Source organism: Gossypium arboreum, chromosome 13 (assembly GCF_025698485.1).
Source record: "Gossypium arboreum isolate Shixiya-1 chromosome 13, ASM2569848v2, whole genome shotgun sequence".
Lineage (NCBI taxonomy): Eukaryota > Viridiplantae > Streptophyta > Magnoliopsida > Malvales > Malvaceae > Gossypium > Gossypium arboreum.
In genome coordinates, this window is record NC_069082.1 from 84,419,410 (window position 1) to 84,491,498 (window position 72,089).

General features: G+C 34.2%; 3 protein-coding genes across 6 annotated transcripts; 2 read left to right on the forward strand and 1 right to left on the reverse strand.

The window, feature by feature from the left end:
• Positions 1 to 37,662: 37,662 nt before the first annotated feature.
• Positions 37,663 to 38,346, forward strand: LOC128286821 (secreted RxLR effector protein 161-like). Its single transcript, XM_053024546.1, has one exon. It carries the CDS (start codon positions 37,663 to 37,665, stop codon positions 38,344 to 38,346), a length of 684 nt encoding a protein of 227 aa, XP_052880506.1.
• A 3,047-nt stretch (positions 38,347 to 41,393) lies between these two features.
• Positions 41,394 to 43,902, forward strand: LOC108463674 (uncharacterized). 2 transcript variants are annotated; one of them, XR_008277411.1, is made up of 3 exons: positions 41,394 to 42,468; positions 42,619 to 42,962; positions 43,208 to 43,902. XR_008277411.1 is itself a non-coding variant. In XM_053024356.1 (2 exons), exons 1-2 carry the CDS (start codon positions 41,826 to 41,828, stop codon positions 42,696 to 42,698), a joined length of 723 nt encoding a protein of 240 aa, XP_052880316.1. In that variant the 5' UTR covers positions 41,394 to 41,825; the 3' UTR covers positions 42,699 to 43,181. The 2 variants fall into 2 exon arrangements, 1 of the variants encoding a protein (XP_052880316.1); XM_053024356.1 differs by lacking the exon at positions 43,208 to 43,902 and having other exon boundaries at positions 42,619 to 43,181.
• On the reverse strand, positions 43,618 to 46,013 carry LOC108461838 (probable prefoldin subunit 4). 3 transcript variants are annotated; one of them, XM_017761796.2, is made up of 3 exons: positions 45,875 to 46,013; positions 45,653 to 45,766; positions 43,618 to 44,053 (listed from the first exon to the last, which is right to left on the reverse strand). In XM_017761796.2, exons 1-3 carry the CDS (start codon positions 45,881 to 45,883, stop codon positions 43,793 to 43,795), a joined length of 384 nt encoding a protein of 127 aa, XP_017617285.1. In that variant the 5' UTR covers positions 45,884 to 46,013; the 3' UTR covers positions 43,618 to 43,792. The 3 variants fall into 3 exon arrangements, with proteins under 3 accessions (XP_017617285.1, XP_052880317.1, XP_017617284.1); XM_053024357.1 differs by lacking the exon at positions 45,875 to 46,013 and adding an exon at positions 45,182 to 45,261 and having other exon boundaries at positions 45,653 to 45,704; XM_017761795.2 differs by lacking the exon at positions 45,875 to 46,013 and having other exon boundaries at positions 45,653 to 45,778.
• Between the last annotated feature and the right edge of the window lie 26,076 nt (positions 46,014 to 72,089).

Consider the following 72,089-nt stretch of genomic DNA (forward strand, 5'->3'; position numbering starts at 1 on the left):
AATCGGGTATTCTAGCCATACTTGGATCGGTTCGTAGTCGTTTTTATTGATGATATCTTGGTGTATTGAGAAATGGAAGAGAAGCATGATGAGCATCTTCGTGTAGTGCTGCAAGTGTTAAGGGAGAAGCAACTTTATGCAAAGTTTAGTAAGTGCTAGTTTTGGTGAAGGAAGTTACCTTCTTGGGGCATGTTGTGTCTCGAAGGATCAAGGTGGACCCTCGAAAGATTGAAGCAATTTTGGAATGGAAGCCACCAAGTCGATAATGAGATTCAAGTTTTCTGGGTTGGCGTGTTATTATCGAGATTCGTGGAAGGATTTTCTCGTTGGCGACCGCTAATCTAAACTTATAAGGAAGGGAGCACCTTTTGTTTGGACAAATAAGCGAGAAGAGGCTTTTGAGAAGTTGAAGAAGGTTTTGACTAAGCGCCAGCTTTGATTCACGAGTCCGGTAAGGATTTCACTGTACATGCGATCGTCACATGTAGGTTTGGGCTGCGTGTTGATGCAAGAGGGTAAAGTGGTCGCGTATGCTTCACGACAGCTTAAGCCACATGAGGTGAACTACCCTACGCATGACTTGGAATTGGAAGCGGTAATCTTTGCACTTAAGATATGGAGGCATTACTTGTATAGAGAGAAATGCATCATATATACGGATCACAAGAGTCTTAAGTACTTGCTGACTCAAAAGGAGCTGAATCTTAGGCAACGAAGGTGGATAGAGTTGTTAAAGGACTATGATTGTTCGATCGAGTATCATCCAAGTAAGGCGAATGTCGTGGCTGATGCGCTAAGTCGAAGGGCTGTGGCGGAATTAAAGGCGATGTTTGCTCGTCTAAGTTTGTATGACGACGGAAGTTTATTGGCAGAGTTGCAAGTAAGACTGACTTGGGTAGAACAAATTAAGAAGCAACAGTTGGAGGATGAGACGTTGGTTTCTTGGTTTCAGCAAGTTGAGAAGGGGGAGAATCCTGACTTTGGGTTAAATAGTGAAGGAGTTCTTTGTTTTCGAGGAAGAAATTGTATGCCGAAAGACTCCGACTTGAGATTGATGATTTTGAAAGAGGCACATAATGGACCTTGTGCTATGCATCCAGGAGGGAGTAAGTTGTATCGCGACTTGCAAGAGCAATATTGGTGGCCTGGGCTTAAGCGAGAAGTGACCGAATTTGTAAGAAGATGTTTGACATGTCAACAAGTGAAGGCCCAAGATCAACTACCTTCGGGATTGTTACAAATAGGTAAAGATACCACTTTGGAAGTGGGAAAGGGTAACTATGGACTTTGTGAGTGGGTTGCCGTTGACACCTTCTAAGAAGGATTCGGTTTGGGTGATTGTGGATAGACTCACGAAATCTGCTCATTTCATACATGTCCGAACCGATTACTCACTTCAGAAATTGGCCAAATTGTATGTGGCGGAAATAGTACGGTTGCATGGTGTGCCATGATCGATAATTTCGCATCGAGACCCAAGGTTTACATCTCGGTTTTGGCGAAGTTGCATGAGGCATTGGGAACGCGATTGATTTCAAGACGACTTTTCACCCTCGATCGGATGGGCGATCGAGAGGGTTATTCAGATTTTAGAGGATATGTTGAGGGTTGTGCTATTGAGTTTAGAGGCGCTTGGGAGGACCATTTGCCATTAGCGGAGTTCACAGATAACAACAGCTACCAAGCAAGTATTCGATGGCTCCATATGAGGCACTATATGGGCGAAGGTGTCGTTCGCCTACTTGTTGGGCGTAATTAGGGAAAGGCAAATACTTGGACCGAGTTGGTAGCAGATACTAAAGACAGGATTACGGTGATCAGGAAGCGGTTAAAAGAGGCGGCGGATCGACAAAAGTCTTGTGCCGATCTGAAGTGTAAGGATATTGAATATGCGGTAGGGGACATGGTCTTTTGAAAGTTTCGCCTTGGAAGAAGATTTTGAGATTTGGTAAGAAGGGTAAGTTGAGCCTCGATTTATTGGGCCTTACCAATCATCAAGCGGATAGGGCGGTGGCTTATCACCAGAGTTACCTCGAATCGGATCGTATTCACGATGTCTTCCATGTGTCCATGCTAAGGCGATATCATTCGACCCAACTCATATCGTGCGATTCACGTAAATTGAGGTACAGTGGATTTGACCTTTGAAGAGGAACCTGCAAATAATTGATCATGATGTCAAGGTGTTGAGAAGGAGGTCATCCAGTTAGTGAAGGTACTTTGGAGGAACCATGGCAAGGAAGAAGCTACCGGAGATCAAGAGGCAATGCGTCGTGATACCCTCAACTGTTTGGATCAGGTAAATTTCGAGGCTGAAATTTCTTTAAGGAGGGTAGAGTTGTAACATCCTAATTTTCGGGTTTTTCGCGATTCTTGATATTTTAAGTAAATTTCTAAAATTTGGTATGTGATGATGGAATTAATAATTTGGGTATGTAAATGGGCTTATGGAAGGCCCATGAGTTGGCCAAAACCTAGAGAATTTTTAAATTTTGGACTTAGGAGTTAGGGGTTCGGTTAGGTGCCCTTATATTAAGTTGTGGGTAAAATGTATCAAAAAAAGAGCTTTGGTGAAGTGGCAAGGGTGACGCCACTAAGCTCCTAAAAAGGTGGCATGTGGAGCATAGAGGAGGACCTGGGTTCGATTCCTGTGTTGGCAAATAAGAGTATTTATTTTTATGTGCGGAAGGGTAAGTGTTGGAACCTAAGTGGATTCTCAAAGAGGAGAGTTGGATCAAGTCAAATGCATAAATTAAGGAGGGATAAGGGAGAGATTTTAGGATTTGAGAGAAGGATAGAGCTTAGCCGTTTGGAAGGGGTTAGAGAGGAATTGACAGAGGGAATTAGGTTAGTAATTTCGGCATTAGGGTCTTAGTGTGCTGTTTTCTCTTCTCAGACACTTTTCTCTTCTTATTTTCTTCCCTAGCCAATCTACCATCTTCCTCTCATCTTTTCTCCGTTTCTTTTTCAAAAACAGCCCATTATTTTCCTCCATTCATTTATTATTTCCTTCCCTATCTCTATTTTTGCCGGTGCATAAAAGTCGAAATCGATGAAGATAGGGGTGCCGATTCTTTGTGACCAGCAACCTTTTCTTTCCTTTTCAATAGTTGGCGTTCGATTCCTTTACCTTTTAGGCATCCAGATTCAAGAGGAGAAAGACGTGGTAAGTGTTCAAACTCTAAACAATTCCTAGTGTAACTTTGGCCAAAAGTCGAAACCCCAAATTTAGGAGATGGCGAATATGGGTATAGACTTATGGGGTTTTCTTTTAATATTTTTGTGGTTTATTTAGTGTAGGAGCAGCAAGGTGTAGTGTCGACTTGGAGTAGCTTGGATCACGGAGTGGCTAGACCTAGTCATCAATCGCGACAAAGGTAAGATTCCTAAGGCCATTATGGATGGTGGCGAATGTGTAAGTGATGATAATAGGAAGTTTTCGATTTGGTTTAATATTAACATGGTCTAATCTATAAGTGGTTGATTATAGGAGAAATCGCATAGGAGATCTCGTCAAGGAATATCGCAAAAGCAGTGTAATCTAACCCTTTTCATAGCTTAAAGCGATAAAATGCGAAATGTTAAAATGCCAAATTTCGGCATTTCGAGGACGTGTGAGCAATGACGCTCACTAGTTAGTTATAATCGATGAGATGATGATTGGGATCAATGGAAGCAGTAAGGGCGTGATTTTGGCATTCACGGTAAGTTAGGCCTCGAGGGTCAATTAGGGCCCAATAGGCTTTCGGGCCCATTTGGGTAAATTTGGTAGAAAATGGGAAATCTGTTAAATTGCATGATAAGACTGTTAAAACCATTATGGAATATAGGCTAAATGGGCCTAGATGACAGAATCGGCTAAGTAGGGCCCATTAGGGGTTTTTGGCCCAATAACTCGTTTTCGCTAAAAATGGGCCAGAATCACTGTTTGCACCCATGAATTGTTTGTAACCGTTAATGAACATGGAAACCCTAATTTTTGGTAAAATTACAAGATTACCGTTATAATATGAAAATGACCGTTTTGCCCCTAGGTAAAAATGACCATTATACCCCTAGGGTTTATACATGAATTTAATGCATGGAATTTTGATAAACATGGTATGTATGATATGCACATGACATGTATGATATGCACATGATATGAATGACATGCACATGATGTATTTATGAATGCATTGGGTTGGGTTTTATATGGATAGAGGAAGTGCAAAAGGGCTTATGCCCCAGTTATTAAAAGGGCTTATGCCTCAGTTATTAAAAGGGCTTATGCCCCAGTTATTAAAGGGCTTATGCCCCACTTATTAAAAACGGCTTTGCCCGATTATTAAAAAGAGGCTCGGCCTCGGTTATATGATAAAGCAACTATCTTGCCGAGAGAGTTATGGCGGGGTGGGTCGAGTTAATCCCACATGGTGTCTTTGGTTGATACGGTGGAGAGTAGCGGAAGGTGGGTTGAGTAGTCTCCCAAATGGGTTGCATTCTTTCATTGACATTATATGTGATCTTGAAATGGGCCTATGGGCCATACCGCTTATAGTAAAGGCTTGACCCGATAATATGAAATATGAAAAGGCTTGACCCAAAGTTATGAATTATGAAATATGAAAAGGGCTATGGTCCAAGACATGTTTGAGATTGGTTTTGGGCTTAGACCCAACAGTCGCTATTGTTTTGGGCTCGAAAGGGCTTGTTGCACATGAGTTTCCAAACTCACCCTTTCCTTAACCTTGCAGTGAGCCTTGATGTGGGGACTTGGTAGGAGAGGATTGAGTGTGGCACGGTGATCGTCTATGGGCTTTTAAATAAGTGTTGGTTTTCATTTAATTTCCTTTAATTATTATTTATTTTTGGGTTGTAATAAGGCCAATTTTAACTTTTCTTTTATTTCTTTTGGGATTATTTTAATTTTAATAACTTTAAAATTGGTTGATTAATTGATTTATCAAAGACGTCCACTTAAACAAATTTAAAGTCGTATAACTAAGTGTGGCTATGGTTGTGGGCATGTCTAGGATTGGATCCAACCAAAGAGCTTGGTACTTAGCGACCTTCATGGCTCACCTCCTCCTCTCGGATACCTACCGGTGCCTAGCTTCCATCCACTTTGTTAACTCAAGCAAAATATATGGCTTTTAAATCACTAAAACGAAACGCGGATTTTCAACTCCAATGTGGCACGTCAGATTTGGCCATAACGTCAGGCCACGTGCTGGGTGTTACAGGACTTCTCATGAAAACCCTAATAGGACCATTTTGTAAAGTTTGTAAAATAGATAGTAATGTTGTGAAATATTGAGAATTTGGGGTGGTCATTAAAGAAATAAATGGTTGGTTAGGCTTGGCTAATAAGGAAATTCGATAAAAAAATCTGTAATATCCTGAAAATTTTTACAGTAAAATATTATCCGTGATATAGTAAAATAAGGAAATAAAGTGACAAAAAGGGAAATTTTGAGTTATGTCAATATGGGGAAATATATTATGATATATTAATTCAAGAAAGGACTAAATTGTAAAGTGAGAAAAGTTTTGTTACACAAGAGTAAATACTAAAAATTTAAGGGGTTAAAGTGTAAATATGAAAAAGTTAAAGGACTAATAGTGTAAATATTTTAAGGGTGGAATGATCTAGAAACTAAGGAAAATGGATGAATTAGGACCAAATTGATTAGATGAAGAACTATAAGGGACTAAATTGTAATTTTACCAAATTAAATGATGACTCAAGGATGAAATTTTAAAAGATAATGAAGGGAAAAATGGTCAATTGGAAAAGAGAGAAATCTATAAAGTAATAATGATGTTAGAGATATTGTGATATTTTATAATTATTTAATTAGATAAATATTATTTTATTAATATTTTAATAAGATATTTTATTATTATTTTATTAGTATATAAAGAAAGAAAGATGAGAAATTCTTATCCATCTTTCCCATGCAAAACCAACGTGAGAAGAAGAAGAAGAAATGAAGTTTTCATTTCTTTACAATTTGGTCCTTCTACCAAAAATTCACCATTTTCACCCAAAAATCAAAAGAATTTCCATAGCTACCAAGAGAGAAAAATGTTAAGGAGACTATGGGAAGTTAGAATATCAAGTTGGATTCAAGAAATGGAAGCTGAAGGAGAGAGAAAATCAAGATGAAGATTGAAATCAATAGAACAAGGTAAGAACATTATGATTTCAATATATTTTTAAGTTTGATATTATTGAAAAAGCATGGGATTAATGTTAATGTAGAGTTTCCTTACATATTGTCCTATGTTCTTGATATGTTAATGAAGAGAAAACAAGAGAAAGTGAAGAGAAATAGTGTAGAGAAAGAAAATAAGGGTGTTATAAACATAGTAAATAATATCTTTCACTAAAATAGTTTTGGACAATAGCAGTAGTCTAATTTTTAAAAATCACCAAACATTGTATAAATTGAATTATAGGATGAATAAAATATGAAATTAAATCTTATTTAGCCTAGTTTCTTATAGAAGAAATTATGTAAGCAATGGAAATTTAAATCATGAGATATAATAAATTTTGTAAGACAAGGTCAAAATGATTTCGGGTTCCCCTATTTTGACTTTGGAAAATCATCAAAAATTGGAGAAAACTAATTATGGGATTAACTTTAATATGTTTAGAATCCTGAATGAGTCTATTTTCAATAGAAACAAACAAAAACATCATTAAAATTCTTTATGAGGAGATAATTAATTTTTAGTGAAGAAGGGTCAGAACTATCAGACAACAGAATAGGGGTAACTTTAAAGAATAACCTGTACTTATTGGCTAAACCAAAAAATATGAAAATTTTATGGTAAGAATATATATGATTATAGTTTTAGGGAAAATTATCAGATCTTAATTTGGAGTTTTATATCTTGAGATATGAATAATTTAGTGACTATGACATGGATGGACAACTTGAATATTCAAAAAAGTAAATAATAAAAAATATAGATAATGTCACTTACAAGTATGTTATATACATGAAGGATGTGGAATGGAGAGGAGGAGGAGGAGGAAAATATATATGAATATTTAGCTAGCATGACTAATTTGCATGTTTTAGGCTTAAGGACTAAATTGAATAAAAGTAAAACTTCAAGGGTAATTTTGTAAAAATGTAAAAAATGACCAAATTGAAGGGAATGAATTGTTTTATTATCTAAGTTAATAAATTGAATGAAATTATCAATTTAAGTTCGGGTGGAAATTGGGAAAATGGTAAATTACCAAAATGCCCCTAAATCTTGATATTTCTGCAATTTTGTCAGGTAAGTTTGTATAAATTTAATTATATTCTTAAATATTTGAAATGTATGTTATTGATGTGAATATAATTTAAATATCCCTTGTATGAAAATTGATGAAACATTGATATATTTGATAAAAAGGGGAAGAAATCTCGGTTGAACGAAAAGGAATTTACGGTAAAAAGGATCTAGCTCGGACGGGTGATCCTATCCTGATATAGCCCTCCCGAAGAATACGTGTAAAATGGATTTAGCCTGGACGGGTAATCCGAATTAGGGTCTGAATTTAGCCTAGACTGGTAATTCAGATCCAAGCTTATTAGAGTAATTGTCGTTGCAGGGGATTTAGCCTGGACTGGTAATCCCGACAATACTCTATGAGTTTATATTATAGGGGATTTAGCCTAGACTGATAATCCCACTGTAAGGATGAGATTCGCGGGAGTTTGCTTTCTGAAATGAAATGTGTAAGACCATGGTTGAAAGATACCATGGCAACATGATATGAAATGTGTAAGACTATGTTGAAAGATACCATGGCAACATGATATGAAATGTGTAAGACCATGGTTGAAAGATACCATGGCAACATGACGGGAAATGAATAAAACCATGGTTGAAGATACCATGGTAGCGTGACATGAAATGAATAAGACCATGGTTGAAAGATACCATGGCAACATGACATGAAAAGAATAAGACCATGGTTGAAAGATACCATGGCAACGTGACATGAAAAGAATAAGACCATGGTTGAAAGATACCATGGCAACATGACAGAAAATGAGTAAGACCATAGTTGAAAAACACTATGGCATCATGTCAAAGATAAATAAGACCCTGGATGGGAGATGCTATGACATTTATTGAACAATTGATATTTAGGTAATAAGTATCAGATGACAAATGATTATATCAAATGGTTGTGTGAAATGTTTACAAGAACTGGTCATATGGAAATATATGTACAAAATAGTTTTATGAACTAATTATGAAGATAGATAAACGAAATAAGAATAAGTACATGGAATATAATTTATGTTAAGTTTGATATAAACTTTATCGAAATAAATATACATAAAATATATGGAAATGACGGAGCATGAAATATTGATATAATGAAATGATTAATATATACTTATAAAGAAACGGTAAGAGAATGATATGTTTCATGACATGTACATATATGATTATCTTTGATATGTTGATACAAGGAAATTATGTAAGTAAAGACAATTATTAAACTCAAATGTGACATATCGAGAAAATAAGTATATCAATGTTGAATTTAGATGAAATATGTGCAAGTATACTAACAATGATGTTATTTGACGCTTAGACAAGTGCCAAGCTATTGATTGAATGGTAACATGTTTAATTATAAGGAGCACTAAAATGGTAAGTACTTAGATGAAAATAAAATTTAAGATTTCATAAAAAAAAAATTCTATGATCCCGATTTAATTTCGGTTGGTTTCTAATGTATGTTTGGGGCTTTGAGGGCCCAATAAAGAGATGTTATGATTATTTTCAAAATATGAATAATAAATGACTCAGAATTATCTGAAAATGTTCAGTAAACTCCGGTAATGCCTCGTACCCTATTCCGGCAATAGATACGAGTAGGGGTGTTACATTTAGTGGTATCAGAGCTACGGTTTAGTCGGTTCTCAGACCAAACGTAGTATATGTGAAGTCTAAAAACACATGTCATTATAATATATGATAGTGTGATATCTCTCGACTCTGATGAGATTTTTTTTACTTATAGAAAGAGATGTTTTTCGACCAAGCTAATTCCGATAATGCTAAAAGCTGTACTCAAGTATATTAGTAGAAAGTTGATTATGACGAATCGGTACCAAAAAAAAAAGGTATGAATAAATGTTTTATAATACATGTCAATGATGAATATTATATTATATGTATTATTAAAAGTAAATTATATTACTACATGAAATATTGTGTTGATGACTAAATTGCAAAATATATAAAAGTAATATATGAAGTACATGATAAGGATTATTAGAGAATTATGAATGAATAGTGAATTTTAAATATATTACATGTATTGAAGATACGAAGATATAAGTATATGAATTATTGGCACAAGGATTAAATTGTAAAGCATGTAAAAGTATTATGTGAAAGGTGTAAAAATGATATGCACATGAAATAATTTGTCCAAGTAGACAAGATTAGAACTACTAGGATATTAAGGGACCTCAAAGCATGCTCTCGATTACTAGCACGTTGATGCTCTCGATTATTACTACATTCAAAGACATTCGTACTCTCAGTATAGCACTTGGTGTTCTCATTTAATAGTGCATAATAATGCACCTCTGATAAGTCTCAGATATCCAAGTGTTCTATCTAGTCTACTAGGCCTCTGCTAAGTAAAAGGTAAACAATTTTCGTTACGAGGTAAAGGATTATCTCTGAGTAAAAATGTTAGTTATGATGAAGCAGAACTTGTAAAAGTACGAATAAATGTTTTATAGTACTTGAGAATGATAAATGTTATATGAGTAAATATATGAAAATTAAATTATGAGACTTTACGATCTATACCCCTTTACTAGTACAGTTATATACATTGAAATTCATGAGATTTATATTGATTAAGTTCAGAAGTGGAAAGTGAAAAATTCAATGGTTGAACAATTAATAATACAGTCGGAACTGAGAATGAGTTAATAGGTAAAGATGGGTTCTGAATAGAGACATCAATTTTTTTCTGAAAACTAGGTGGGATATACAGTACCACTGTTAAGTCAAGAAGTTATTTATAGGAAAATCGATTTGTTCAAATATGGTATTTATAGAATGTTTAACTGAAAATTCCTTCCGAATCAGTTTCTTGAGTGAACTGAATGATGTGAAATTATTGATGACTATACTAGTCAAAGGATTGGTAAATAAATTGAAAAAATATTTGAATATAGCTGTTATAAATAGGTATATTACAGTAAATTTTTTGGGGATTTTATACGGGTATTTTATATGTATTGATATTTTCAGAGGAATATGCAACTGTTCATGTGTGGATGCTATAATCAATATATGGAAAGGTTGGATAAATATGCTAATAGACAGAAATTATCGCAAGTCTGATTGATTCACAAGTGGTACTACTCTATCTTTCTTTGGTTTTCCAAGCCAATATATGTGATAAAACACTTGATAATAAGATTCATATGATATTATCTTCTATTTCTGTTGGTAAAAACTCGGAGAGGTAAATGTGAAATATTGAATTGAAAATAAAATGTGAAATTAAAGGATAGAGAATGGACATAAATGATATGCTAGGTAAATATGTGCAGAAAGAAACTATAGAATTATAGAAATAATGAAATTCATGATCAAAAGAAAACAAGGAAATTTTGAGGACGAAATTTATTTTAAGAGGGAGAGATATGTAATATCCCGAAAATTTTTACAGTAAAATATTATCCGTGATATAGTAAAATAAGGAAATAAAGTGACAAAAAGGGAAATTTTGAGTTATGTCAATATTGGGAAGTATATTATGATATATTAATTCAAGAAGGACTAAATTGTAAAAGTGAGAAAAGTTTTGTTGCACAAGAATAAATACTCAAAATTTCAAGGATCAAAGTGTAAATATGAAAAGTTAAAGGACCAATAGTGTAAATATTTTAAGGGTGGAATGATCTAGAAACTAAGGAAAATGGATGAATTAGGACCAAATTCAATAAATGAAAAACTATGAGGGACTAAATTACAATTTTACCAAATTAAATGATGACTCAAAGATGGAATTTTAAAAGATAATGAAGGGCAAAATGGTCAATTGGAAGAGAGAGAAATCTAAAAAGTAATAATGATTCTAGAGATATTCTGATATTTTATAATTATTTAATTAGATAAATATTATTTTATTAATATTTTAATAAGATATTTTATTATTATTTTATTATTATTTTATTAGTATATAAAGAAAGAAAGATGAGAAATTCTCATCCATCTTTCCCATGCAAAACCAACGTGAGAAGAAGAAGAAGAAAAGAAGTTTTCATTTCTTTACAATTTGGTCCTTCTACCAAAAATTCACCGTTTTCACCCAAAAATCAAAAGAATTTCTATAGCTACCAAGAGAGAAAAATGTTAAGGAGACTATGGGAAGTTAGAATATCAAGTTAGATTCAAGAAATGGAAGCTGAAGGAGAGAAAAAAATTAAGATAAAGATTGAAATCAATAGAACAAGGTAAGAACATCATGATTTCAATATATTTTTAAGTTTGATATTATTGAAAAAACATGGGATTAATATTAATGTTAATTTGGAGTTCTATAGCTCCAGATATGAATAATTTAGTGACTATGACACAGATGGACAACTTTAATATTCATAAAAGTAAATAATAAAAAATATAGATAATGTTACTTACAAGTGTGTTATATACATTAAGGATGTGGAATGGAGAGGAGGAGGAGGAAAATATATATGAATATTTAGCTAGCATGTCTAAATTGCATGTTTTAGGCTTAAGGGCTAAATTGAATAAAAGTAAAACTTCGAGGGCAATTTTTTAAATATGCGAAAAATGACCAAATTGAAGGGAATGAATTGTTTTATTATCCAAATTAATAAATTGAATGAAATTATCAATTTAAGTTTGGGTAGAAATTGGGAAAATGGTAAATTACCAAAATGCCCCTGAATCTTGATATTTCTGCAATTTCGCCAGGTAAGTTCGTATAACTTTAATTATATTCTTAAATACTTGAAATGTATGTTATTTATGTGAATATGATTTAAATATCCTTTGTATGAAAATTGATGAAACATTGATATATTTGATAAAAAGGGGAAGAAATCCCAGTTGAATGAAAAGGAATTGACGGTAAAAAGGATCTAGCCCGGACGAGTGATCCTATCCTGATATAGCCCTCCCGAAGAATATATGTAAAATAGATTTAGCCCGGACGGGTAATCCGAATTAGGGTTTGAATTTAGCCTGGATTGGTAATTCAAATCCAAGCTCATTAGAGTAATTGTCGTTGCAGGGGATTTAGCCTGGACTGGTAATCCCGACAATACTCTATGAGTTTATATTACAAGGGATTTAGCCTAGACTAGTAATCCCGCTGTAAGGATGAGGTTTGCGGGAGTGTGCTTTCTGAAATGAAATGTGTAAGACCATGGTTGAAAGACACCATAGCAACATGATATGAAATGTGTAAGACCATGTTGAAAGATACCATGGCAACATGATATGAAATGTGTAAGACCATGGTTGAAAGATACCATGGCAACATGACGGGAAATGAATAAAACCATGGTTGAAGATACCATGGTAACGTGACATGAAATGAATAAGACCATGGTTGAAAGATACCATGGCAACGTGACATGAAAAGAATAAGACCATGGTTGAAAGATACCATGGCAACGTGACATGAAAAGAATTAGACCATGGTTGAAAGATACCATGGCAACATGAAAGAAAATGAGTAAGACCATAGTTGAAAAACACTATGGCATCATGTCAAAGATAAATAAGACCCTGGATGGGAGACGCTATGACATCTATTGAACAATTGATATTCAGGTAATATGTATCAGATGACGAATGGTTATATGAAATGGTTGTGTGAAATGTTTACAAGAACTGGTCATATGGAAATATATGTACAAAATAGTCGTATGAAGTAATTATGAAGATAGATAAACGAAATAAGAATAAGTACAAAGAATATAATTTATGTTAAGTTTGATATAAACTTTACCGGAATAAATATACATAAAATATATGGAAATTATGGAGCATGAAATATTGATATAATGAAATGACTGATATATACTTATGAAGAAACGGTAAGGGAATGATATGTTATGTAACACCCCAAACCCAGCCTAGACGTTATGGCCAAATCTAGCGTGTCACATCAAACCATTTTTCAAATTTGACCGTTCCGGTGAAAATCCATTACTGAATCTAAATTCTTTTTTTATTATTAAACTAAAGTTCTCATCAAAACGTTTACCAATTTGTTTTCCTTTGGTATATTACCTCATTTAAAATTGCGGAAGCATTTTGAAAACTTTGTTGTTGGAAGCTCGTGTTCCTTAGAAGAATCATGCCATTTTGAAATCTCGAGTTTTCCTATTCTAGCAGTTTAGTATAAGAAATCACAATCCAAATTAAAACTTAAAACCCACCAACGGCCTTATTACATAAATTAAAACCCAAAACGAAATCTAATTGCAATTAAAAGAAATGAAACGATGGTGTGGCCATCTCGAGTCCTCAGCTCCAAACCATCTAAGCTTAGGGATTACCTACAGTTAGAAACGGGTGAGTTTACGAAAACTCGTGTGTAATCCCAATAACAAACAAATAGTGAATAACACGTAGATCAAGACAATCTGGGCCAAAGCCCTATTTAGTCTCGACATATACTAGGTCAAGCCTTTCGTTTAATTCTTGGCCAAGCCTTTCCATAAATCATATCATTGGGTCAAGCCTTTCTCAGAAACGGTATGGCCCATAGGCCCATTTCAATATCACATGAAATACCAATGAATGTATGCAAGCCCATTTGGGGAGACTACTCAACCCATCATCCGCTACTCTCCACCCGTACCAACCAACACACCATGTGGGGAATGACTCAACCCACCCAACCAACACACCACTGGTAGCATAGCTGCTTTATCATATAATTGGAGGCCTAGCCTCTTTTAATAACTGGGGCAAAGCCCTTTTCGGTAAACTGGGGCATAGCCCTTTTAGCACTTCCTCCATTTATAAAACCCAACCCATGCAACATGTCATGTATGCAGAATGTCATGCCCATATTTGAATCAAACAATCACAGTCAAGCCATTCATATCACCAACATATATTCACAATCAAATCCGTCAACCACACAGTCCAAGTCAGTCACTTGCCCATAAGGGCGAAACAGTCATTTAACACCCTAGGGGCAAAATGGTAGTTTACCCCAAAAGGGTTTCTCGGTAATTCTACCTTATAAGGGTATTTTAGTAATTCTACCCTACAAGGGTATTTCAGTAATTCTACCCTACAGGGGTATTTCAGTAATTCTACCCTATAGGGGTATTTCAGAAATTCTACCCTACGATGGGTATTTCGGTATTTCTACCCTACAAAGGTATTCCGGTAATTCTACCCTACAGGGGTATTTCAATAATTCTACCCTACAGGGGTATTTCAATAATTCTACCCTACAGGGGTATTTTAGTAATTCTACCCTACAGGAGTATTTCAATAATTTTGTCAATTGAGGATAAAACGGTAATTCTGTAAATCGGGGGTACTTTAGTAATTTTACAAATCGAGGGTATTTCAGTAATTTTGTAAAGTGAGGGTATTTCGATAATTTTATAAACCACGGGTATTTTGGTAATTTTGTAAACCAAGGGTATTTGGTAATTTTACAAACCAGGGGTATTTTGGTAATTTTGTAAACCAAGGGTATTTTGGTAATTTTACAAACTGGGGGTATTTTGGTAATTTTGTAAACCAAGGGTATTTTGGTAATTTTACAAACCAGGGGTATTTTGGTGATTTGGTAAACTAAAGTATTCTAAACAGGAATAACAATACGAATGGGCCTAAATCCCTTCTCGGCCCAAATGGACCCACACGCTCGTGTGGCCCTTTTAGCCCAAATCTAGCCACAGATACAAGATTCACTTAGCCTAGTCCAATATTTACTACACAATCAAACAACTTATCCAATTGGGCCCGTAGGCCCATTGGGCCCACATGACCCCTTTCAGCCCATCGCGGCCCGAAGTAGCCATCCTACAGCTAGAGTAGTGAGAAATACACACTTGATAGGAGACTGGAGTTAATCCGCGCTCCAAGCAGTCTTAGCCGACGCCCAACCCAAACGAGCACGCCGTAAAGCGAAAGGGATCAGCCAACAAAGGTTCCTTTACTCTCCCCGTGCTTCTCTCTATTTAAAGCCAGTTTTGCATCCATTCTTATGTTAGTTTCCCGATGTGGGATCCCTCCATCATCAGAGTTCAAATTCAACACCAACTCTTGCCGCCCCCTGTTAGCAAAATAAATGCTCTTTGCTTGCCATGAGTTTCTAACCCTGGACCTCCTTACCAACCCTCTAACGCCACCTTCTTGCCTCTTATGTGGCGCTACTTTGCCACTAGAGCACAAGGCTTTTTTTGTGGCACAATTTCTCCAACAATATTCTTAAGGCCTACCTACTACACCCAGGGTTTGATTCACCTTAAACCAAAATTTTGCTAGAGTCCAGGATTGAACCGAGGACTTCTCCAACACTTCTCAGCACGCTTAACCACTAAAACAAGCCTTCATTAACGAAATTTACAAGCACAACAAAATATTATAAGCTGCCTTCAACTGCTCCCATGCTCAAGGCCCAAAACTTTTAGGCCCAAATTCAGGGTGTTACAACTCTATCTCCCTTAAAGAAATTTCGTCCCTAAAATTTCCATCTAACAGGGTAGTCGTGTAACATCTACCCCACTCGCCATCAACAAGCACTCGATCCTACTATCACTACCACATTTCAACTAGAACTTGAAACATCTCATACATACAACACTTATTCACTGAAGCAGACACATATTTATCACACATATATGCAATTTCTATATCCAAACATCACATCCACATAAAATAAATACCAAATTGAAGTTCAGACCATTATCTAAGGAATCCACAATATTTCAATTTCTAAACAGACAAAAGTATTCAGAAGGCTTACGAATTCGGTGCCGGAGACTCGGTGTGCCACACTTTTTAAGAGAAATACTTCAAACAGAGCACGTGCTTCAAAATAATTTTTTGAAATTCAACATTTGAAAACCCAATCCACAGCCGAGTTGTTGCAACTTGGCTCTGATACCACTAAATGTAACACCCCAAACCTGGCCTAGACGTCATGGCCGAATCTGGTGTATCACATCAAACCATTTTTCAAATTTGACCGTTCCGGTGAAAATCCATTACTGAATCTAAATTCCTTTATTATTACTAAACTAAAGTTCTCATCAAAACGCTTACCAATTTGTTTGCCTTTGGTATATTACCTCATTTAAAATCGCGGAAGCATTTTGAAAACTTTGTTGTTGAAAGCTCGTGTTCCTTAGAAGAATCATGCCATTTTGAAATCTCGAGTTTTCCTATTCTAGTAGTTTAGTATAAGAAATCACAATCCAAATTAAAACTTAAAACCCACCAACGGCCTTATTACATAAATTAAAAACCCAAAACGAAATCTAATTGCAATTAAAAGAAACAGAAACAATAGTGTGGCCATCTCCGAGTCCCTCGCAGCTCTAAACCATCTAAGCTTAGGGATTACCTGCACAGTTAGAAACGGGGTGAGTTTACGAAAACACAGTGTGTAATCCCAATAACAAACAAACAAAGAATAACACGGTATCAAGACAATCTGGGCCAAAGCCCTATTCGGTCTCAACATATCTTTGGTAAAGCCTTTCGTTTAATCTATTCTTGGCAAAGCCTTTCCATAAATCATATCCTTTGGGTGAAGCCTTTCTTGTAAAATGATATGGCCCATAGGCTCATTTCAATATCACATGAAATACCAATGAATGTATGCAAGCCCATTTGGGGAGACTACTCAACCCACCATCCGCTACTCTCCACCGTACCAACCAACACACCATGTGGGAATGACTCAACCCACCCAACCAACACACCACCGGTAGCATAGTGCTTTATCATATAACCGGAGGCCTAGCCTCTTTTAATAATCAGGCGAGCCCTTTTCGATGAACCGGGCAAAACCCTTTTAAATGGGGCATAGCCCTTTTAGCACTTCCTCCATTTATAAACCCAACCCATGCAACATGTCATGTATGCGAAATGTAATGCCCATATTTGAATCAAACAATCACAGTCAAGTCATTCATATCACCAACATATATCCACAATCAAATCCACAACCACACAAATCCAAGTCACCACTTGCCCACAAGGTAAAGCAGGTCATTTAACACCCTAGGGGCAAAATGGTAGTTTACCCCAAAAGGGTATCTCGATAATTCTATCTTACAAGGGTATTTTAGTAATTCTACCCTACATGGGTATTTCAGTAATTCTACCCTACAGGGGTATTTCAGTAATTCTACCCTATAGGGGTATTTCAGTAATTCTACCCTACAATGGGTATTTCGATATTTTTACCTTACAAGGGTATTCCGATAATTCTACCCTACAGGGGTATTTTAATAATTCTACCCTATAGGGGTATTTCGGTAATTCTACCCTATAGGGGTATTTTGATAATTCTACCCTACAGAAGTATTTCAATAATTTTGTCAATTGAGGGTAAAACGGTAATTCTATAAATCGGGAGTACTTTGGTAATTTTACAAATCGAGGGTATTTCAGTAATTTTGCAAATTGAGGGTATTTCGATAATTTTACAAACCACGGGTATTTTGGTAATTTTGTAAACCAATGGTATTTTGGTAATTTTACAAACCAGGGGTATTTTGGTAATTTTGTAAACCAAGGGTATTTTGGTAATTTTACAAACTGGGGGTATTTTGGTAATTTTGTAATCCAAAGGTATTTTGGTAATTTTACAAACCAGGGGTATTTTGGTGATTTGGTAAACTAAAGTATTCTAAACAGGGATAACAATACGAATAGGCCTAAAGCCCCTCTCGGCCCAAATGGGCCCACACGCTCGTGTGGCCCTTTTAGCCCAAATCTAGCCGCAGATACGAGTTTCACCTAGCCTAGTCCAATATTTACTACACAATCAAACAACTTATCTAATTGGGCCCGTAGGCCCTTTGGGCCGACATGACCCCTTTTGGCCCATCGCGGCCCAAAGTAGCCATCCTACAGCTAGAGTAGTGAGAAATACACACCTGATAGGAGACTTGAGTTAATCCGCGCTCCAAGCACTCTTAGCCGACGCCCAACCCAAACAAGCACGCCATAAAGCGAAAGGGATCAGCCAAGAAAGGTACATTTACTCTCCTCGTGCTTCTCTCTATTTAAAGCCAGCTTCGCATCCACTCTTATGTTAGTTTCCCGATGTGGGATCCCTCCATCATCAGAGTTTAAATTCAACACCAACTCTTGCCGCCCCCTGTTAGCAAAATAAATGCTCTTTGCTTGCCATGAGTTTCTAACCCTGGACCTCCTTACCAACCCTCTGACGCCACCTTCTTGCCTCTTATGTGGCGCTACTTTGCCACTAGACCACAAGGCTTTTTTTGTGGCACAATTTCTCCAACAATACTCTTAAGGCCTACCTACTACACCCAGGGTTTGATTCACCTTAAACCAAAATTTTGCTAGAGTCCAAGTTTGAACCCAGGACTTCTCCAACACTTCTCAGCACGCTTAACCACTAAAACAAGCCTTCATTAACGAAGTTCAGGGAGGACACTAATAAATCGAGGACGACTGCGGGAATTTCCATTAGAGCACGACCATCGACGGACTCCCGAGCTACTTGATGGCTAGTGTGGGCAATAATCGTCAAGAGAGACTGAATGCCCCAATGTGGAAGACGACACCTAGGTGAATGTTGGGGTAAGTCTGTTAACAAGACTCATTACGGATGTGGTTCAAGGACCACTTCATTAGAGATTGCACGAGCTAGATGAGAAGAATAAGATGCAAGGTGCAAGATCGAGTGGGGCGACAGCTAGAGGTAGACCCCCGAGGATTTCAGGAGGTAGGGGTGGTAATCAGAGAGGAGCCACTGATACGGCTGTTCGATCCGAGACCCGTGCTCCTGCTAGAGCATATGCCATCCGCGCACGAGAGGAGGCATCCTCCCCTGACGTTATCACTGGTACTTTTACTCTCTTTGATACTAGTGTGATTGCATTGATTGACCCCGGCTCTACTCATTCATATGTATGTGAAACTTTAACATCCAAGAAGACTCTACTGTTGAGTCTCTCGAGTTCGTAATTCGAGTGTCAAACCCTTTGGGTCAATACGTACTCGTTGATAAAGTGTGCAAGAGATGCCCCCTAATAATTCGAGAATCCTGTTTTCCGGCCGATCTGATGCTTCTACCATTTGATGAATTCGATGTTATTCTTGGTATGGATTGGTGACCGTACATGATGCAAAGGTGGACCGCAAAAGGAAAACCATTGATTTGAGGAGTGTAAATAATGAGGTAGTCCGAGTCGAGTCTCTCGATTTAAAAGGAGTGCCGCGATAATATCTTCTATGACCGCTTCGGAGATATGCGAAAAGGGTGTGAAACATACCTTGCGTATGTGTTTGAAAGTAAAGAGACGAAAAAGAAACTCGAATCGGTACCGTGGTTTGTGAGTATTCGATGTTTTTAGGAGGAGTTCTGAGGATTGCCACCGGTTCGAGAAGTGGAATTCGCATCGAAATTGTACCGGTACTACGCCGATCTCAATAGCTCCGTGTCGTATGGCATTAACGGAGTTAAAGGAATTGAAGGTCCAATTGCAGGAATTGACGGATAGAGGTTTCGCTCGATAGAGTTTTTCTCCATGGGGCGCACGGTATTGTTTGTGAAAAGAAGGACGGAAGCATGAGGTTGTGCATCGACTATCGTCAACTCAATAAAGTGACGATAAAGAATAAATATCCGTTGCCACGAATTGACGATTGTTTGATCAATTAAAGGGAGCCTCCAAAGATAGATTTGAGGTCGGGGTACTATCAGTTGAGGGTCCGAGAATCGGACATACCCAAAACCGCTTTTAGAACGAGGTACGGTCACTACGAATTCTTGGTGATGCCGTTTGGGCTCACTAATGCCCCTGCGGTGTTTATGGATTTAATGAATAGAATTTTCAGGCCATACTTGGATCGGTTCGTAGTTGTATTTATCGATGACATTTTGGTCTATTCGAGAGATGAAACCGAACATCTTTGAACACCGAGGCTAGTGTTGCAAATCTTACGAGATAAGCGATTATACGCAAAGTTCAAGAAATGCGAATTTTGGTTGAAAGAGGTTAGCTTTTTGGGGCACGTGGTGTCCGTGATCGGTGTCGTGGTGGACCCGAACAAAATTTCGACCATAGTCGATTGGAAACCACCAAGGAATGTTACCGGTTAGGAGCTTTTGGGGCTTGCGGTTATTCTGACGATTTGTAAAGGTTTCTCGACGATAGCCACGCCAATGACGGCTACTCCAAAAGGATGTTAAGTTCGAATGGACGGAGAAATGTCGAAAAGTTTCGATCAACTGAAAGCTTATTTGATGAAGCCCCAATTCTAGTGCAACCGAATCGGGCAAAGAGTTTGTCATTTATAGTGACGCATCCCTACTTGGGTTGGGTTGCGTATTGATGCAAGAAGGGCGAGTTGTGGCCTATCGTCGAGACAATTAAAGCCACATGAGAAAAATTATCCGACCCATGATCTCGAATTGGTCGCCATCGTATTCGCTTTAAAGATATGGCGACATTACTTATTTGGTGAGAAGTGCCATGTGTATTCGGATCACAAAAGTCTCAAATATTTGATGACTCAAAGAGACTTAAATCTGCGACAAAGACGTTGGCTCGAGCTGTTAAAGGATTATGAGTTGGTCATTGACTATCACCCGGAAAGGCTAATGTGGTTGCGGATGCCTTAAGTCGTAAATCACTATTTGCGTTATGAAGCGATGAATGTACACTTGTGCATTTCTACCCGACAATGTGTTAGTAGCTGAATTGAAAGCCAAACCATTATTGATACGTCAAATTCGTGAAGCTCAGAAAGTCGACGATGAGTTGGTTGCAAAACGGGATGAGTGTGTTCCGAACAAGGAATCGAAATTTCAGATTGACGACCATGATTGCTTGACGTTCAAGGGTCGATTATGTATTCCAAGGAATTCGAACTTGTTTCGATGATTTTGAACGAGGCTCACGAGAGTCGAATGTCAATCCACCCGGGAGTACGAAAATGTACAACGACACGAGACACCGCTTTGGTGGCATGGTATGAAACGAGACATTTCCAACTTTGTTTCAAGTGCTTAGTATGTCGCAAGTAAAGGCGGAACATCAAGTGCCCACGGGTTTGCTTCACCAATCATGATACCGAATGGAAATGGGAACGAGTCACAATGGATTTTGTATCCGGCTTGCCGTTGTCGGCAAGCAAGAAAGATGCAATTTGGGTCGTCGTTGATAGATTGACTAAGTCGGCTCACTTTATCCCCGTCGCACGGATTTTCATTGGATAAGGTAGCTGAATTGTATGTTTCTCGATTGTGAGATTACACGGGTACCGATTTCTATTGTGTCGGACGGAGATCCGAGATTCACCTCACGATTTTGGAAGAAATTGCAAGAAGCTTTGGGTACCAAGTCGCATTTTAGCACCGCTTTTCATCCCCAAACCGATGGTAATTCGGATACTTGAGGATATGTTGAGATGTTGCATCCTCGAGTTTAATGGTTCATGGGAACGGTATTTACCCTTGATTGAATTCGCCACAACAATAGTTTTCAATCAAGCATTAAGATGGCGCCTTACGAGGCTTTGTATGGTCGTAAATGCCGTACACCATTGTTTTGGACCGAGCTCGGTGAAAGCAAAATTTTCGGTGGATTTGATTAGAGATCTTGAGCAAAAGTTCGAGTAATTCGTGAAAGTTTGAAGGTCGCTTGAATCGTCGAAGTCATCTGCGGATTTAAAACGAAGAGATATTGAGTATCGTGGGAGACAAAGTGTTTCTTAAGGTATCACCGAAAAGATACTCGATTTGGTAGTAAGGGCAAATTGAGTCCGAGATTCATTGGGCCATATGAGATCTCCGAACGAGTCGACCCAATGGCGTATAGGTTGCTTTTACCCCGAACTCGAAAGGATCCACAACGTTTTCCATGTTTCGATGCTTGACGTTACCGATCCGATCCTTCGCATGTAATAAACCCTCCGAGATTGAAATTCAAGCCGATATGAGTTATGAAGAAGAACCGATTCAGTATCCTAGCTCGTGAAGTGAAGGAGTTGCGAAACAAAAGGGTTCCGTTAGTAAAAGTGTTATGGCTCAAACACGGATGGAAGAAGCTACTTGGGAACCCGAGAATTCTATGAAAGAGCGTTACCCAAACTCATTTCTGGTAAGATTTTCGGGACGAAAATTCCTTAAGTGGGGGAGAGTTGTGACAGCCCAAAATTGACCCTAGTCGGGAAGTGGTTTCGGGACCACTAAACCGAGTCACCGAAATGTTTGAACGTAATATTTATTGTCTAGAATATGTATTTACGAATGTGTGAAAATTTCAAGCTTCGGTTTAGTCGATTGCATGTGAATTCAGTTAGTAGGACTTGTATGTCACTTTTGAAAAATGATAGGCTAATCTATAAGGACCTAATAGTACATGTAGTCAAAAGGGAGGACTTGCATGTCAAAATCCCCCAAGTGCTAGTGGCCGGCCATGACAAGGAAGCATGGGCAAGACATGTCATGAAACATGTTGGGTGAGTGTTTTATGTTGAAATAAATAAAATAAGGTGCATGAGTAATAAAAAAAAAGTGTGTGTGTGAAGGCTTTCCCCTCCCCTCCCCATTGCCGTGCAAGTGAGAAAGAAAAAAAAAAAAAAAAAAAAGCTTTGTTCATCTTTTTTTTCATCCTTTTAATGAAAATCTCAAGGGAGAAGAGAGGGTCCTTGCTCATGGTTGGTTTGGAATAGGTTGGCCATCCTTGTAGCTAGATTAAGGTATGTTTAATATGGTGCCATGAGATTCATGCATGTTCTTAGTTGCTAGTTTTAGTTCTAATTAGTCCATGATTCAAAACCTTGCTATGTCATGGGGATGATAGTATGAAATGAAAATTTGAGATAAGTAAGGTTAAATTTGATTTGGTAAAATCGGCCATATGGGTGTATATGTTTGTAAAATATATTTTTTGTTAACTCCTTACAATCGGTTGTAGGAGTAATATTGGCTTATAAGGTTGAGTTGATTCATGATGTTGTATGTTAGGATTAAAATACTTGAGACTAGATTAGCTTAATGGTGACCATGCATTCGCCTTGAAGCATTAAACAAATGTTGGTTGAGATTTTGATATTTTGAACAAAGATAGTTGTGAAATGGGGTGAAAACCATTAAGTTATACACATAAAAATCCAGCAAGAAGATTAAACTACTAAATGTATTCATTTTAGATCAAGACATCAAAGAGGAGAACCAAGCAAAGGCAAAGCAAAGATAATCGAGTAGTAGATTGGGAATCATTTCATCCGATATAAGGTAAGTCATTAAGCACTTATTTTGTACTAATTTAAAGGGTCGTAATGTCCAAGTAATGATGCTGAATGAAATGGTAGAATATATATATAAACATGTATGTATGTGGTGATAAAAATATTGAATTGAAAGAAAAGAGGTGAGATGTATTGAATCATCGGTTTCGGCACTAAGTGTGCGGGTGTAAACATTTATAATCACAAATTGGCACTAAGTGTGCGGGTTCAAATTATACAGCACTAAGTGTGCAAGTTTGATTATATAGCACTAAGTGTGCGAGTTCGACTATTAAGCACTAAGTGTGCGGGCTTATTGCACATCCTCTAATAAACGTACATGTTCTATGTGCGCTGCCTTACCGAGTCAATCATGGACAGCGATGCGAGTAAACACCTTGAGCTCATGAGGAATGGACATTATATTTATATTTGGAATTTTGGTTTGGTAAGTCTTGATCTATGTGGTGATTATGCTCGAAAATAAATGCATGCAATGTCATATGGCGTAATGTATGAAATATCAAGTAGGGCTTGGTATGTGACCAAACCGAAATGCCTAAAGAATTATAGTACCGTTTGGGGTGTGGATGGAGGATTTTAATCCGCATTAATTATTTTCTTTTATGGTATATTATTACTGAACGGCAATATAATGCTTATGGCTTACTGAGTTATATACTCACCCGGTGTTTGCTTGTCGTCATTTTAGGTTTCTCGGACTCGTCCTTTTTGCGTGCTCGTGATCGTCATTGAGTCATCACACCGGCTAGCAACTTTTGGTATTTTTTGTGTAGTCGGTTTAGGAGAACATTTTGGCATGTATAGGCTAATATGCTTTGTTGAACTTTGGTATGTAAACTTTTAGCCATGCGAAAATGGCATAAATGCTCGGTTGGATTTAGTTCTCAAATGTTAAGTCACAAGTCTTGGTAATTCGATTTCCATGCCTTATGCCATGGTTGATTATTTTGGTGTTAAAATGCATGTTATGGCCATAGTGTAGTAGGGAGATGTTGGATAATGATTAGCCTCTGGTATGGCTAGTCATGATCATGATTTGTGACATGTATGATGAATCACTAGTTAGATCAAAGGAAATCATGAAATAGGCATAGTTGCTTTAGTGACAGGTGCTGGCAGCAGCAGTAACGTGAGATTGAAAAATCACTAAAAATAGTAGGAATGGTATTAAATAGTAAATAAATTATGTAAATGTACCTTGATGAATCTACTTTTATATAGAAGAAACGAAATGGTCATATGAGTTATAAGTTAACAGATATTAAAATTCTTGTGAAACAGGGCCAGAACGGTTTCTGGATCCCCTGTCCCGATTTTGGAAAATCATTGTAAATTAACCAGAGATAATTAGGAGTCATGCCATATATGTGTAGATTCCTCTCTGAGTCTAGTTTCTATAGAAACAAACGGCATCAGTATTGAAGCCCTGTACAGGGATATATCCAATTCGTAATGCACAAAGGTCAGTGTAGTCGATCCCTGCAACAGGGGAGACTTTAACTAATAAACTGTACTAATTGGCTCGACCAAAAATTCTAGAAAAAAATATGTAGATGGAAATATGAGTCTAGTTTCAGGGAAAAATTTCGAAACTGATTTTCGAGTTGTAAAACTCAAGTTATGAATTTTGGAGCGACTAGTACACAGATTGGCAGCTTGTCGGGAAACTCTCAATAAGTGGGTTGAAGTCTGTTAACACCTCGTGTTCGACTCCGGCGACAGTCTCGGGTTCGGGGTGTTACACAAGTGGCCTAAGATATTACTCCCATTATGTAGGAGGGACTTATCCTATATTGATCAACCATATCCCTCTACATAGATTGTGGTATATCCAACATCAGCCTTTATAAAACAACCAGTTATGGTGTACGTTTGACTGTATCAAAATATACAGCTCACGATGTTGAGATAATGATGATCTCAAGTCTGAGGATCATATACATATTAATCACTATGAGTAATGTTTTGACAATTACATAATAATCCAAGAAACATACTCATAGCGGGTCAGTCCAATATATTGTTCTCTAACACACATATTCATGCATTGATTCTGACACTCCATATCAATGACAACTCTTTATCATCAATCAACTACATGTTAGTCTTAATGCATTATTGTTGTCCTAGTCAACAACAATACTTGACTAAGGACATTTTAAGAATAATCATATTATTCTTCGGACATTATTATAAAATAGTTTATTTATACACACAGAAAAGAAACTGAAATAATAATGGCAACGCCTTATATTAATAAACATGGTAAATCAGGTATGTTATTACAACCATCTCATGATTGATCTTTGGGCATACTCTTACACACGGGCGTGTGTCAGGCCGTGTAAAACCCCTGTAGGCTCAAATTTAGAATTTAATTCACATGGGAATGGGACACGGGCGTGTCCCTAGGTGCTTAAGCCATGTGTGCCACGCGGGCCATCAGCACTACCATGTTCAAGTTCCACACAAGCATGTTGCCCATCCACACGGCATGTGCCCTGTTTCAAAGGTCATTTTCCTAGTGTTGATTAAAGGACCCAAATTGGTCCTGAGTGATTTCTAACAGATGCTTTGGGCCTTATAAGCCCCTGATAAGAAGTTTTGGAAAAGTTTTAAATTTAATCAAGTCTTGGTGACTCGAAATTGTTTGAATACATGTGTTTAAGTTTAGTAACGCCTCGTATTCCATCCCAACATAGGGCACGAGTGTAGGGTGTTACATTATCTATCTGAATTAAACAATTTTTTTCACTTAGTATCTTGATCTGTAGAAATCGCTAAATTATTCTAATATCTCTTTCGAGAGACAGAGCAACTGACTCTAGGTTGATTACTTTAAATTTCTTTCTAATTAAAACCCTATTTTCTCATTAACTCGATTTATAGATCCCCTTATTAGATTTGACTCTAATCTGGTAGATTTATGTCGTCTTTCTAGGATTGCATGCAACTACTCTCAATTATACTATATCTACCCTTAAACAGGGTCTATTCCTCGTCTAAATTAAACACAACAAATATGGATTAATGATCTAAAAATATTAAACCATGAATTAATGTAACAGCCTGTTTTTAGTAAAATCAGAACAGCAATTTTGGGACCACAAATCTGAATTTTAAATAATTATTTTATTTTTATTTTGAGGTCTACAGCATGATAGTATGATTGTATAAAAATTTCGTTAAGAAATTTTGTCGTTTGTATGCTTAATTCGATAAAAATGACTGAATCGCGTAAAGTGCAAAAGTTGTGTTCTAGTAGCTAAAGGTATGAAATAGCTATATAACCTTAAAGTATAAGTCCTTATGTGATAATTAGACCATTATTGTTGATAATGGAAGATGTTGGCCTAGTACAAGTGAAATTTTTAAAGTTTTAAAAGGTTATAAAGGTATATTAGTAATTAATGATAAAATTAACTAAAATAAAAGTTTCATCTTCTTCATTTCACCTAAATTCAACCGAAAATCACCATAGGAGGAGAGCTTAGGTTCAATCAAGCCATTTTCGTGCATGTAAGTTCAATTTTGCTTGGTTTTTAATGATTTCTATATTTTTGGAGTTGTTGTAGCTTAATCTAGCTAGCCCAGGGACTAATTTGCAAAACTGTTAAAAGTTTAGGGTTTCACCATTGATGAATGTGTATGTGTTTTGATGCTTAATGATAGAAAATGAATGGTTGTTGTTAGATAAACAACATTTGTTAAGCGATTTTGAATGAAATTGCAAATTAGGGGGTTAGATTGAGAAAAATGAAAATTATGTAGTAAAAGTGTGAAATAATGAAAATTTTGGAATGCTATGAGTCTTATAGAATTTCGATAGGATGGGTATAGATTAAATTGTATGAATTTTCATTTTTATGAGATAGGGGCTAAATTGTAAAGAAGTCAAAAGTTTAGGGGCAAGATAGTAATTTTTCCATAATATGAATTTTGGATTAAATTGAATAGAATGATATTTAAATAAGTTAAATTTGATTATATAGATCAAGAAAAGCAACGTATGGATTTAGATCAAGGGAAAAATAAAATAGTGGATTGATCGTTCGATTTTCTCCGTATTAATTCAAGGTAAGTTCGTATGTTAACAAGCATTAAATTAATCATGTTTTAAATGCTTTATTATTGCATTCTTGATGAATACAACTTCATGGAAATACTCGATGAAGATTTGAAAATATATGAGATCCCAATTGAACCTTAGGAATAGATAGGATACAAATGACATGTCACTAGAGGTTACCGTGTTTTGGGTGCTGGTCTTGTACGTTCTATTGGTGGCTGAGTTTTTCAGCATGTGTTACTGTTACTCATCAGCTTGTGTGAGCAGTACTGTGTAGTTACGTCTTGGCCTTCAGCTTGTGTGAGCAGACCCAGTGATAGCTCGAGAGTGAGCATTTATACTAGATATGAGATAGAAATGGTTTTGACCATGTATTGGCACTTAGTGTGCGAGATTCCCGAGTATCCGATAGTATTCCAAAACATTCAATGGGTATATAAATGGAATGAAAGAATAAGAGATTGATACGTATCATCACAGGTATGTATGTGAATCATATAAGCATTGAATCTATGAAATTTGTAAATTTTATGTCTAACCTTATGGATGAATATGCGTTAGGTCTGTGGATTAAATTGAGTTGCATTATGTCATGTTTAATTACTTAAATTATGATTAAATGGTAAGTTGTACTTATTAGCCATACGAGCATACTAAGCTTAATAGCTTACTCTGTTTACTTTCTATGTTTTATAGTTATTTCGAAGCTTGCTCGGATTGGAATTGTCACCACACTATCCAATCATTATTTTGGTACTTTTGAACTTTGTGTATTTTGGGTTATATGGCATGTATAGGTCTTTTGGCTAGTATAGCCTTTATGTCTTAATGAATTTTAGCCATTTGAATTGGCTTGTAAGTAGTTATATATTTTGAAATGTATATATGTATATATATGGCCCTTTGATATGTGGTTTATAATTGCTATGTGAATGCCTTGTTGAGAATTGGTATTGAAGGTAGAAAATGGTTGAAATTGAGAACGTATTAGCATGCTAAGTATTAGGCAAAATAATGCATATATGAAAGTGACCATTTAGGTGAATTCTTAAAGGTGATATTGGTATGTTTTGAAATGGAAAAATGTGATGTTTATGAGCATTATGGTTGTTGGTATTGGTGTAGCATGATTTGGACTTAGTTGAGATTGGTTTGAATGTCTATGGTCATATGCTATTTGGTATGTGTAGGTTGATGCAAATTTGGGTAAGAAAGATGGCTTGGAAAATAGCCTTTTTTTTGTCCACACGGGTTGAGGCACGGGCATGTTTCTCAGCCATGTGTGACACATGGCCAGGCGAAACGGCCGTGTGTCCCCTGATGTTTATTTAGAAACCAAGTTAGTAGCTTTACACGACCTAGCACATGGGTGTGTTGCTTGGCCCGTGTGGCTAGGCCGTGTGGCACAAGTTAGTATACCCTCCAATGTTCACACGGCCTAGCACACGACCTGGCACACGGACTTGTGCATTTCGAAGGATACACAGGCTAGTCACACGAGCGTGTGGTTGGCCTTGTGAATCAAGCCAGAGAGTTACACAAGGTCGGACACGTGTCGGGACATGGCCATTGATCCCATTTCAAATGTCAACACGGCATGTGACACGAGTGTGTCTCTTGGCCGTATGAGACACACGGTCTGGCCACACGGTCGTGTGTCTCCTGCACTTTGAAAATTTTCTATGTTATTCTAAAAATTTATTAAGTATTCGATTTAGTCCCGAATCACTTCTAATGCTTGTTTTAAACCCCGAAGGCTCGTGTTAAGGACTATATGACTGTATTTGAATGAATTTTGTTTGGATTTGAGAAATGAATGTGAAATGAATGATTTTTTAAGAAATAAGTCCCGTAACGCTTCATAACCTTATTCCGGTGGCATATACAGGTTAAGGGTGTTACAAATAAGCACACAATTGAAAACAAGATCCAAGTATTTATTGCGTTAAACAAAAAGCTACACATATAATTCATCATAAGGTTTATGTCCCCTAGGTATTTAAAAAGTTAGCTCGTAATCGCAATTAAAGACATCCCAAAGACAATATAACTGCAAGAAATAAGGAAACTCATAATAAACTTCAAAGAAATCAAAAGGAGATCTTCAATCTTGATGTAAATCTACTCTAGATTTGGCTTCAATGGTGTTTTTGAGTTCTTTTCTCTAATATTCTCTGACGGCTTACTCCCCTCTTCTTATATTTGGTATATATAGGTCTTAGAATGCCCAAAAAACCTAAAAATTATGTTTTTTCGTGTTTCCGGAGTGCAGTTCATGAAATCCACATGGTCTAGCACATGGTCTTGTGGCAGCCTATGTGGCTCACACAGTCGTGTGTCTAGCCAGTGTGGCTTTTGAAACTTGCTCTGATTTTCTGATTTCTCTTTTTTCACTCTTTGTACTTCCAAATGCTCTTTTAAGTATAGAAACATGAATTTAAAGGATTAGGAGCATAAAATTCACCATTTTAAATCAAATAATCATCCAGAAACACATTAAGAATGAGGCTAAAATATGTTACGTTTATCATTTATCAAGAACGAATAGAAATATTTTCCATGGAAAACCTTCAAAGAGGGAAAAACCACAGGCAAAATAGACTTTGACTTTCCACTAAATGATTAAACAAACAAGAGAAAAATATTCTCCATAATTACGATGAAACTCTCACAAAAACTCATATGCGGCAACATCTTGTTACCCATAAAGAAAAGTCTTTTTTTTTATTGGCATCTTGAAATAGGGATACAAGACCCCTTTAAATAGGCTAAGTAGAGTTCAAATCATACTAAAATATCCCTGGAATAATCAAATCTTAACTAGGAAAAAATTGCAGAATTTAACTGGGAGAAGAATACCAGGCACGCCCTACATACAAAGAAAACAAAAATTAAAGAAGGAAACGAAGATTGAGATGAATAATCACTTGGAGGATTGTCATCTTCCAAGCATGCAGAGATGGTAGCCTTCGAGTCCATGTCAGATTCCTTCAATTCACTTATCGTAACTATTTGAGTTAAAGTGATATCCAAGTGGTTTTTTAGACTATTGAAAATGGGCTCTGAAATTATTTATCAGGAGAATATAAAAGCAACTTTTATATATTTTTAGTTCAGTTGATTTTTATCCATTTTAGGAAAGTCAAGAACTTGGCTAACTATTAGTCTAAATTCATTATTTAAATATTGAAAATATGAGTTGTCTTTAAAGAGTAAAAAAAATCCAAAAGTGTTTAGTAGCTTTTATTTTTTTTTAACAATAAAGTGGTAGGTATCTAACATGCAGAGGAAAATAATTTAATGTTGTTTATTTATTTGGAAGTCTTACATAGGTTTTTGATAGTTTTTGTTGTAATAATTGGATGGTAAATGTGGGTATCTATACATAGATTTAGGTTATTTCTTGTACACGGTATTTGGGCAAAACTTTGGAGTTTTCAAATTTAAATTATTTCGAGTTGTATCATTTAGATTTAACACTAGAGCTATTTAATTTAATTTTTATTTTAAAATATAATTGAATCAAATTTTAATAAGTTAAATTGTTTGAATCAATTTAATTAAGGTTTTATTAAAATATAGAGAATACATGATAAATAATGTTTTAAAATAAATATATATCTTGTAATTTTAATTTTATTGTACTTATATTTCATCAAACGATTCATTTTAGTCTGTATATTAGCAATGGTATGCTAAATACTCTCCCATCACATTTGATACATTGTGTTGTGTGTCATTGCACTCTATCACCAACTATATGCCTAGCAGCCTTTTCGATCCACTCACCTCGTGCTAGGAGCCCTCACAACCTTACCACCTAACCTATTAGGCAAAGTTGTAGGCAAAGTTGTTATTGGTTGGGAACCATTGTCAACTTGTCACATCCCAAATATCATGTGTTAGTAGAATCGAGTTTGTAAACTGAGAGAGAGTGATCATGCCCTAATTTTTGAAATTATCTGTGAACTTTTAAGAAACAAATGATTTACTGGTCTGTTGATTAACTGTTAGTGAAACTATCATTGAAACCCAAGTTCAAATCTCTTCCCTTGCATCATTTTTATCATCTTACATATTTTTCATCAAACCCTATTATGTGACACGTTTTGTTTTTAAAAGAAATATTGTAATTCCATGAATGTATTCATGTTGTTTGTAACATTTGGTGAAATTAAGACTTACTCGACTACCATGATATTTCTTTAGTTTCTTTAACTTACCAATTCCTATATCATTTTCCAATATTTTTCATTCAATATGTTCATATTTAAGGCATAAAACCATTCTCAAATTTTCGATTATCACGTTACTATTTTTTATTACTCTTAAGGCCTTGATCAATCAATCTTAGTTAACTCTCTAAGAATAGTTGAGATGAATGGAAATTTCATTAAGCGCATACCTATCTTCCAAGCTCTTAGATATTAATCCAAGCTTCTACTTAACCATGAAATTGCTCCAAAGTCTCTCCAATTATTTCCTCCTCCATTAAAAACATTCAACATGGTGGCATTAAAGTTAATACATTATGTACTTATTGCATCATCCAATTAATCAAGATATTTTTATTACCTTTTGTTAAGTGTATAATTAAAAAAATCAATATAATAATAATTTAATCTTTAACTTTTACGTGTTATTTTGATTTAGTCATACTTTTAGAAAAAATTAACTATTAAAATAACTTCCCTTACTGCCACTAAACCATCGTTGCCTCCACGTCCAGAAACGGTGGCTTCTCCGTTAAAAGAAGAGAGAGTAGATGCTGATGTGGGTGGGCTTTGGCTTCTTCTTAAATGAAGAACAAACGTTGGTTCTGGTTCTTTGTTGTAGTAAAAACAGTTTTCAATGTTAAAATTATTAGCTTTTTGCTGCTATCAACTTCTCTTATTGACAAATCGAAGCAAAACGCGAGGGTTCCATGGCCCCTTAAGCTTGTAACTGAAAGTGCATTTGTATTTTAATACAAACGAAAAAAGAAAGACACGCTAAGTTTTTGGAGAATCAAAGATAATCGAAAGACTATTTTTACGAACAGCAACATAAAAAAACCTTTCTGTGCTCTGTGCATGTCATAAAATCAATCTTCCCCAACTTCGATCAAAAAAAATGAAATGACTCATTTTACCAAAATAGCTCCTTTTGTCATCTTTCACCTTGTTTCTTTTGGAAAATTTAGACATTACAAATATAATAAGGATAATTACATGTTATTATTTACTATCATGATAGGTTAGCTCAAATTAAAAGTGATCTAATTTGGTTAGAATTTTATTGGGCTTTTAATTATTAAATAAATTATGGGTCAAATATGTGTAGATACTCTTCTAATCAAATTCTAATTAATGATGGGCTAATTAGAATTTGATTAGAACTAATATGCTAAGGTTATAAATATTAGGGTTATGGTCCCCAAATTATACACAAGATATCTTTTCTAATATCCCATCATTAGGAAAGAGATAGCAAATATTCTCTGACTTTCTTGTGTACTAATTTGGAAGATCAAATCCTCAAGATCTAAAAAGTTTTAAGGAATCCATGGATTCAGGTAAGCTTCCGCATCTAGTTTTGTTCTTGATTTATTCTTGATGATTTGACATGAAAGATTCTGGTTTATTAAGTTTTATTATAAATTTATTTTAATAAATCTAACAAGTGGTATCAGAGCCAGGTTACGATCCTGAGAATTGATTCAGGTTCTTTATTTAAATAATTGATTCATGAAATTTCATGGGTTTTATATTTTGGATATATATGTTGTTTTTTGAAGATTTATATTAAAGTTTTTTATTATCTTGAATACATATAAAAAAATTTGGTGATTTTCAATTAATAGATTCAATTATAAATTTTAAAATATTTGTGTAATTTGATACCTACATTTTAAGCTTTATTTGAAAATATTGCGATTCAGTTCTCTGTATTTGCAATGCATGTGATTATTATTTTAATCCTATATGACATTTAAATATATATAGAAATATATATATATATATATATATATATATATATATAGAAATTGATTCATATATATGTTTTGTTTGTATATATAAATATATAATATATGCATGCTTTGATTGGTTTAATGTTTTAGAAAATTATATAGAAATTGATTCATATATATGTTTTGTTTGTATATATAAATATATAATATATGCATGCTTTGATTGGTTTAATGTTTTAGAAAATTATATAAATATATATGTTTTATCTTTTAATTTGATTGAAAGATGAAATTAAGGTAAATATATTGGAACAAATAAATTCATATTTTTGCTTTTAATTGAGGATGTCTAAATATTTTAAATAAATTAGTTAAAACAAAATGCCGCCAAAGTGACCTCTTTTGTGTAGATTAGTTTATTTGAAATATTAAGATGGTTATATGTTTTTTTAATTCATGCGTTTATTGATTGACCCAAAGGTAAGTTAATATTTGGCAGAATTACAACGACATCTGTGGTGATAAATGTGTGACAATTATAAGATATTTTATGTGAGCAATAAGTTAGTCCAAAGATTAATTCATTGCTTGACATAGTTTATTGTCAATGTTTGATTGCTACAACAAGAGTATCGCTTACTGTTAATATTATTGTCCAAAGACTTGATATTAATGTAGTGTTTGGTATCTTGAGATGGGATTAGTCATTATCTTGAATTTATTGTTTACTTATGAATATTTATTTAATCTTGTTTTTGTTCTCTATTCAGCTAATTCATCTTCTCCTGCCACAATATCTGCTAATATAAATTCTATACCCAAGCTTAATAGAACTAATTTTAAGGAATGGAAAAGGCACTTACTTATAGTGCTTAGCTGTATGGACATAGACCTTGCACTAAGGGAAGAACAATCTGCATCTCTCACTGCTGAAAGCACCCCTGATATTAAGAGGGATTTTGAGAGGGACTTTGAGAGGTGGGATCGTTCAAATCGCTTGAGTCTAATGATCATAAAACACAGCATTCCAGAAGTCTTTAGGGGCACAGAATCTAAAGAGATTACTCAGGCCAAAGGTTTCTTTGATGAAATTGAGAAACGTTTTGCTAAAAACGATAAGGTTGAGATGACATCACTTTTGACTTCTTCGATGTCTATAAAGTATAAGGGTCAAGGAAACGTAAGGGATACATTATGGAGATGTTCCATACTGCTTCAAGACTTAAGGCACTTATGATCAAGCTTTCTGAGGAATTACTTGTTCTTATGGTTTTGGTATCGCTTCCTGCACAGTTTAACCAATTTAAAATTAGTTATAACTGTCAAAAGGAGAAATGGACCCTAAATGAGCTCATTTCTCATTGTATGCAAGAGGAAGAAAGGTTAAAGCATGATAAGTCTGAAAGTGCTCATTTAGCCAATGCCCCTAAGGACAAGAGCAAGAAAAGAAAATATCAGAATGAAGCTGCTAAGGGTCTAGCTCAAAAGAAACAACAACAAGCTACAGAGAGTTGTTTCTTTTGTAATAAGTCTGGACATGTAAAGAAAGATTGTACCAAATATCATGCTTGGCATGTAAAGAAAGGTATAATTCTTAATTTGGTTTGTTCTGAGATTAATTTAGCTTTAGTACCTAGAAACACTTGATGGATAGATTCTAGTGCTACTACTCACATAAGTGTTTCTATTCAGGATTGCCTGAGTTACCGAAAGCCAAGTGATGGTGAAAGACACATCTTTGTGGGTGATGGAAAATCAGTAGAAGTGGAAGCAATTGGGCATTTTAGGTTGTTATTAGGAACTAGTTTTTATTTGGATTTAAAGACACTTTTGTTGTACCGTCATTTAGACAGAATTTAGTTTCTGTTTCTTCGTTGGAAAAATTTGGATATTATTGTTCATTCAGAAACAATCAATTTAATTTTTCTTTAAATTCAAATGTTATTGGAATTGGTTATTTAAATACCTATGACAACCTTTATTTGCTAGAAACAGTTGTATCCTATAATGAAACCTTGCATGTGGAATCACGTGGTATTAAACGCAAATTAAATAAGGAAAATTGAGCATCATTATGGCATAGGCGCTTAGGTCATATCTCAAAAGTTAGAGTTCAACGCCTTGTGTCTGATGGTATTTTAGAGTCCCTTGACTTCACAGACTTTGATGTCTGTGTCAATTGCATTAAGGGAAAACAGACCAAAACCAAGAGATTGGGTGCAAACAGATCTTCAGACGTCTTAGAATTAACTCATACAGATATCTGTGGGCTATTCCCTACAGCATCCTGGAATGGTCAACAATATTTCATAATATAGACGATTACTCACATTATGGGTACCTAATCTCAGTCTTTGGACGTGTTCAAAACTTATAAAGCTGAAGTTGAGAATCAACTCAACAAAAACATTAAAAACGTCAGATCTGATCGTGGTGGTGAGTACTACGGTAGATATGATGGCTCAGGTGAACAATGTCCAGGATCATTTGTGAAATTCCTAAAGGAATGCTATATTGTCCCACAGCACACCATGTCAGGATCACCTAGTATGAATGGTATAGCTAAAAGATCAAATAGAACTCTTAAAGATATGGTAAGGAGCATGATTGCTCATTCTACCTTACCTGAGTCCCTCTGGGGAGAAGCATGAAAGACAGTAGCTTACATTCTGAACAGAGTACCCAATAGAGTAGTAGCAAAAACACCTTATGAGCTTTAGACAGGTAAAAAGCCTAGTTTAAAACACTTTCACATTTGGGGAGTTCAGCTGAGGCAAGGCCTTATAGGCCACATGAAAAGAAATTGGACTCCAAAATAGTAAGTAGCTACTTTATTGGTTATTCTGAAAGATCTAGGGGCTATAAATTTTATGATCCCATAATAAGGAATATTTTTGAGACGGGAATTGAAACATTTTTTGAGGATGTTGAGTTTGGGGGGAGAAATAAGGTTAAAGACATTGCTTTTGAGGAGAAACTAGATTCTAACTCAATTCCTACTATCACTTTTGACGATATTCAGGTTCTTATACCTATCATTGATCAATAAGTGAATCCAGAACCTCTACAAGATAATGTTGAACAACTCCCCATTCAAAATGAGGTAATTGTTCCAGAAGAACAAACTCAACAACTTCAAGAACAAGTGCCATTAAGGAGGTCTAGAAGAGAAAGGAGAAATGCTATTCCAGATGATTATATTGTATTTCTCCAAGAACACGAGGATGATAATGGAATGATAGAAGATGATCCAATCAATTTTCATCAGGCCATGAAAAGTTCTAATTCTCAAAAATGGATTGATGCCATGAAAGATGAGTATAAATCTATGCAAGACAATAAAGTTTGGGAACTTGTCCCATTACCTGAAGGTGCAAAACCAATTGGTTGTAAATGGATATTTAAAACCAAGAGGGATGAAAATGGTAATGTGGAAAGGTATAAGGCATGTCTTGTAGCTAAAGGATATACTCAGAAAGAAGGTATTTATTCTAGAGAGACTTTCTCTCCAGTTTCATTTAAAGACTCCTTCAGGATAATCATGGCGCTTGTTGCTCATTTTGATCTTGAGTTACATCAGATGGATGTTAAGACTACATTTCTTAATGGCAACATTGAAGAAACAATTTATATGGTGCAACCGAAAAATTTTAAGTCGAAAGACTCAAAAAATATGGTTTGCAAATTGACAAAATCCATCTATGGACTCAAACAAGCTTCCCGTCAATAGTACCACAAGTTTCATCAAATAATTGTTTTGTTTGGTTTTGAGATGAATATTGTTGATGATTGTGTGTATCACAAATTCAATGGGAGTAAGTACATATTTCTGGTTCTATATATTGATGACATTTTGCTTGCCACTAATGATATAGGCTTATTGCACGAAACTAAGAGGTTTTTATCCAAACATTTTGAGATGAAAGATCTTAGGGACGCCTCTTTTATTTTAGGAATTCAGATGCATCGAGATCGATCTCGAGGTATTCTTGGATTATCACAAAAGAGCTATATCGATAAAGTACTCAAAAGGTTTGGCATGCAGAGTTGTAGACCAAGTGACACCCTTCTCGCTAAAGAAGACAATTTTAGTCTTACTCAATACCCTAAAAGTAACCTTAAAATTTAGAAAATGCAAAATATTCCCTATGCATCAGTTGTTGGGAGCTTAATGTATGCTCAAGTATGTACGCGTCTGGACATTGTGTACATTGTTGGGATGCTAGACAGATATTTAAGCAACCCTGGTATAGACCATTGGATAGCAGCCAAAAGGGTTATGAGATATCTTCAGAGAATAAAAGATTACATGCTTACTTATAAGAGATTAGATCTTTTGGAGGTCGTAGGGTATTTTGATTCTGATTTCGCTGGATGCCAAGATAGTAGGAAATCTACATCAGGCTATATTTACCTGTTAGTCGGAGGAGTTATATCTTGGAAAAGTGTCAAACAGACACTTGTAGCTTCATCCACTATGGCAGCAGAGTTTATAGCATGCTATGAGGCATCAAACCATGGAATATGGTTGCGGATGCGCATTTTGGAGAATGTAGAAAGACCACTCAAATTATTTTGTGACAATAAGTCAGCAGTACTGTATTCCAATAACAACAGGAGTTTATTTAAGTCAAATCATATTGACATAAAGTTCCTAGTTGTAAAAGAAAGAGTGCAAAATGGTCAAATTTCCATAGAGCACATTGGGACAAACTCCATGATAGCAGATCCGCCCACAAAAGGTTTACCACCCAAGGTCTTTCATGAGCACACTGCTCATATGGGTGTTACATTGTTTGAGAATATCATGATTTAGTGGGAGTTTTTATTTCAAACATTTATGTATTTGGTTATTTTCTGATAAAAAATGAAGTATTCAGTTTATTCACTCTGTTTATTATTTTGAAATTGACCTCACTTAAGTTTAAAGAGGACTAGTTGGAAATAGACATGTTTAGATCATATTGCATGTAATTTCTATACTACACATCCATACTTGATCTATGTCATTTGGTTGTGTTAATATATGTGATCATGGATGGATTTAGTTACGATATATGTAACGAAAGTTGCCTTGGTTCTATGTTAACATAATTAATGGATGAGATTGCTCGGAATACCTTTTGGATATGATAGTAAAATTTTGAGCTCATAAGGTTATATAATGACATGTAATTATAAAGTAATCAGTATATATATGTGGTCCAAATGGGAGATTGTTGGAAAATTTGGACATCACATATATAATAAGGATAATTACATGTTATTATTTACTATCATGATAGGTTAGCCCAAATTAAAAGTGATCTAGTTTGGTTAGAATTTTATTGGGCTTTTAATTATTAAATAAAGTATGGGTCAAAAATGTGTAGATACTCTTCTAATTAAATTCTAATTAATGATGGACTAATTAGAATTTGATTAGAACTAATATGCTAAGGTTATAAATATTAGGGTTATGGTCCCCAAATTATACACAAGATATCTTTTCTAATATCCCATCATTAGGAAAGAGAGAGCAAATATTCTCTGAATTTCTTGTGTACTAATTTGGAAGATCAAATCCCCAAGATCTAGAAATTTTTAAGGAATCCATGGATTTAGGTACGCTTCCGCATCTAGTTTTGTTCTTGATTTATTCTTAATGATTTGACATGACAGATCCTGGTTTATTAAGTTTCATTATAGATTTATTTTAATAAATCTAACAGTTCCTTCTCCCTCTTAAGCTCCATCCTTCTTATACCCCTTACTCAGTCTTGCAAACACTCCATTTTGTTTTAGTTCCATCTAAGAATTTATTTTTCATTCTCTTTTTTCTTTTCTTTTTTTTCTTTTTTTTTTGGGGGGGCAGTTTATCAAGTGATGCTGCTGTTTGTTGTTGTTTGGCGCTGCTACTTCTTGTTGGTCCTTTTCTACTCTTGTGTCGTAGTAGTATTGTGTACCCTTTGGTCATCACCCAACGATGGAAGTGGCGGTGGGGAAGCCACAATATATATGTGTATATTTGAAAGTTTTATATATTTATATATACTTTTTTCTTTTTAAGTTTTTAAAATGAAGATTAGATAAAGATTATTTGTAAGTTTGAAGATTAATTTTTTAATTATGATTAAATTGATATAATATGTAAAATTATGAATTAAAATTATTATTATATTGATTTTTAATTATCACGTCATCTTCCCATTAAACATTTAACGAAAATATTCGATTAATTGAATGATTAATTTAAAATTATGATAACAATAATTAATATTGTATTAGCTTTAATGCCACCATGTTGAATGGTTTGCTTTATACGTTTTTAGTGGAGGAAATAATGGGCGAAAATTAAATGTTACAAGTGCTTTAGAGCGAGGTCATGATCAACTAAATGAGCAGTAAAGCATGGGAGGTAATGTCATTTGAAAGGTGGATGTGTTATCGACCAACTATTAAACTTTAGAGAAATGATAATCTGATTTGTCTATAATCGAAATGAATTTAGTGAATAATTATTTTTCACGTCAAATTGAGCCAGACATATGAGTCTGATTTCAATACGGATATGCTTAATTTTTATAAAAGTCATTTATTTGTATATTTAAATTAAATTTTTACTCATATCTTAACTTCTTAATTTTTATCATCATTCATATTCAAATATGATAATGTATATATTTATTGAATAAAATTATTTGAAAATTAAAAATCCAAGAAGTATATATATCATAGAAGATAATATATGTTATATATGTTATTTTAATATTGAGTGAATGATATACAATCATATTATTAATTTTTTAGAGCTGTTTTCTTAAATGTTTGACACTCTCATAAATGTGTCACACGAGTCAAATGTGAATACTTGCAGAGACGTGAAAGTATAGCTGATATAAAAAGATAACCTTATGTTTATGTCCCATATATCTTTCTAACACACGCATCAAATACGAATGGTCCGAAATTTAGCCTTTCATTATTTGTATTGAAAATGAATGATAGATATTGTTAAAATTGGACGTCAATAATAATAATATAAAACGATCGTAAAGTAATAAAAAGAAAAATAAAATACATAGATTTTACGTAGAAAACTTTTTGAGAAAAAATTATGAAAAAAATGAAAAGAAAATTCATTAATGTTAAAAATCAAATGATATAAGGAGTTTCGACTACGCCTATTTAAAGGTTTGAAAAATATTATTCTAATTAATGTCGAATAGAAAAGTATAATTCTAAACAAATTCTACTTGTGCAACATAGTCCGTACACAAATATCTAATTTTACTACTGTATTTTATTTTAACAAGGATTCGAGTTACTTTTTAAGGTAATTTTCTTATAAATAAAAATTATAAATTTATATTTATATATGAATATGTCATATATGAATATGTCGACACATATTAAATAATAATAAAAAATTAAATGAAGAGTAAATAATTCAGAACTCGACTTATATATGTGGTTAAATTTTGTATCCAAACAATGTTTGGAAGATGATGCTTCCATAATCATATCGTAAAATGCACAGCACATGAATAATTAAGGGGAAAAAATCGACGCTACAAACAACAGCACAGATTTTGTAAATTTGTAGAAGTCTGTTGCAAAAGCTAAGAAACAAACATGTGTCGTTGTCCATAGTTTTTCGCTTGATTCTAGGGCTTTCTTTTTCCCTTAAACCATCCGAAAATGTTGGTACTCACTGTAAAAACAGTATGTACGATAAACAATATTGTCTATCAAAGACAAAAAATCTTACAAGAATGTAGGTGAGCCATCCTCTCTACCTAACATCCTCTGTCCAAAAATGGCGTTTTTCATGCACCAAATATAAACATTGTTGGAGGGATTGCAAAACTGACAGTTATAAATGAATGGTCGAATAACGAATCAAATCCTTAACAGAAGCTAACCCTTTGTCTCGCCATTAAAGCTCTCTAAATCCTAACCAGATTAAACTGGTTGGGCTGGTGTTGTTTCATTAAACAAATCGAAAGTTAATAAGAAAAAGGAAAAAAAACCCAAACACCCCGAAAATTTGCGATATATAGCTATTATATTCATTCAGAGCGCCCCTCCCCCCATCCCTTACATATATTTTTTTGGTCGGCGTTTTTGAAGTTGATAATCGTGGCCGGAAATAGACAATAAGCTTCTGTTTTTGGTCCATTTATTGGGAACAAGATACGAGAAAAAGAAGCTTATTGTTTTGTTTTGATTTTTTGGTTTCATTCATTACTTTTTTTTTTTCTTTTGGGGGTAAGGGGGGAGGGTTCCATTGATAATAGATAAAGAAATTTAGACATGACAAGAAAAATGGTTGACGCCTCATTTTTATCTTCATCATCAGCATCAATATATGAGGCGGAAACTGAAGAACTTCAACATATGCCATTGAAGCCATTGATGAAAAACAAAAAATGTTTATCGAAGCAATTATCCATGTGCGAGACATCCCGAGGAATGGATTGGGAGCGAAGGAACCGGCAGGTTGTCCGTCAAGAAAGAGGGAAAAACACGGAAGAAGGGCCACGGCTGACGGCGGTGCCATCGTTGATGAGAAACAGGAGATACTTATCCAAGCAATTATCAATGTTGGAGACATCGAGGGACATAGCGTGGGAGAGAAGGCGACGCCAGATTCTTCGTCAGGAAAGAGGGAAGAATGGGATTGCGGAGAGTAATGGGAATGGATTGACGGACGAAGACTTGCATGAACTCAAAGGTTGCATTGAGCTTGGGTTTGGATTCAATGAGGAAGAGGGGCAACAGCTTTGCAATACATTGCCTGCTTTGGACCTTTATTTTGCTGTAAACCGTCAGCTTTCTCCTAGTCCAGTTTCCACGCCTCATAGCCGACGTTCTTCTTCCCTATCATCTCTAGGTGGCAGGTCTTCTTCTTTTGGAAGTCCTAAGAGCGATCAAGAGTGGAAAATTTGCAGCCCAGGTAATGTTTCAGACAACAAACCCCAACCCCCCCTCTTTCCTCTATTTCCCAATACAATCACAGCATATAAACTTGTTTCTAAAACCCAAAATAAGACCTAAAAATATTTGTTTAAAACCAAACTCAAGTTGCTTGCAATACTGATGACAGGGGAAGATCCTCAGCAAGTGAAGACAAAGCTAAGGCATTGGGCACAAGCAGTGGCATGTTCCGTGATGCAGTCATATTGAAGTAGTGGGGTTGGCTTTGTACAGATCTAGAGTCAGACAACAAAAAAAGGAGCAAAACGAAGAGAAAGCCAGGGAACAGAGAAAGAGATATTGACTTCATTATTTTTAGGTTATTTCTTTGATTTAACCATAAAAAAGAACAATTTTAACAAAGTGGACAAACAAAGTGTCATCAAGGGAAAATGGTGCTGCATTTTGGGGGCATTCTTTTAATGCAAAATATCAGAAACATTTGGACATGAAGAAAAGTTTGGTTATAAACAGGTTTTTGCTTAATAACCCTAAGATTTGTAACCAATTTTTTGTATTCTCTAATGTAAACAACACCACTATGCATTTTTGGGCTGAGGGAATGTATTGTTTAATTGCTACCATTTAATGATTTTAGTTGAAGTGCTTCAACACAATGATTTAGATGAAGTGCTACCAGATATTTCGATTTTTTTTTTTTTGATGCAATTTTTTCAACATATGATTGATTGTTTTTGCAACATTTCTGTTTGAACCAGGATATGTGATGTATAAGCCATTCCCAAGTATTAATCTGCTAATAGTCCTATATATCACTTTATTGCGAAACGAGGACATCAACAATGGGTCTGAGTCAATGATTGGAAAGCTGATTTTCGCAGAAAGTCGGATCAAGAACCAGGGCCATGGTGTTCACCCGAATACATGCTGGTGTCATTAGCTTAGTTACGTATGATCGGGTATCATATGAGCAGAGCTGAAAAAAATCCAAGGACGAGGGTTGCAAATGCAAAGATTTGAATCCTAGACTTAAACCTCAGCTTTTAGCATTATGTTATAACATCATGCACACTCCAACACAAAGCATATTTCCAGATAATTTCATTCCACAAAGTTTCAAGCGGAAGGTACTAAAGCAACAATTTCAAAAAGTGACAAACGGCAACAATTCATAACACCATTTCATTCATTGATCTGTCTATAGGTTCATGTCAAAGAGGATATCCAGGAAGTTTAGGGTGACAAACCCTAAAATCGAAAAAGAAAGATGACCAAAGCTCTGATATCAATCACAAGCAAGTAGTAATCCAACTTAAAAGGTAAAGAAAAGCAAACCAAGGGGATTAATCCTCTTCAAGATTGATGGAGTCCTTGAACTTCCCATACAAAATCTTCTTCAACTCAGCCATTTGTGCCAGAACCGATTCTTTCTCCTCCTCGAGCTTTTCCAAGTTCTTGCTATTCACTTCCTTCATCTCTTCTATCCTGGTCTCCACTTCCTCCTTGGGGACATGGGCAAAGACTTCTCCGATTTGGAACCGTACTACTTCCTCATCAGTTAAAATCAACTCATTACTAGCATCCTCCAGGTTATCAATTGCTTCCTGGGGGTAAAAAAGAAAAGAAGACTATTGTCAGGAAAAGAAATGCCATAAGATTGTACCCACACTTCAGTGGGGCAAAAAGAGCAATTTTAAGGTGGAATGGGGAGTATGAACAGTTTCTAAAACAGGAAAACGATGGCAACAACTGCAGTTCAGTCAGAAGCAACAAAAATTTAACCTGTCAGGTTTAAGGCTCTTCAGCAGGACATACCCAACTAGTTTTTGTCACCAGAGAGTCAAAGTAAAAGTTCAAGGCTAACCAGTGAGTTGAGGCAGCTTCAGTTTTTCTTTTTATTCTAAGATCAAACAGATCAAATTACTCATTATGTCACCAAAGTTTCTTGCCAATTAACATTATGCTATGTTCTGGAACATGAATTTGAAGATTTGTATTTGTATTTTATTTGCTATATAAATTGTTTGAAAGATGTGCATGCATTATGTGTGAATTAGTTGAGACTCAAAGGTCTATATTTTGAAAAGAACAAAAACGTGAATTTCAAATAAATTTCAAAAATATCAATAAAATTTTGAGATTCACTATTGATTAGGCAACCAATGAATCCATGGATTCAGAAAATAATCATGACAGTTACATTTAAGGGCATTTGCTTCACCAAATATAACATTGCAGCCAGTAATGTTACATTTCGGAGTGAGATTAAGGTGTTTTGATTGTGAACATTTCAACTATCGCGTAATCTCACAGTACGGAATAGTGTCAAGATATCATAATACAGGGTGTAATCTCATTACCGCCCATCCATTAGGTTATCTTATATTATAATTTTAAATTTGGACCAATTTGCCCTTTATTTTTATTATTTTAATAGATTTAGGCCTTTTCTTCCTAAATAAAGTTTAAAACTAATTAAAAAATTAAAAGATATTTTTTTCCTTAATAGTGAACTAGTAGATGTCCTACATTACAAATATAATGATTATATTTTATTTAATATTATTTACTAATATATTAATTATGGTTATAATTATAATTATGGTTTATAAATTTAATATAATTTTATAGAAATTGAGACTAAAAATATTAAAGGAACTAAACTTATTAAAAATACAAATTTTATAAGCAGGACAATCAAGTAAAATGTGCTATTTTGCAATCTTACATACCCTTATGTGTTTTATCACACAGTTTAAGCTATTATTGAAATCCAGATTCATCTTTGCAAATAGAAGCTCCCCAATGTGACCTAAGAGAATTTATCCACAATTTACAGAAAAATCAGTTTCATTTTCTCAATCCACAGAAGCGAATTCTATAATTTCTTTTTTCAATTCTCAATACCCATCTAAATCATCAAAAGCCAATTCAACAACTCAGATATTTAGAATAAGGAAAAATGAAGGGGAAACAGAGAACAAAAAAGGTAACATTTTCCCCAAACAAAAGGAAACAAACCCTATTCCAAAAACAATCATAAATAGAAGACCTTAAACATCAAGATAGCAAAAAAAATGAAACAGGGTTTCTATGATTCTGAAAAATCACCTCAAAATAATGCTAAAGTTAAAAAAATCATAAATATCCAAAAAGAAAAATAAATATAAAAAAATTAAAGAAAACCCAAACCAAAATAATACCTTGGCAACCTTGATTTCATCGTCAAGCTCATGAAATCGATTGTTTAATCTTCCAAACTTATTAATATTCTGTTGATCCTCCCAAGTAACCTCCGTCTCAGATCCTCCGGTACCCTTCAAAATCATTTGTCATTTTAGAATCCAAAAGATAATCGGGAAAAAATAAACAAAAGATGAAACAATCAAAAGGGCTTTGCCAGGGTTTTTGGAGAATGCCCATACCTGTTGCATGTTTGGTTGGATTGATCTTCCTGAAAGAACGATGTACGACAACAGCAGCTCTCTCTCTCAGATTTGAAGCGACTCATTTTTGGATTATTTCAGATTTTGGACCCGAGATTTTTTGGGCTTGCTGATCAAGAACCTATTTGGGCTTCTTCATTGGATTTTTTTTCTTTGAATATTTTAATTTTAGGGTGTATATTTTTATTTTTAAATATAATTATTGGTTATTTTATTAATTTCGTTTCAATAATTAAAATTTTTTATTAAGGAGAGAATTTCTCTGATATCTTCATCTATTAAATATTGAACTAAAGTATTTCTAATTTTAAATTATATAATATTTATTATAAATTATTTATATTTAGCCCGTTAATTACTATAATTGTAGTTGTACTTTTTTCAAGAAAATTAATAGCATTAAGCAAAAACAATAAAATCAAATAATCTGATTAATGACAGTACTTTCAAACTCCGAAATCTCATGAATAGAAATTAGTGGATCCTCGAAAAGCCTCAGAGGATTATAATATACTCATTTCGTCATTCGATTAGCAACCTATTCTGAGATTTAGGAATGTGTCGAATTCTTATCTTTCAATCTTGTTTGAGAAAGCCATTGATTAATCGTAACTCTACTAGGTTACTGCTGGCAATGCTGCCTGCTAGTAAGGACTCTACAATGTAGTTGTACCTTTTTTTAAATATTTATAATTAATTAAGATTTAGAACCAATTAATGATGATAAAGAGTATATAGTTAGTGTTAGAAAGAGAATAATCCTACTAACATTAAATAGTAAAGTAATTAGATAAAACCACAAAAGATTTTTTTTTTAGAGAGCTTATTTTTCTAGATAATTTTATTTGTATTTGTATTGAGAATATTTTTTGGATTAACATATTACATATGATGATTTGATTTTAGATTTTGTTACTTGTTTAGAGAATTCTTTTCTAAAGCATTATGAATTATTTTTAGAATTTAAAATTATATAATTGTGTAATTATATTACCAATCATGATAAGAGAATTACAAAGTAATTATTGCCCTAATAATTATATTTTCATCCCATTACTCATGATGTTGAATATACCCTAAATGACAATATGCCTGACAATCGATGCTAACAAAAACATGACATGAAAAATTACTAAATACTGAAAAAAAAACTCATATGTGTTATAAATATTTTATTATTATAGAAGTAGATATCCATTAGAATAAGAAGTTTGATACTTTAGGACTCTAATGTTCATTAGAAGTAAAATTTTATTTCATTTATACTTTTATATTTGTAAATATAGATTTTGAAAAAGTATTATCAACATAATATACTTTTTATATTTTTTTCTTTTATAACATGTTATCAATATAATACTTTTTACTATTCTCTTCCAAAATTTTACAGCTTTTCTGTACCATTCGTTTGTAGCTTTCTTCTTTTTAAACAAAAAAAAAAATGAAAAAATAATTACCCTTATCCCAACTAAATTTACACTCCAATTGCCTATTAAATCTTACCCTAACCACTTGCCTAAACCACATATCTAAACATTTTTTACGAATAAATTTATTAAAAATATATATATGGATTCGATAAGAAAACAAAAACTAGAGTTTAGAAAAAAAAAAAAAACTCCTAACTCACAGCCTCTGAAATTCTCCATCCTTTTTAACCATTCAACTACAAGTATTTTGATCGTTAGGCATCAAGAAATTTATAAAATTTTATTTATCTATATCTAATTAGATTTATTTATTCAAAGATCGACGACTAAATTTATTTTTCGAGCTCTTAGACACAAGATGTGAGGGTTTTTAAGAAGTTTTTATTTAATGTTTCATATTGATATTTTTATTTTTATTTTGTGATTAATTATGATTAACTTGTTTTATTTCTATATGATTAAGGATGTCGAAAGATTCAACTTCAGAATGGATCTTGGTTCTTATTCTTGATATTTGATTTATCATTGTACAAGCACGAGTAAAGCTTATATTAGTAAAGAGCTTCAACATATTTTTTTTGAGATATAATTGTGATTAGTATATGTTTGTTTTAAATATAATGGAGTTATTGGGTTAGATTATTAAATATTGATGAATTCATTAGATTTATTAATTAACCCTCATAGTATATTATGCTAAAATGATTGCCTAATGTCGTAAAATATTTGAAAAGGAAATATCTTATAGTAATATTCTTTTCTTATTGAATATTTTAAAAGCTTGGGTTTTGGTAGAAATATATTGATACAATGTTGCTATATTTGAGTACATACAATAATTTTTATTTGAGTTATCTCAAATGTTATTGTTTAAATATATATATATATATATATATTGAGCTTTTACTCAAAAGCTTTTATGATATTGGTTCTCTTTAAATAAAGAATCCATTGAAACATTTAGAAGTTTATCCTACTAAATTAGTCGCATTCCTCAAAGTGAATGCAAGCATAAAAAATTTAAAAGATATAATGATTGTTGTGATAAGTGACATAATAATAACTACCAGAAGTGAAAAGGCATAATAATTCTTCTCACCACTAGAAGTGAAAACATAGTAATAAATAAGAGAACGATGAGAGTTCTCAAAATAACCCTTCAAAGAGTAGAGATAACTTATGTTATCAATGTGATATGAAAGATAATTTGTCTCATACCTGTCATACGCCCAAATATTTTGTTCAACTCTTTTAATATTCTTTGTAGAATGAAATATATGTTTCATTGATAATTTAACAATGAATACTATCCTTACAGCTAAAAAGCATTTATCTTATTTGTTATTGAAAGAAACCAATATTGATGTAATATTTGGTAGTACAAAGTTAGTTGAAAGCTCAGAAAAACTATTTGAAGGAACAAAAATTGTGATGGTTAATACATTATGTTCTAGACAGTCTCAAAGAAATTAATAAGTTTTAAATGATATTCACTCTAATGGATCTCATGTTGAGCTTATAAATGAAGAAAAGATTATATTTGGTAAGAATTGATCCTTGAATGCTTAAACATTTCATTGACTACTGAATTATTGGCTATTAAATATGTTTAAAAGGTTGGAATTGATTAAAATTGTCTGTGAAGGATTGAAAGCAAAATATTTGACTGTGAAATGTCCACTTGAATTGTGAAATAATTTATTAGAAAGACATGATCATCGGAATATGATAATTCTATCTAAAGCTCGTCATGATTGAAAGCACTTGAAATTGCAAGATTTCAAAACGACGAGTGAGTATAATTTCGCAATATTTAGGATAAATTCTCAATTAAAATTATATGGAGAGAATATTATTAATGAGAACTTGTTCGAGAACTTTTTCAACTTTTTATGCTTAAAATGTGTTCCTATAGTAGCAATATCGTGAAAAAATTTTAAGATATATTTTGAATTAATATTATGTTTAGTTGTGGTTGAATAAAATAACGAGCTATTAAAAGAAAAATCATAAAGCATGTCACACTGGATGTGCTCTATTTCCTAAAACAAACGCAGTAACTTATAATAAATTTGAAAGACATAATCTTAGACATAGACATGGTAAGTAGATATAATAACAGTAAAAAAGGGTGGCCATAATAAATTTTCTTACCACCAGAAGTATGAAGATAATAAGATTGATAATAAGAATGATGTTGAAATTCATATTAATAGTTTTATACTATGTTTTAGCTTTAATTGTTGTGCATTTATGGTATGCTCATGCACTTTGCTTAATTTTTCACACATATTTGTGCAAAAAAAAATATTTGTTTGTACGCATTACATAAATTGATAAAAAAAATTGCAACAAATGTATGTGACTCTAGCTTTGATTTTATTATATTGAGGCTAAAGTTCGCTGCTTCAAAGATGAAATTCAAGAATTTATATATTTGATATTTATAAATACCTCCCAACTTGTTAATTTCTTGTTTTCTTTGATATAATGCTAGTATATTTGTTTGCATAACATTGTTCTGTATTTATTATGTTATATTTTAGAACTATCTAATTTCTAAAAAGTACATAATGCATGTTATTGAAACTCATGTTAGATCATTTTCTTTCTATGATATTGAATGAATTTTCTAATGAAAATTTTCTACATTTTATCTAGTTTATACTTTCTATATTAGTATGATTGAATTACATTAGATAGTAAAGTTGAAGTTTATTAGTCCAAATATTTTAATTAATTGGCATGAACAGTTAGAGTATCTCAATCAATAATAATGCGAAAAATAAGAATTTATATTAATATTTACCATAGAACCTAAAGATTCTTCATTATAAATATTTCTTAATTGCCACTTGTTCTCAAAGAAGATGATTTATTAAAACCTCACTAGCAAAAGTTGAGATTGAATCCTTACATTTCTAAAAGAAATATAAGTTTATTTATCTAACAAGTGGATATTTTGATATGATTTTAGTAGATGCACCTACAAGTTAATCACATGTGAGTTATCAAATAGCAATATGTTATTTGCAAGATTACATTTTTAAAGATTAGTTTAAGAATAGAACTTTTAGATTATGCAATCGAGACAATTCTTTCCAATGTTGGTGAGTTTATTAGTTAGGCTTTCAATGATTAGTGTATGCTACATTGTTGGTGCAACTAACTATAGCAAAAGCCTGTTGTTTATACGTATAAAATTGTTTATCATAATTATAAATTAAATGTCTCCAGTTAGTACTTGTACCATATCTTTCGAGAACAAAACTTTTGTATATGTATAATGATATGATACTCTACATGAATTGACACTTGAACATATCATGCCAATAAGTTATAATAAATATAACCCATTTTAGAATCTTTTGAATGTGTGACGTACGTGTAACAGCCCGGTTTTAGTTAAGCTGGAACTGTGGTTTCGGAACCACAAATTCGAGGTTGGAGAATTTTTTTTAATATTGTTTTTGGTTTTTATAAAATGTTATTATATATGTGTGAAAGTTTCGTGAATTAATTTTATTGATTGGATGCTTAATTTGATAAAAAAGGGGCTTAATCGCGTAAAATGTAAAAGTTACATTCTATTAGTTAAAGGAGTTAAATAGCCTTGGCTTTGTAATGTAGTGGCCTTGAATGGTAAATAGCCTAGCCCATTAGTAACTTGAGTGGACAACGATGGACAACCATGATGTGTTTTAATATTTTAATATTACGGTTAAATTTGTAATTTGATAATTAAATAAAGTAAAAATAAAATAAACAAAGTTGTCATCTTCTACCCATTATTTTTCCACCGAAAAATGAGAAAGAAAACACCATGGTTATAGCTTCAAAGGTTCGGTCATCTCAAGGTTTAATTGTAAGTTCATTTTTGACTCAGTTTTTAATAATTTCTACGTTTTTGAGATCATTGCAGCTTAATCTGACTAGCTCGTATCTCTATTTTCACAACTGTTAAAGATGTTGAAAGATTACATTGATGAATAAGCATGTATTTTGAAGTTTCTTGATAGATTATGAATACTTGTTGATAGATAAATAAGTTTTGTTAAGTGATTTTTAATGAAAATGCAAGTTAGGGGCTAAATTGTGAAATGTGTAAACTTAGTGGTTAAATGGTGAAATAAATGAAAATTTAGGGCTACTATAAGCATGATAAATATTTGTCTAGGATTGGGTTGTGATAAATTTGAATGAATTTTGTTTTACGAGTCTAGGGACTAAATTGCAAAAATAAGTAATAATAGGGGCAAAAATATAATTTTACCAAAATATGTAAATTGTGTTAAATTGAATGAAATTTTGATTAAAGAAGTAAATTTTGATATTATTTAGATTGATGTAATCGAGAATTGGATCTAGAACGAGGGAAAACAAAGTATCGGACTAATCGATCCGTTTCGTCGTTTTAACGATCGGGATAAGTTCGTATGTAATAAGCATTATTAAATTTATGCTTTTAATGCTTCAAAATAGTATAACTTTTATATACGTGACTCTTGTTTTGTTTAACAACATATCGGCTAAGAATGACACTTAGTGTGCGGTTTGAAATAGCTTCGGCTAAATGTGGCACTTAGTGTGCGATTTGAGATAGCTTCGGCTATATATATATGTGGCACTTAGTGTGTGAAATATTGAGAATGGCACTTGGTGTGCGAGATATTGAGTATGGCACTTAGTGTGCGAGACATCGAAGATGCAATAGCATTACGTGTATGTATGAAATGGTAAGATCGGGATAAGTATGTATACAAAACTCATGAGAAATGATTTCGGTTTATGATGCATCTTTGTAACGAAGTAAATAAGTAAGTCATGCCTATGAGAATGGTTTTGTGATGACCTTATGATTATGGGTCCATACTTATGTTGTATAAATATGTATTTATACCATGATGGTTGAAATGATTTGTAAAATTGTTATTAACTTAGTTATCATTATTTTACACTAAAACAGTTTTGGACAGTAGCAACAGTCCGACTTTGAAAATTCACCAAAAATGGTAGAAATCGATTTAGTGGTTGAATAAGATATGCAATAAACCTTATTGATCCTATTTTCTTATAAAGGAAACATTGTAGGCAAAAAAAATTTATATTATGAGATATTTGAATTTTTGTGAGACAGAGGTAGAATGGTTTTGGAATCCCCTGTTCTGATTTGGGAAAATCATTAAAAATTGTAAAAAAAATAATTGTGGGTTATAATTCATATTCATAAAATCCTTAATGAGTCTATTTTCAAAACAAAGAAACGAGAACATCATCTGAATCCCAAATGAGGAGATAATTAATTTTTAGTAAAGAAAAGTCAAAGCTGTCAAATAGCAGAATAGGGGTAACTTTTAAGAATAATCTGTTCTTATTGGCTATTCCATAAATTCTAAAAATTTTATGGTAAAAATATATATAAGTATAGTTTCAAAGAAAATTAATAGATCATAATTTAGAAATCTCTATCTCAAGTTATAAATATTTTAGTGACCATTACTTGAGTAGACAGCTTGACTGAATTATGTGCAATTATGATTGTGCTACCTTGAAAACATGTTGTTAGAATTTGGCAAAAGCATGTTAATAAGTTGCTTATTATTTTCATACGGACTTACTAAGATATATGCTTACTTCTCTTCCTTTCCCATCTCTTATAGGTTTATTTAGCTAGCTCGGGTTGGAGATCGCCAGAGATTCAATCACATGCCCTACCCACACAGGATTGTGACCCTATTTCATGATGAAATTTTCTAAGTTTTCCCAAAGGTTTTCAAAGTTTTCTGTTTAGTCTCGAATCATCTCTGATGCGTGTTTAGGGCTTCGTAAGCCCTTTTAAGGGACGTTATACATATATATGAATGTTTTTTATTTGAACGAAATTTTATGGCCCGATTTTATGTAATTGTGTATGTTTAAGTCCAGTAATGCCTCGTATCCTGTCTTGACCTCAAACACGGGTAAGGAGTGTTACATTTAGTGGCATCAGAGCTATGATTTAGTCAATTCTCAGACTAACCTAGAATATGTGAGTCTAGCTATACATGCCATATTACTACTTATGATAGTGTGATATCTCTTGGCTCTAACGAAATTGTTTTAATAAGACAGAGATGACATCCAACCGAGCTATTTTTCGATAATGCTGAAAATGATATTGAGATGATTGAAATGTGTCTATAATGTGTCAAAATTTGGAAAGGTATGAATAGAAGTTCATGATATGTTTACGTTAATATACGAAATGAGATAACTATAAGTTGAGAAATGTGGAAATGTGGAATGAAATGAAAGTTTATGTTGTGATAAGCTTATCCATGTGTGTTGGTATTTGTATGATGTTATGTGCCCAACCTATCTAATTAAGTGAATATGATAAGTTAATTTACTCAAGTTGACGGAATGTGTGTTTATGTTCACTTATCGAATAATGTATAATCAGTATGTTCATATGATTGACTCTTATGTTTAAATTACTAAATTAAAGGTATTATAATGTTATGTTTTATGGTTTTGATATGGAATCATAATAATTTGATAATATGAAATTGAGTTGGAAAATCAAATTGAATAGAATGCAGGAAATGAGTACGATTGTTCGATGATGAATTGACGAATAAGACCATGGTTGGACCATGGCAATACATGTGAGTATGTGTAAGACCATAGCTGGGCTATGGCATCATGATGACATGAAAGACCATAGTTGGGCTATGGCATTATGATACGTGAAAGACCATGTCTGGGACATGGCATTGATATGAGATCCCGTGTAAGACCATATCTGGGATATGGCATCAACATCGATATGAGATTACGTGTAAGACTATATCTGGGATATGGCTTTGGTATGAGATTTTGTGTAAGACCGTGTCTGGGATACGGCATCGATATGTGATTTCGTATAAGACCATGTCTGGGACATGTCATCGATGTGAGACTTCATGTAAGACCATAGTTGGACTATGCCATTAAGTAAACGATGTACTCAGACCCTTAAGATGCTCTATAATTTGACAAATGTTGGTAAGTAAAATTGAAGTTAAATATTGAAATTTAATTAGATATTGACATTGAGTTCGATTAAATAAATTCATTGTTTGAAATTGTGGATGGAAGAAAACACTTGTAAAATAAATAAGTATATGAATTTGCTTGGAGCGAATTATGTGATTATGAAAATATTATGTTAATGATGAAATGCTAAGTCATATGTGTGTATCTATGAGAGTCAAGTGAGAGGCTTTACAACTCCCCCTTACTAGTGTTGCTTTATGATGAAAAATTTATGAGAATTATGTTGAATAAGTTCACAAGTATGAGACTAAAGAGTTCAATGGTGGAATAATTAATAATGCAGACAGAGTTGAGTGCAGTTTAACAAATGAACTCAGTTTTAGAAGAAATATCAGATTATTTTAAAGATTGTGCAGATTATGTAATGTGATGATTAAAGAAGAAAATTAGTCTCGGTTATTCGACTCAATCGGGTATGAAGTCTAGAGATATGCTTACTGAAATTTCTTCCGAAATGGTTTTCGTTAATGATTGGAATACTATGGTGTTCATGATAACAGAATTAGTCAGAGAAATGATGTTTGAGTTGTAAAAATGTCAGTGTATAACAATTATGATTGAATACATTATGATGACTTCTTCTGGGTGTTCCATATATTCAATTGTTCCCAGGGGTTTATATAATTGTTCTCTTTCTGATGAAATTCTTATTGTGTGAGAACATTAGCTAACTATGATATTAGATGAAAGCACTGTTGGACTGGTTGGTTTCTGATCGAAATTTCTTTATTCTCTTCGGAATTCTATTCTATTAAGTTGGAATAAGGATGATGGTAAAAATTTATGTGAGGCTATTCTTTTGTTTCTACTAAACGATGTTTGTCTTATGTATATATTCAGAAAATATGATATTTCTATTACAATGGAATTCTAGAATAGATAAGTATTGTTTTTCTTTTGGTTTCTCTAAGAAAATCATCCGGATCTTTATTATTATTTTTCTTTTGGTTTCTTTGAGAAAATCATCCGGATCTTTATTATTATTTTCTTATGAGTTATGTTCTCGGACTTTTTGTATGGAATCGTAACTTGGGTTTCTTTACCTCGATTTTCCTATCACTCTTATTTCGTGAATTATCAATCATGGCTCATCTTTAAAGTATATTTCTTAATCTATGATGGCTATATTTATCATGATTATATTTCTGGAATCGATATTAGAAATGTGGTGGGTCGGGTATCTGGGTTTATTTGATTTTCATGTAAAGAATTGTCATCGGCAAAGATATAAAGATTAGAAACTCAATCTTAAATTGTATAGTGGATCTCTTCCCTCAGGTAAGTCTGATTAAAGCTAATGAGTTAAATTGGATATTCGGTTTCCTTGAGTCAATATGGTTGCGAGATCTTTGATTAGCATGTTAAAAGAATTTTGAAAGATTATGTGTTTGAGCTGTTTATTTAGCATGAAGAAAGAGTATTTTGATGTGATATTATTCCATAGTTGAGATCAACTCAGTTGTTTTATTAGAGTGAACTGATTTGATGAGATGTGGTTTGAGATATATGTATTTAAACATGTCTTTTCTTAAGGGAATAAATTCGGTACATTCACGAGTATATATTTAGACGGATAGTCTAAAAGAAGAAATTATATTCTGGAAATTATGATACAGAGATATGCCTATTAGATTATTCTAACCGAATGATGTTATTATGAGTTAAAGCGTTCCGATTGGTAAAGTTATCAAATTTGTGAAAGTTTGAATGGTTTGTTGCTTATTAATAAAGTGGGAAACAGTATTAATGATTTGAGATATTGAAAGATTTCGAGTAGTTATCGGTTAATCTCTGAGAAAGCAGATATAGTTACAGATGTTGAATGGAAAGATCTTTGCTTATTTTGTGCGAGTGGTTACTCAATTGATCTTATTTGATGATGGTTTGTTGTTAGCTAAATAATAAGCAAAAGTGATGTTTTCTTTGCGAATTTGAAAAGCTCAAAAATGTGTTAGTGAATTGCAAGCTAAACGAATACAGTGTGAAATGACTTTCGATTCCGAATCTCAGAAGTTTTTGTATGAGGCTCAATAGTAGCTTGTTTGTTCATCCGAGAGTAATAAAATGTATAGTTATATGAAGTAAATGTTCTGGTGTACGGGTATGAAACCCGATAATTCTGATTCTGTGTTCAGATGTTGATCTGTCAATAGGTTAAAAATCGAAAATCAAGTGTATTCATATCTAATACAGTCAGTGATGGTACGACAGTGATAACGAGATAGAGTCATTATAGATTTTGAATTGGGATTGTCATTATCTCAGAAAAGGAATATGTTAATTGTATTATAGTTGATTGTTTGGCAAAAATCCGCATGATTGTTTCAGTACGTACAAAATTCTTATTTGATAGATCAACTGAACTAACTGTTCCTGAGTGAGTAATTCAGAATTTTGACAAAATGCTCCAGCACTGTGTGTTAAAGTTCAAAGATTATTGGAAAAAGATATATGAGGCTAAAATCGATTGGTGATTTTGAGGAATTAAGGAAAGTGGATCATAAGAGTTGGAAGCAACTTTTTCTGGTAAGATTTTCGAGGACGAAAATCCCTAAAGGGGGGAGAGTTATAACAACCCGATTTTAGCTAAGTCGAAACAGTGATTTCGAAACCCTAAATTCGAGGTCAGAGAATTTTTTTAATATTATTTTTGGTTTTTATAAAATATGATTATATATGTGTGAAAGTTTCTTGAATTAATTTTATTGATTGGATGCTTAATTTGATAAAAATGGCTTAATCGCGTAAAATACAAAATTTACATTCTATTAGTTAAAAGAATTAAATAGCCTTTGTAACACCCCTTACTTGTACTCGAGATCGGGACCAAGTACGAGGCGTTACCAGACATGTACTCGAACATTTTCAGGAAATATGGGTTATAAATTTCATTCCAATTCGAACCCAATCAAACAACATCTCAGTGTCCCTAATATGGGCCTACGAGGCCCAAAACATACATTGAGAAAGGTCCGAGACTAAACCGAGGACCTGAGAAAGTTCTTGAAAGATTTTCTAAGTTAAGCCTCACACGCCCGTGTAGAGGCAATGGGACACGCCTGTGTGCTTTGGGACATGTCCGTGTCCCCTACCCGTGTGAAATTAATTGAATTTATTTTCTATTTTGAACCTACAGGGGTTTTCACACGGCCAAGCACACGCCCGTGTCCCTGGCCCGTGTCCTTCACATTGCCTAGACACGCCCGTGTGGTCGTCCGTGTCCAAAAACTCGAGCATTCTATTTATGATGTCAGCATGCATTTAGGGGCACATGGCCAAGACACACGCCCGTGTACTAGGCCGTGCCCTCCATACAGTTGAGGTACACGGCCATGTCTCTACCCGTGTGTTTACTGCCATGCATTCTGAATTAATATTTTTAGGTGCAGTGGACACACGACCATTTCACACACCCATGGAGAGGTCCGTGTGTCACACACGGTGTAGACACATGCACGTGTGTCCACCCGTGTGGACCTTGTTAGGCTATTTTCCAAGCCTTAGGTCACCCTCTAATAATCATATCCACTTATAGTTTTCAATAACACTTAACGTGGTCTAATTATGCTCTTAAATGGCCTTAATATACCTCATTGCATGTAAACCTCATCTCATCGGTTTTTATACATGCTGGGTTGTCCCCTTTATATTAAGGATTTCCATGACTTGTAACTCAATTAAGATTGGCTCGTTATCTTAACTCATTGCCAAAATTGTGGCCTAACCACCCCATGTGATTTGGTCATGCTACATATGACTAATTGTAATACACCATATATAATCATCACAAGAACATTGGAACATAACATGCACAATTTGGTAGGTCATAACCTACACCAACATGAGCCAATTTCCATGGCCATATACAAGTGAATATGTATACTTTTATAAGCCTTCATATTGGCTAATCAATGACACATATAAAAAAATAACAAAAGGCCTATACATGCCCTTGAACAAAATAAGAGTATCTATATACCAAAGCTAGACAAGATGATAGTGTGTTGACTCTCCAACCGTCTCCCAATCTTTGCGAGTCCACGAGCTCTATAAGAAAGGAAAAGAGAGGGGTAAGCATTTACATGCTCAGTAAGCCCAAATAACTGGAAAGTAAACTTACTGAATAATTAGCATGCATCAATATTAGGCAATAAAACCAACAAGCATGAAATAGTTTGTAACACCCCAAACCCGGCCCAGACGTTATGACCGAATTCGACGTGTCACATTGAAGTTTTAAAAATCCACATTTTGTTTTAGTGTTTTAATAAACCATCTTTTGTTAAGGCTTAACCAAGTGAATGGAAGCTGTGCACCAGGTAGGTATCCAAAAATAGAGGAGATGAGCCATAAAGGCTGCTTAAGTACCAAGCTCTTCGAATGGATCCAATCTTAGACATGCCCACAACCATTGCCACACTTTGATAACCGAGTTGAAATTCATTTGAGTAGATATCTTTGATAAACTGATTAATCGTGTCGTTACATTATTTTTAAAATGAGTATCATTTTGAAAACGCGCCCTAAGTCTAGCCCATTTGAAGTATTATCAGAAATATTTAGAGTTATTAAAAATAAAATAAACCCAGAAGAATAGTTAAAATGGCCTTATTACAACCCAAAAATAAATAGTAGTTAAGATAAATTAAAGAAAACCAGTTACTTATTTTAAAGTCCAAAAGCGATCACCATGGCCACTCTGAATCCCCTCCGGCTCCAAGTCCCCACATCAAGGCTCACCTACAAGGTTAAGGAAAGGGGGTGAGTTTGGAAACTCAGTGTGCAACAAGCCCCTTTTAGAGCCCAAATCAATATCAGCATACTAGGCCTAAGCCAAAATTCAGTCTCAACATATACTGGGCCGAAGCCTTTTCATTATTCATATCACTGGGCTGAAGCCTTTTCATTATTCATATCACCGGGCCGAAGCCTTTACTGTAAACAGTATGGCCCATAGGCCCATTTCAAAACCATATGCAATGTTAATGAAAAATATGCAAGCCCATTTGGGGAGACTACTCAACCCACCATCCACTACTCTCTACCCGTACCAACCAAGCTTTCCATGTGGGGAATAACTCAACCCACCCAACCAAACTCTCCACTGGCAGCATAGCTGCTTTATCATATAACTGGAGGCCTAGCCTCTTTTAATAACTAGGGCAAAGCCCTTTTCGGTAAACTGGGGCAAAGCCTTTTTAACGCTTCCTCTATTCATATAAAACCCAACCCATGCATATATGAATATATCATGGCATATCATGTGCATATCATGGCATATCATGTAAAGAACAGTATCACATGCATCTTAATTATAGCATATCTCTAGGGGTATAATGGTCATTTTCACCTAGGGGCAAAATGTTCATTTTCATATTATAGGGGTAATTTCATTATTTTATCAATTATTAGGGTTTCCTATGCTCATTGTCAATTATCAACAATTTCTAGTGTTTAAACAGGGATTCTAGCCCATTTTTAGCAAAACCGAGTTATTGGGCCAAAAACCCCTAATAGGCCCTACTTAGCCGACCTAGTCATCTAGGCTCATTTAGCCTATATTCCATAACGGTATTAACTGTCTCAATGTGCAATTTATCTGGATTTCATTTTCTACCAAACTTACCCAAATGGGCCTGAAAGCCCATTGGGCCCGATTTCAGCCCCTCGAGGCCCAACTTACCGTGATGCAGAAAATCGTGCCCTTACCTGCTCTAATGATCCCGATCCTCAAACTTACCGTATCTAACTAATCTATGAGCTTTCGCACGCTCACAAGTCCTCGAAATGCCGAAATTTCAGCATTTCGTCTTTTCGGTATATATTGATTTTAAGCTACGAAAGAGGGTTCGTTATACACCTGTTTTATGACGTTCGCCAGTAAAGTCTCCCGCGGTAACCTAAAATTATTTACCACCATTCTTAGTCTATAGATCATGCTAATCAAATCCAAATCTTACCTTACCAAAATCGGCCAAAGAATTCCTAATAACCATAAGTCACTTACCTTCACCGAGTCCGCTGCTCGATCCAAGTTTTCCAAATTGATACCCCAAGCCTTGTTGCTCCTCCACAGTATCTACCCCACTATACAAACCATAAAAATCAAATGAAAAATCCTAATAAGGCCTATATCTCAAATCGGCAACCTCCCTAAACTATAGGGGTTTCGGCTTTTGTCAACAGTTATACTACTGAATCGATTGGAGTATGAATACTTACCACAGTCTTTCTTTTTGAACTGATTAAAACTTAGCAGATGAAGGGATTGACCACCAAAAAGTGAAGGAAAAAGAAGGTTGCTGGTCAACAAGAAATCGGCACCACCAAGTTTCACATGTTTCAGCTTTTGTGGCTTTTCGGCAAAAGTGAAGATAAGAAAGAGAGTAGTAGATGGAAAGAAAGGAATAGTAGACTGGTTTTGGAGAAGAAAAGAAAGAAAGATAAATGGGAAGGGCGGCAGTTTCGGTTAGAGAAGAAAATAAAAAAAAGAAAAGAATGATTCTATGGTGCTTAAACAGAGGAAAATCGGCACAACTATAGCCTAATGCCGAAATACTACCCTCAAAATCCCCCTAGCCATTTTCTCCTCCCTAATCCCTTCTATTCGGCCAACTCTAATCTCTCTTTCAAATCCCTAAAATCTCTCCCCTTATCACTCTTTAATTCAAGCATTCAACTGATTCAAAATCTCTCTAATAGAGTTCCATTCGGCTTCAAACTTCTGCATGCACAAGGCATAAAAATAACATCACATTTGCCATCACAGAGAATCGAACCCAGGTATCCCCCAACCACTTACACGCCATCTTTTTAGCTCCTTAGTGGCGTCACTTAGCCACTTTTCCAGGGGCTCTTTTGTGATACATTTTACCCACAACTTTTAATAAAGCCACCTATCCATAGCCCCTAACTTCTTAAGTCCAAAATACAAAAATTCTACTGGGTTTTGGCCATCATATGGGCCTTCCATAAGCCCATTTACATACTCCAATTATGAATTTCACAACCAAATACCAAATTTTAAAAACTTTACCAAAATCTCGAGAATCACGAAAACCCGAAAATCAGGATGTTACATAGTTTCCCTATCACAGGCACTTAGTCAATAAGTTAGTCTCATAACAATGCACCATGTAATTTGTCTTAGATGAGCTCATCATCCAATGTTTTCATTTTTATATCCAATGTTAATCCTGTTGAGTTTCCTGGAAATCTCGATGGATTACCTATTTACCGTCAAGTCATAAGAGCGATCATCTTATGTACGCACTACCGCGAACCTCGTATCTTACGGCGGGATTACCAGTCCAAGCTAAATCCCCCGTAATATCAGCTCATAAGGTGATGTAAAGATTACCAGTCTAGGCTAAATCCCTTATAACGACAAACACCCTTAATGAGCTTGAATCTAAATTACCAGTCTAGGCTAAATTCAGACCCTAATCGGATTACCCGTCCGGGCTAGATCCACAATGCACATATATTCTTCGGGAGGCTCGATCACTCAAGGAACACCCGTTTGGGTTAGATCCTTTAGATATTTGAGATCAACGGATTACCCATCTGGGCTAAATCCTTTTTGCAACACATGCAGGATCTCAAGTTACATTTAAATCGTGGTTTACCCATTGGACTTCCTTTTTAACCTCAACAGGGACATTTATCATAATGTCATTATTAATAACAAATTTCATGGACTTTCATGCCATCATTAAACACAATACTCATACATTCATAAAACATGCAATTAGATATATTATGAGTTTACTTTAAGTTATTCGAACTTACCTGGTATTCATTTCGGTTTCACGTTTCGGTTATTCTGAAGCCTTTCGTTTCCCTCGATCGACCTCCAGAATTTGTTCCTCAGGGTCTATAACAATAAAAATGAATCATTAATACCTCACATTATTCCTTTTGAGTCTAAATTTCACCCTCGAAAAAAATGATAGTTTTGCCCCTAACCTTTCACATTTTTACGATTTAGTCCCTAGGCTCGTATAATGAAATGCATGCAATTTCCACCTTATCCAATCCTAGCTGAATGCTTTTCCCTCTTATGGTAGCCCACATCTTTCCATTATTTCACATTTCTACCACATATTTTACACCTTTTGCAAAAAGGTCCTTTTAGGGGTTTTTTCATGAAAATCACCTAAGAAAAGATGTTTAACACACATCCAACTTTCATATTCCTCCATAAAACATCAAAGAATAAATATGTCACATGTGTCATTTTGCAAACATGAACCCTAACTCAAAATATAGGTAGAAATGGAGAGAGTAAGCTACTTGGATTTCAAAAATACAAAGAACATTAAAAGTGGAGCTTGTGAGCACTTACTTTTGAGCTTGAAAATGTTGAAAACCCTAGCTATGGAGGGATTGATAATTTTAATTGTATGAGGGAGAAGAATGGCTGATTTTTTTCCTTCATTTTCCCATTTTATTTCATTAATTAACCAAATGACCAAAATGCCCTTAAGCCCTTTCTTTAAAATTTCATCCATACATGCCCTTTTTTGTCCAAAAACTTAGAAATTGGGCAAAATGCTCTTTAAGACCTTCTAATTAATAATCTAAAGCAATTTCATACAAATTGCTTCTAGAATCTAAGTTTTACAATTTATTCAATTTGGTATTTATTTTCCAATTGGACACCTTACTCATAAAATTTCTTCATGAAACTTTAACACATGCATATTATCATATTCTAGACCTCATAATAACCATAAAATAAATATTTCAACGTCAGATTTGTGGTCCCAAAACTACTGTTCTGATTAGGCCCTATTTTAGGATGTTACAGCCATGGCTTTGTAATATACTAGCCTTGAATGGTAAATAGCCCATTAGTAACTTGAGTGGACAATGATGGACAACCATGATGTGTTTTAATATTTTAATATTAAGGTTAAATTTGTAATTTGGTAATTAAGTAAAATAAAAATAAAATAAACAAATGTGTCATCTTCTACCTATTATTTTTCCACCGAAAAATGAGAAAGAAAACATCATGGTTATAGCTGCAAAGGTTCGGTCATCTTAAGGTTTAATTGTAAGTTCATTTTTGACTTGGTTTTTAATAATTTCTACGCTTTTGAGATCATTGTAGATTAATCTAGCTAGCCCCTATCTCTGTTTTCACAACTGTTAAAGATTTTGAAAGATGCCATTGATGAATAAGCATGTTTTTCAAGTTTCTTGATAGATTATGAATACTTGTTGATAGATATACAAGTTTTGTTAAGTGACTTTTAATGAAAATGCAAGTTAGGGGCTAACTTGTGAAATGTGTAAACTTAGTGGTTAAATGGTAAAATAAATAAAAATTTAGGGCTACTATAAGCATGATAAATATTCAGCTAGGCTTGGGTTGTAATAATAGGAGCAACAATATAATTTTTCCAAAATGTGTAAATTGTGTTAAATTGAATGAAATGTTGATTGAATAAGTAAATTTTGATATTATTTAGATTGAGGTAATCGAGAATTAGATCTAGAACGGGGGAAAACAAATTATCGGACCAATCGATCCGTTCCGTCATTTTAACGATCGAGGGAAGTTCGTATCTAATAAGCATTGTTAAATTTATGCTTTAATGCTTTTGTGAAAAAAAAATAAAAAAAATAAAATAAAGAACACATAGATTTTTACGTGGAAACCCTTTCAGGAAAAAACCACGGCAGAGGAGAAGAAAATTCAGTATGTCGAATTCGAATGATTACAAGAGGAATAGACTATGTCTATTTATAGGCTTGTAAAGCCATATTCTAGTAAGACTAAAACACCTTATTATAATCAATATCAAATAGATGGAATTTAATAAGGTTTAAAAAACCTTATTCTAAAACAAAATAAAAGAAGTGTAAATCTATATGGATTCTTCTTTTATTTTATTTTACCACTGTATTTTATTTAAATAAGGATTCAGGTCACTTAATTCTAACAATCTCCACATTGACACGAATTCTCAATGAACGAGTTCTTCATCACGAACTCTCAACGAACAAGTTTTCCACCTCTTCCATAAAACCCTTTAAGGGTTTAACTTCAACAATGAACACCAACCAACTCTAAGCAATGCTCAAACTTGATTATAGGAAGTGACTTAGTCATCATATCTGTAGGATTTTCATGAGTCCTAGTTTTGCTCACAACAATATCACCACGAGAAATAATATCACAAACAAAATGATACCGAATCTCTCATGAAAAATTTGATCTTTTGTAAGAAAGATGGCACTCTGACTGTCACAAAATACTGTGCTGATTTGAAGGTCTTCTTTGAGTTCACTAAAGAGCCCCTTCAACCAAATAGCTTCTTTACAAGCCTTAGTAATCGCCATGTACTCAGCTTTAGTGGTAGACAAAGCGACTGTAGTTTGCAAAGTGACTTTCCAACTGATTGCACAACCTCCGATTGTAAAGACATAACCTGTGAGAGATCTTATTCTATCAAGGTCTCTAGCAAAATCAGCATCAAAATACCCAATGACTCCATCTCTAGTTCTTCCAAACTGTAAGTAAACATCAATAGTACCTCGTAAGTATCTTAAAATCCATTGAACTGCTTTCCAATGTTCTTTACCAGGATTCGCCATATATCTGCTAACTGCACTAACTGTATATGATAAATTTGGACGTGAACAAACCATAGCATACATGAGAGATCCCACTGCGCAAGAGTATGAAACATGTGACATGTACTAAATCTCATCATCTGATTGTGGATACAAAGCCAATGAAAGTATGAAATAGGCTGCTAAAGGAGTACTAACAGGCTTAGCACTCTGCATATTGAACCTGCAAAGAACTTTCTCAATGTACCACTTCTGACTTAGGTACAATTTACTTACTTTTCTATCTCTGAGAATCTCCATACCAAGTATCTTCTTTGCTGGTCCGAAATCTTTCATCTCAAATTCTTCACTTAGTTGGGCTTTGACCTTTCTTATCTCTCCTTTATCTTTTGCTACTATCAACATGTCATCAACATAAAGAAGTAGATACACAAAAGAACCATCACTGTTTTTCTTAAGGTAAACACAACTGTCAAAACTACTTCTTTTGAAATTATGAGAAGTCATAAAAGAATCAAACCTTTTGTACCACTGTCTTGGTGACTGTTTCAAACCATAAAGGGACTTTTTCAGCAAGCAAACATAGTCCTCTTTTTTTGAGACTGTAAAACCCTATGGTTGTTGCATGTAAATATCCTCCTCAAGTTCTCCATGCAAAAATGCAATTTTTACATCTAACTGCTCAAGCTCCAAGCCATGCATGGCCACAATACCAAGCAAAACTCGAATCGAACTGTGCTTAACAACTGGGGAGAACACATCTGTGAAGTCCACTCCTGGAATTTGACTGTAACCCTTTGCAACAAGCCTTGCATTATATCTGGGTTCTTCAACTCTTGGAGTCCTTTCTTTCTTTTTAAACACCCATTTACAACTAACAACCTTTTTGCCTTTAGGAAGTTTTACAAGATCCCATGTTCTATTTTTGTGGAGTGATTTCATCTCCTCTTGCATAGCAAACATCCACTTTTCTGAGTCTTCACAACTAATTGCCTTAGAATAATTAGATGGTTCTTGATTCGCATCTATATCTTTAGCCACATTTAAAGCATAAGTATCTAGATCAGCCTCGGCATACTTCTTTAGAGGTTTAATTTCTCTTCTAGTTCTATTTTTGGCGATAGAGTATTGTGGTGAAGAAGCAACTCTATTTTCAATTTTTTTACTAGCTTGAGGAGTTGACTCTGTATTAATCTGATGCTCCACCTACTTTTGATTTTCTTTATTGGAAGAGCCTTTAAGAGATAAGTTAGGTAGCATAGCAGTTTCATCAAAAACAACATCTTTGCTAATCACAACTTTTCTATTTTCAGGACACCATAACTTATACCCTTTTACACTAGCTTTATAACTAAGAAAAACACATTTAATGGATCTCGGTTCCAATTTTCCATTATCAATATGAGCATACACAGGACACCCAAAGATCTTTAAGTTAGAATAATTAGTAGGATTACCAGACCATACCTCTTGTGGAGTCTTTTTCTCAATGGCAATGGATGGAGATCAGTTGATCAAAAAACATGCAGTAGAGGCTGCTTCAAACGACTTTTGCATTTGACAACATACATCGAACCTTCTCCATGATCGTTATATTCATTTGTTCTTCAACACCATTTTACTGTGGAGTATGGCGAACTATCAAATGTCTCACGATCCCTTCTGACTTGAACAATCTATTAAACTCATCAGAACATAACTCTAAGCCATTATCTATGCGGAGGTATTTTATTTGTTTTCTCGTCTATTTTTCAGTCATAATTTTCCATGACTTAAATACAGAAAACACATCACTTTTTTTCTTCAAGAAGAACGCCCAAACTTTTCTAGAAAAATTATCAATAAAGGTTAGCATATAATTAGCTCCACCTCTCGAAGGCACTCTAGATGACCCCCACAGATCAGAATGAATATACTCCAACATTCCTTTTGTGTTATGGATTCCTTTGGTGAATCGAACTCTCTTTTGCTTCCCAAGAACACAGTGCTCACAAAAATTCAGTTTGCAAATTCCTTGCCCATCAAGAAGTCCTCTTTTGCTTAATTCTACCATGTCATTCTCACTCATATGCCCTAGCGCATATGCCAAAGTTTAGTAATATCATCATCTGACAAGGAAGAAGAAGCGACAGCTGCATCACCAGTAATAGTAGAACCCTGCAAAACATATAACTTAGCAGTCTTTCTCTGCCTTTTCATCACAACAAGGGAACATTTGGAAATCTTTAAAACCCCACTTTCTGCTGTGTATTTGTACCCTTTTGAATCAAGAGTACTCAATGAAATTAAATTTCTTTTCAATTCTGGAACATGTTGTACATCACTAAGTGTTCTGACAACTCCATCAAACATCTTAACTTTAATTGCTCCAACACTTGCGATTTTACATGAAGCATTATTTCCTATCAAAACAACACCTTCAGTTTCGTAAGTTGTAAACCAATCCCGATTAGGACTCATGTGGAAGGTGCAGCTTGAATCAAGTATCCAGTCCTCGCTCACTTTATTATCATTGATAGAAGCCACTAGAAGTTCACCATTGCTGTAGTCTTCTACAACATCAGCTTCACTGAAATTTTCTGGTTATTTTCCCTTTTGATTTGCAGCCTCCCTTTTAATCTTGTTCTGTGCTTATAGCACTCAGATTTAATGTGCCCTTTCTTTTTGCAGAAGTTACAAGTTTTACCTCTGTTTGAAGACTTTGATCTACCCTTAAATTTACCACGAGGATTCCGTTCCTGTGTCCTGCCACGATCATCATCAACATTCTGGTCTTGTCTCCTAAGAACAATGAGACCATCTCCCTAAGAGTTGGGTTTAACCATAAGATGCTTTATCTTATCATACGAGGTTAAAGAATCATAAACCTCATCAACTGTGAGAGACCCGCGGCTAAATAAAATCGTGTCTCTAAAGGTTGAATAAGACGGGGGCAACGAACAAAGTAGAATTAACCCTAGATCTTCTTTATCATACTGAACCTCCATGCCCTCCAAATTTGAGAGAATTTCTTTAAACACTGTTATGTGTTCGTGTACAGACGCACTTTCCTCCAAACAATGAGCATAAAGACGCTGCTTCATATGCAACTTGCTTGTTATAGTTTTCGACATACATATTTCTTCTAGCCTCTTCCATAATGCAGCGGCAGTCTTTTCTTTCATCACATCCTGTAGAATTTCGTTGGACAAATGCAGATGTAATTGTGTTAATGCCTTTCGATCCTTACGCTTCTTCTCTTAAACTGTAAATGTTGAAGGCATCTTATCTATCCCTAGCAGGGCATCCTCCAGATCCATCTGCGCAAGAACTACTTGCATCTTAATCTGCCACAACGCAAATCTGGTGTTATGATCCAACAGAGAAATTTCATACTTCAAAGATGCCATCACCATGATCAAGATGAACAACCCGGAAGCTCGGATACTAATTCGTGAAAAACAAAATAAAATAAAAAAATAAAAAATAAAGAACACACAGATTTTTACGTGGAAACCCTTTCGAGAAAAAACTACGGGCAGAGGAGAAGAAAATTCACTATGTCAAATTCGAATGATTACAAGAGGAATAGACTGTCTATTTATAAGCTTGTAAATCCATATTCTAGTAAGACTGAAACACCTTATTCTAATCAATATCAAATAGATGGAATTTAATAAGGTTTAAAAAAACCTTATTCTAAAATAAAATAAAAGAAGTGTAATTCTATATGGATTCTTCTTTTATTTGATTTTACCACTATATTTTATTTAAATAAGGAATCGGGTCACTTAATTATAACAGCTTTGAAATCGTATAAATTGTATATATGTGACTCTTGTTATGTTTAACGACATATCGGCTAAGAATGACACTTAGTGTGTGGTTTGAAATAGCTTTGGCTAAATGTGGCACTTGGTGTGCGATTTGAGATAGCTTCGACTATATATATAAATGTGGCATTTAGTGTGTGAAATTTTGAGAATGGCACTTGGTGTGCGAGATATTGAGTATGGCACTTAGTGTGCGAGACATCGAAGATGTAACTGCATTACATGTATGTATGCATGCAAAACTCATGAGAAATGGTTTCGGTTTATGATGCATCTTTGTAACGAAGTAAATAAGTAAGTCATGCCTACGCGAATGATTTTGTGATGACCTTGTGATTATGGTTCCATGCTTATGTTGTATAAATATGTATTTATACCATGATGGTTGAAATGATTTGTAAAAGTGTTATTAACTTAGTTATCATTATTTTACACTAAAACAGTTTTAGACAGCACCAGTAGTTTGACTTTGAAAATTCACCAAAAATGGTAGAAATTAAATTCATGGTTTAATAAGATATACAATTAAATATTATTGAGCCTATTTTCCTATAAAGGAAACGGTGTAAGCAAAATAATTTTATATTATGAAATATTTGAATTTCTGTGAGACAGAGTAAGAATGATTTTGGAATCCCCTGTTCTGACTTGGGAAAATCATTAAAAATTGTAAACAAATAATTATGGGTAATAATTTAGATTTTTAAAATCCTTAATGAGTATTTTTCAAAAGAAAGAAACGGGAACATCATCTGAATCCCGTATGAGGAGATAATTAATTTTTAGTAATGAAAAGTTGAAGCTATCAAACAACAGAATAGGGGTAACTTTGAAGAATGAACTGTACTTATTGGCTAATCCATAAATTCTAAAAATTTTATGGTAGAAATATATGTGAGTCTAGTTTCAAAGAAAATTAACGGATCATAATTTAGAAATCTGTAGCTCAATTTATAAATAATTTAGTGACCATTACTCGAGTAGACAACTTGACTGAATTATGTGCAATTATGATTGTGCTACCTTGAAAACATGTTGTAGAATTTGGAAAAAGCATATTAATAAGTTGCTTATTATTTTCATATGGACTTACTAAGCTATATAGCTTACTTCCCTTCTTTTCCCATCTCTTATAGGTCTATTTAGCTAGCTCGGGTTGGAGATCGCATGTATAGGGACTTAGCCAATTGTGTATGTGTCATTTGATTTGGCCAAATGTATTGGATTATGATGATATATTGATTTATTTTGTATATATAGCCATGAGATGTAGCTTATATTGACTATTTGGCTTGTAATGCCTAATTATATGTACTTGCATGTGCCAAAAGTCATGTGGTGTGATAATGCTGTTTAATATGGATGGGTGTGTGGATATGGTTTAGGTGCTTGATAATTGGTTGATAACATAATTGGCATAAGTATGAAATAAGAGAATGGGTTAATGATAGTCATGGCATGAAAGTTTGATAAGTTTAAACTAGGCAAAGTATGGTACCTTATGCATGAATAAATTGATATGAAATTACCATGATCATGACTTGTTTGATGATGTTTAAATGCTCAATTGTGCCATGAAAAGTATCATTAAAATTATGTTTAAGTATGTGCAAATGAGGGTGCCAAATGGCTTGGAAAATAGCCACTTTCTTGGCCACACGGCTGAGACACGACGTTGTGTCTCAGCCGTGTGAAGGGTACGGCCTAGCACTTGGGTGTGTGACTTGGCCGTGTAACTCTATTTTGTTACTGACATCATAAACAAAGAGTTACACGGGCTGAGGACACCGGCGTGTCCCAAGCCATGCGGGCGTGTGTGATCACACGGCCTACCCACACAGGCGTGTGACCCTGTTTCATGATGAAATTTTCTAAGTTTTCCCATAAGTTTTCAAAGTTTTTGGTTTAGTCCCGCATCATCTCCGATGCATGTTAGGGCCTCGTAAGCCTGTTTAAGGGACGTTATACATATGTATGAATGTTTTTTATTTGAATGAAATTTTATGGCTCGATTTTATGTGATTGTGTATGTTTAAGTCTGGTAATGACTCGTATCTTGTCCCGGCCTCGAACACGGGTAAGGGGTGTTACAGTACGTTCAACTTGTGCCACCATAATATATATTAATTATGAATCTCCTTTTATTATTAAATAATTTGACTAAATTGGAGATTCAAATATGACATGATTTGATGATTACAATTTTGATTTTACAATTTTTCCAACAATAGGGGAAGAGACATAACAGCTGGATGAAATAATTACTTGAAATGAATTATCATTATTTAGATCCTTGTAGAAAGTAATTTGAACTAGAAGTTCAAAATGATAATTCACTTGTCAAGTTAACTGCTAAATGTATAAACTAACCTAATGAAAATAGCCAACTATTATATATCAACATATGTTTTAAAGTCCCAGTAAGAGAACCTATTAGAATAAATGAAAGTATTGCATGCCTGAAATATGGTATATTGATTGGATCCAAAGATGGAATTTCTAATAGAAGAAAATAATAAATATAGATGGTCATTTGGTGAAGACAGTGCTCTAGGAAAGACCTAATAGATAACTAATTATTAAAACTCCAAAAGATATTTATGTACTTGAAATTGAATATGGAAATAGTGAAAATAAAGAAATTTTGATAAATTATGTCAATATGAGAAAATGAGGATCCAAAAAATAAAAAGTTACCGACAACAGTTTTGCATGCAATATTATTGTTAAAACAATGAAAGAAAACGAGGATCTTGAAAGAACTTATTTAGAAATATAAAAATGGAAAAGATTTGCCAAAATGGAAAGACACAATTCAAGTAGAATTTAAATTCGTAAAGTTTCTGGACCAATAGTTCAAATATCTAAAGGTATAAAGCTAGTTGGGTACAAAAGAGTAGTTTTGTGACAAAAAATAATAAATATAAAGATTTTCACAAAATCCTAGAATTGATCATGAAAGGTATAATGCTCTTTTGTGGTGGAGGCAATAACCTTTAGATATCTTATTAGTGTAATGACTCAAATTTCAGTGATGTTTGAAAATGCAGTTTCAATAACTCATCTCCATAAACTGAGTCCATAAGAATGAAAAGTAAATATTTAGGAAGTTAATATGAAAATATATTGAAGTTTGATTAAGTAATTTAACAGAGAAAATGGTTAATTAAAGCTCATGGACTAAATTGTAAAAGTCCAATCGCTATTGAATTTTAATTTAGAAAATGCTTAGGGACCTATATAACAATTATCCAAAGAGAAAAATAGTTATTTAACCATTATTTAACA

Excerpts from the sequence above, each read along its gene's own strand:
- LOC108463674 (XM_053024356.1), top strand. The coding sequence starts at position 41,826 with ATGACAAGAAAAATGGTTGACGCCTCATTTTTATCTTCATCATCAGCA. Across the intron at positions 42,469-42,618 it reads GTGGAAAATTTGCAGCCCAG|GGGAAGATCCTCAGCAAGTG; the intron begins GTAATGTTTCAG and ends TACTGATGACAG.
- LOC108461838 (XM_017761795.2), bottom strand. The coding sequence starts at position 45,778 with ATGATTTTGAAGGGTACCGGAGGATCTGAGACGGAGGTTACTTGGGAG. Across the intron at positions 44,054-45,652 it reads ATGAAATCAAGGTTGCCAAG|GAAGCAATTGATAACCTGGA; the intron begins GTATTATTTTGG and ends TTTTACCCCCAG.
- LOC128286821 (XM_053024546.1), top strand. The coding sequence starts at position 37,663 with ATGCAAAATATTCCCTATGCATCAGTTGTTGGGAGCTTAATGTATGCT.